Source organism: Perognathus longimembris, chromosome 6, assembly GCF_023159225.1.
Source record: "Perognathus longimembris pacificus isolate PPM17 chromosome 6, ASM2315922v1, whole genome shotgun sequence".
Lineage (NCBI taxonomy): Eukaryota > Metazoa > Chordata > Mammalia > Rodentia > Heteromyidae > Perognathus > Perognathus longimembris.
The window spans coordinates 4,126,614-4,198,440 of record NC_063166.1 but is presented as its reverse complement, the minus strand read 5'-3'; the positions used below and the strand labels follow the sequence as shown (position 1 = coordinate 4,198,440).

Genomic DNA, 71,827 nt, shown 5'->3' with positions numbered 1-71,827 from the left:
TAGAGAGATTGATGATTCGCTCGGCACTGTTTAGAATGTACCACTGTGTCTTGCTATGCTTTATCTGTCATTGGCTAAAAATAGAAAACATGAAATTCACTGCAATGTGCATACTGCAGAAGATACTACTTAATATTCTCAGAGCATCATGCGGTTGTACAGATTCCTGAGATATTCCAGTTAGGAAAAAATACACACACACACACACACACACACACACACACACACACACACACACAATTTTACTCCCTGGCATGTGAATGACAAAAAAAAAAAAAGGAAAAGAAAGTTGTTTCTTGTTCCTCACAAAGAGAAAACAAGAATTATAGAATTTAAAAGGCTAGAATGTCAATAAAAGTGTTTCATGATCAGAAAGCACCTAGGACTTCAGACGGCAGGAAAGGCACCGTTTACAAGTGTTCGTTTCATAGTGATGTCTCAAATCCCAACTCCAGCGTAGATTCGACTGAACGTGCCAGTGTCTGCTGGGACTTGGCTCTTTGATAAGCCGTAGTTCCTGTTTCTGTATCACTCAAAGGTAGAGCTGCACTGAAGAGCAGCAGCACAAGAGTAGCAGGGCCTAGGTTTGCATTTCCCTCAGGTCCATGGCTGTGAAATACTTGGGTCTCCCATTCTGTTCACATGTCAAACAGAGATGGGAATGGGTGTTACCTTGGAGAGTTGCTAAGTATTAAACTGAAACAAGGAATAACATATAGAATTTGCCATCATCACTAGGATTCAGCACCAGTCTCGTGTCGACATTCGAATTTTCTTCTATTTAGTTTTGTATGCTGAATCATCTCCCACCCTCAGGTCCCGTACTTTGATTAACTCTTTCATCACAATCTACATAACAGGTACTCAGAAAGAGTTTCAGTCAAAAAAGTTTTAAATGGAGAAGTACATCATTTAGAAACCTTTACTGCATCTTTATTAAAAGTGAGGAAATGTGTTTTCTATAAAGAAATGTTACTACAAAAGGAATAGATAAACAATGTAGTTCAAAACAGTACTGAGAGAAACAATAACTACATAGGCCAAAAGCTAAAGGGAGACAAGTTGCCGACCAGAGAAAATGCAGTGTGAGAAGTTTTGTGTGTGTGTGTGTGTGTGGATTGACATTAAAATGTAGCAGGATATGCGTTTCCATGGTTGTAGAATTTTTTATTATTATTTTTAAGTAACTGTACACAGAAGGTTCAATCCAGCGTGTCCCTTTGATGCACAATGCGTCCAGATAAAGGGTCAGCCCTCCTATCATTCTCCACCCCACCCATCTCAGCCCGACCCATCCCCTCAAGTTACACGGTCCCATTGCACACATGTGCATGGAGCATCATGACTTCATTCACCTACCATCTCTCCCTCCATTGATCTTTACCCCCCCTACCTTCATTCTCCACCCCTCAGACAAAGCACAGTTCAGCTCTCAGGCATTCATTTTGGTAGACAACTGTCACTTAATTGTTCATAGGAGTCATCCCGCCAGGATCTGATGCACTCTTGAACATATCATACTTTATTCTATTTGCTTACACACACACACACACACACACACACACACACACACGTGCGTATGCATGTGTCCCTGTTGGTGTTTTCATATATGTTTGTATTTTAGACTCTATCCCTCATATTCAGAACACCATGGTGGTAAAAAGAGTCAGTCAAGAAAAGTTACTCATTTCATGGCAGCCAGGAAGCTGCTTTTCAGGAAGCAGAGAGAAAGAAAGGAACCGGGGTCAGGTAAAATCTTCAAGGGAATGCTACAGTAACACACACACACACACACACACACACACACACACACACACACACACACCCCTCCAACAAAGCCTTATCTTCTAGAAGAAAATGTGGCAGGGAGCTCCAACTCCTCTGATGAGATGGGTGTCAACATGATGCAATCGTTATCAGTGGTCAGATCCATCCGGTAGGAACCAAGCCTTTAACACAAGAACCCACAGAGGACACGAGGACCAACCATAACTGACCTTAGCAGACATTCCTCCAAAGCAAACCAACGGATGTCCAGCTACATGAGCGCAGTGAGCAGCCTCCCTAGGGAAACGCAACCACTGGACACCCGCTAAGATGATTTGATCAAAAAGTCAAAAGGTGGGGCTGGGAAGGTGGCTTAGCGATAGAGTGCTTGCCTAGCATGCATGAAACCCTGGGTTCGATTCCTCAGCACCACATAAACAGAAAAAGCCAGAAGCAGTGCTGTGGCTCAAGTGGTAGAGTGCCAGCCTTGAGAAAAAGAAGCCAGGGGCAGTGCTCAAGCCCTGAGTTCAAAGCCCAGGACTGGCCAAAAAAAAAAAAAGTCAAAAAGTGATTCTTACCAGGGATGCATAAACAAAGACAACTCATTCATACTCCTGGAGAATATAAACTCACCATTAGGGAAAACAGTATAGTTCCCGAGGAAACTAGAATTAGCATATAACCATAGCCCAGTAATCCCAGGACTGGATATATATCCAGTGGACTTTTTTGCATGCCCCACAAAGGCTAACTTGAGGAGCAGACGTAAACTACTGGGGTCATTAGTCAGGCCCTGTGATTCCAGCACATTCTCACAGAGACCAGGAGCAGATGCCAAATAGCTCCCATAGAATCTGAAATTATAGCTAATGGAAGGGGAAAATGGACCATATTCCAGTATCATAAAGCATGCACCCGTAATTCTCCCTGTGGCTGCTCACTTCACTCTGCGTGCTCTGCATAGTTAGCTAATGGGTTTCTGCTCACCAGGAGAGAGGTTTTTGCTGCCCATTCGTTGCTGGTTCTGTACAGATAAAGCAAGCCCCCTGGCCGTGCAGGACTGCAGTTCTTAGGGTTTTACCCCACCTCTTACTGATCCTCAGAGATGATTTCACCTACAGAATATTCACTAAAAGTCTCCACAGACATTGGTACAGGACCATCATATCAGACATTCAAATTACAGAGTCTTCCTATGGAGTGACCTTGCCCCCCCTCCCCCCACCAAAAAAAAGAAATGTACTCTTTACCTGACTTGTGTAACCGTAACCCTTTTGTACATCACCTTTATAATATCAATAATTTTTAAAAATCTTCCTATCAAGTGAGAATCAAAATATGAATACTGATAATTGACGTAGAGTTTGGTAAATGGTAGGTTTTAGGGAACACAGTGTGTGAACCAACCCTAAAACCCAAAGAATATATCAAGTAAGATATATCAAGTGAGTATGACTCAGAAAGACAAAAGGACGAGTTCTTCCATTGCTATCCCTCCTCCTGGGAAAGTTAAAGAACCTCTTCCATATCTCTTATCCATCGTGTGCAAAGACCTGCACTAGGAGAAGAATGGAGAGATTTCATTTCCTCTTTCATTCACCGTAACAAGCTCACCTGAGCTGATACAAGCTTTGCATCCCTGGCCCAGTTTGATGTCCCACTGCACTTGATTTTAGGTGACTCATTCACCATTAAGGGATTTCTGTGCTGGTATACAAAGAGCTTGTTTGTTTTCACTCCCAGGCTTTGAATACGAAAAAGAGATACTGGGGATGGGGGAAAACTCGACATCAACTAATCTGAAGACAATGGATTACTGTCTTCATCTGAAAATTGAGGTTCCCATGTCCAGGCCAGACTTGAGATGGGCAGAGGCTGCTGGGTCACACAGAGATTCACAGTCCACACCCGCTGAACAGGGGCAGGAAGTTGTTGCTGAGCCACCTTCTGGTCAGGATAGTTCAACTATCATTTGATGATTTGCTGGAGGGTTCATGTAGACTGACCAGTCCGAATGTGAAAATCTCAACAGCCACAGACCTAGGGATGGCCACACAGTTGAGGGGATTTCCTGCACCAGTCCCGCCTTGTACAGATCCAAGGGCTCGACTCTCTCTTACATTCAGCTGTAGTAGTCCAAACCCTCAGGGATCGTCGTCACCACACTGCTCATTCATCTGAGGTCACACGCATAGCCCTGCTATCACAGCTGGAATCGTCCTCACCCACCTTTGTCCTGCCCAACGCCTCCTTTTCTGAATTGAGTGTTGTGTATTTACGTAAGTGTGTTACGATTTATAGGCCGTCTTGTCCTCAGTTTATCCTGACCCAGTGTCCCAGGGAGTTTCCTTAATTACATTTATTTATATCACTGCTTATGTTCTGTAACCTGCGCACAGTCTGTGTATGCAACACTATCAGTCCTTGCTCGGATAGTTCAAATTTACGGCAGCAGATACACATTTGAGTTGGCAATTCCATTACTGGAATATAAATTATCTAGATAAATGAAAGTAGAACCTCGGGATTTTCCCCCCTATGCTTTTATTTCATTCATTTCGATATTTACTACCCTTGATGGCACCAGGCTTAATTTTTACATTCCTAAATTCCTTGGCTATTTCAGCATCAAAAATTAGTTCACATAAAATGACTATAAATAAAACCCAAAGGACATTTTCATTATTTTACTTTTTTTTAACCAGCGTGGATTAATCTTTATCTACCTAAGGATATATTGGAAGACAGAAAAGGCCTGCATATATACATCATACAAACTCCAGAACTTATTTCAATTAAAGAAGTGCTGTTATCTCCTAAACCCAGCCATTAAAGCTCTACCAGAGAGGATCGAAATTACTTTGCTTAATAAATACAGTTCCTAAAATATGAGCAAACTAATTGAGTGAATTTAGTCCATACATATGTTGCTACAATAGGATTTCAGAGTGATAAATATAACTAACCACAAAGACATAGAGACCCTGTAATTTCTGTTCATTTGTTATTATTTCCCATAAAAAAAATCACCTGAAAGTTCATTATCTCAAATTTTCATGAAACTAAGCAATTATAATTAAGAGTTTAATTTCTCCTCCATCATCTGCTATATGATGTCTCATGGGGCTCATTGAAGGAGGGATGATGTGGGAATTGCTTTACTTGGGAAAAAAAATGGGATGTGTCCAGAAAATATGCCTGCCTATACACAAAGAATAATCTCAAAAATTAGAAAATCAAAAGAAAATGTTTTCTCTCATGTGAACGTCATTATGCCTACTAAAGAGTAAGCTTAACGTCCACTAGGCCTGTGATTCAGGTCTGGACCAACGGTCTTGCGAGGGCTTGGTGCTCAGTCAGATTCTCCTCTGATTACTGCTCTCCGTTTACCAATGCCTTGTGTTTCCGTGATGCTCCAGGACTGTTCAGACCCTCCATGGATGCCAACGGTGCCAAAGTCAAAGCAGGATGCTGGGGAAAGTAAGTGGCTACACACCATAGCTCAGAAACGAAGAGGCAAGACTCGCACACAAACCAAGGTCCAACCACCACCTGGGAAGGTGGAGGGAGTGGAGAGGCCAAGCCCGTCCTCCCCCTCCACAGAGAGCAAACAGCAAGTGGGCGGCTGCATTTGGGGTGACTATGTGGAAAGACTGGCACCACATAAAGGAGAAACTAGAAACCTACAAGACTCAGAGAAAGGTGTGGAAAGAGGAGGGAGGCGTCCTGGAGACTGCACCCTTGGCTCCACCCAGAATGGAAAATCTTAACAGAGTCCATGCCCGCCAGGCAGCCCCAGACTCACAGCTGCAAGATCCCTCCATGCCAAAGGCCAGCTACTTCCAAGACCCACCAGCACGGAGTCAACCATGACAGCCTGACCCTCATCGCTTTAGACCCAAGGACATTCACTTTGCTCCATTTCAAGTTCTTACCTCAAACACAGACAGCAGAGAATCACTTCCAACATTGCAGAGTAGCCTCACCCTCGAGGTACAGCGTGAGTTAGAATCCATCCATAAATACATTACTCTCTCTCTCCCCACTCTCTCTCTCTGTCTTTCTCTCTCTCTCTCTCTCTCTCTCTCTCTCTCTCTCTCTCTCTCTCTCTCACACACACACACACACACACACATCTGAGTTCAAGCTACAGGAGTTACTATGTTAACTCTCTACTAACTCCAGGTCTGCAGCTCACTGATAAACGCCAATGCTACTACTGTCATGATGTTCTGCCTCAAAAGCAACCTAATCTCTGCCTAGATTTTTTTAAGCTACTAAGATGACTTTGGCAGTATTGAGAGGACTCTGGGACTCAATTACCCTGCAGGTTTTGCTAAATCTAATTTAAAGCCCCCCAATTAAATCTTATTCAGAACTTGCTCCTTCAGGCCCTCTAGCTACCTATGCTTAATACCCTGTCTAGTGGAATCCTCTTACTGAAGAACTAATAGGCTTAGAAGCTGTTGAGAAAAATTGCCATAGGGAGTCATGGTCCTATGACATGGCTATTCTGAAAAAAAAAAGCTATCTTTATATATTTTACCATCCTTGAACTACTATTCTTATACATCACAGTGACCATCTCCAGCTTTTATTAGGAAACTGGAATGTGCACTCACCTCCAGGCATAGGAAAAAACATAATGGCCTTTCCCACCTGAACTTCTTCAATGAATGAATCAACCCAAAAGTAAATCTGAAGGCTGCCTCGGTATTATGCCAAAACCCCTAGACAAGTTTAAAGGTGACTTTTCCCACAAAGTCCTCTCTGAATGAAGTTTCATGATCATAGATGGGTAATACGCTTTCATCACAGTTAAAGTTTACACATCTATAGGGGGTAAAGCCCACTACTTTTGTTCATTCCTTTTAAAATATGTTATGGGAACAGAGAGAATTTTCTGGATGAAGTAAGAAGTGACAACATGAAGACACAGGTATTGGAAGAGAAAGCTGTTTATTAGGAAGTTGTTACTTTTCAATTCACTTAGAGATGCAGTATATAAATGCAAAAAGATTCACATTCATCGCAATCACTGATGATATCTACATTTCAGCAAACAGTTTGAGTGCATCCTGTTTGAAAGTAATTGTGCACTGGGAATAAATTATAATCTGATGGGGTTTATCTGTGTGTCAAATGGAACCTGGAAACTGTGTGTTTAATGTCTTTTTGTCTTATATATTTGGAAAACATCTGAGAAAAATGCCCCAGAGAGAGAAAGGAAAATGGAAATGTTATAGATATAGGTCTGGTTGCTGAGTCATTAATGCATTAAAAGCAGTAGATTGGAGGTAGCACTCCAGAGGAGTCCTTTGGGACAGCATCCACAAGACATCAAAACCAGGAATGAATTTTATCTCTTAAAAATCAACCGGAGCTTCTGCTTTCACCAAGTACCATGAGTTATAGATATATGTATATATATATATATATATGTGTGTGTGTATATATATATATATATTTAAAGTTTCTTCATGGGGAACATTTACAATGGGTTATAAAAACACTCAAACACTCTCTTGCATTGCATTAATTCTAAAATCTTCAGAAGGGGCTGGGAATATGGCCTAATGGCAAGAGTGCTTGCCTTGTATACATGAAGCCCTAGGTTCAATTCCCCAGCACCACATATATAGAAAATGGCCAGAGGTGGTGCTGTGGCTCAAGTGGCAGAGTGCTAGCCTTGAGCAAATAAAGAAGCCAGGGACAGTGCTCAGGCCCAAAGTCCAAGCCCCGGGGTGGCAAAAATAAATAAATAAATAAATAAATAAATAAATAAATAAATAAATAAATAAAATAAAATCTTCAGAGGAAATAGTGAAGAACAATTTCTTTCAGGAATACACAGATCCCTGAAGTCCTGGGTTGGAGTTCCAGTCAAATACGAGGGGCAGGAGCCAGCCTAACACCTATGCAGGATAGATCAAGTTGAATGTTACTAAAGGAAAGGGAAGAACCTTCAAAGGGCTGACTTGTTAAAACCTGTGATGGAAAAGAAAGTCAATGTGTTTACCTGTCTAGACCTTCACTCTATATACACAGCTAGAAAACTGAGAAGTTCCATCTGCCAGCTCCAATAAGGGTTAGGAAGGAGAGAATAGACTTACACCTGTTTCTCATCCTAAATACACCTATACAACATGACCAGAACACATTGACTGTGAGGAATGAATGCTATCAGCATTGTGGAAAGAAAAACAACAAATTACCTAAATTGTGTTTGGGTGTCTACACAGTCTCCCAAGTTATCAGCTCCCAAGTTAACTCAGCTCAAGCATGCAGGTGGACAACCCAGAAAGTTCTAGAAATCCTCCTGTTCTGTTTTGAGAAATAGCATTTTCCCAACACTCAGAACAAAAAATAAGAAGAATGTGCCTGGCATGCATCCATTTCTTATTGTTCCTCATGCACTAGGACACCAAAAATCTTTCAACACTTATTTGTATTGCTGTGACCAACACTGGGGCCCAGAGTTATCCCAAAGGTGAGTGCAGGAATCTTTCTCTCGCAACTCCAAAAGGATGGGGAGAAAAGATGTTTAAAGGGTCGGTTTCAGTTAAGAGTAACTGAAACGCTAATCCCAGTGAACCTAATAAATAAGTAGGAATATTGTAAAAGAAGTCGAGAAAACATACTTTGACATCAACTAAAGTGGAATCTGCAATGCTGTTTTATAATTTATGGTAGTAAAAGGAATTTGGAGCATAAAAGTGTTCAGATGGACACATTTTAAAAGCCTATGATGTCTAAAGTGTTTAAAGTCCATCTTCATTGTTCATCCCTTAGCAAGTACTCTGTGGAAAACCCTCAAACTTGTCCTGTGTTACTGAACCAGTACTAACATGGTGAACTTCATCTTCTATGTGAGCTGAACTATGATCAGTTCTTGGAACATGTGTCACAGGTAGAAGATGAGTAATCTAACCTAAAAATGGATTCAACCAATAGATGGCTTAAACTTGTTGCAATTTCTTTACTAGCTCAATGCAAGAAGGAATGCTTTTCTAGAGAAGAAGAACTATGCTCAAGTACCATTCCCGAAGAGTGAATGGCTTTGGAAAGTATCTTTCACTTTAGATTAGATCAGCATTCTTTCTGAATTCCACCTATAATTTCAAGGCCACACAGAACATGTAAACTACATCATGGCAAATCATTTCAACTGCAAATCAAGGTTAGAGTCACAGGTGATGTTGAACACTTTATATACTTCTCATGCGGTCATAATTTAAAACAAAATCTGATATCTCCATTTCCATACAAAGCAGCAGTGACAACAACGACAAATGCTGATGTAGATGGGGGTGGAGGGGCGCCTAATGCACTCTTTTGGGGAATGCAAACTTGTGCAACCACTATGAGAAGCAGCTTGGCCACTCCTCAAAAAATTAAAGAGTGATCTACCCTATGATACAGTGATACCACTCTTCAACATGTATCCAAAGTGTGTGTGTGTGTGTGTGTGTGTGTGTGTATGTAATTACAAGTCAGAATATAGTAAAAACCACTTGTACAACCATGTTCATTGCTGCACTATTCACCATAGCTAAGTTATGGGAACAGCCCAGATGTCCTTCCTTCCATCAATAAATGGATCAAGAAAATGTGGCCTATGCATACAATGAAATCTTTGAAGGCATACATTTTTTATCACTAAAAAACAAGTACCTTCATATACTAATCTCAGGAAAACTGTGCCTTTGGCCACAGACACTGTCTGAGTTACTGTTCAGTCCTTGCTTCCCTAACTTGTTATAGTAACTGCTAATCCTTCAGGTTTCCAATTTCATCCTTTAGTATGTTATTTCTCAACCAATGCATGAATATATTCTCAGAAAAAAGATCAAGTTATCCCTTTGTACTTGTCATAATTAAAATTATATGTTCAGCCGGGCACTGGGAGCTCATACTTGTAATCCTTCTCAAGTGGTAGAGCATTAGCCTTGAGCAAAAAGAAGCATAGGGACCATACCCAGGCCTTGAGTTCAAGTCCTAGGACTGGCACAAAAATATGTCTATGTTCATTTGGTAAATTTTTACTATCATAACTAGCACCTTGACTAGATTGTGAGCTCCCTTCGGTCAGGGAGAACATCTGTTTTGCTCACTGTTACATCTCAGATCACGGAAACGCTGTAAGGCATACGGCAGATACTCAAAATGAATTTGCTGGTTGAATAAATCATGAATAAATTCATCATTTAGCTGCTCCTATCTGAAAGCATAGAATGTTTGGTTTTTAAGTCATAATATGTGTAAGAGGAAAACTGGGTTCTTCAAAAAAGGGCAAAGAGACATTCTAATAGTTTCATCAAGTCTGCAATCACACGGGCCTTAACAAACTGCTGACTCTTCCAGCTATTTAGAATTCCAGCTGTAAGTGAAGACTGGGCTTTTATTCTTCCATTCAGTTTAGTTGCTAGTACTAATTTGTTAGGCTTTCAGTTCTTTCAGTCCTAAAAAATAATTCCAGCTCTCTAAGGTTTAATGGTTTCCCCTCTACTTAACAACAAGCTACCTAAGAATTTTTTTTAAAGCTTCTTTCCTTCTTACCCTTATAAAACCCTGCAATCCAGTTCTTCCAAGCGACATTCAGATTCTTGTCTTCCTGGCTTTTTCCACTAATCATTTTTCTCAGTTCACAAGGTGTTTCACTCAAGCACACCCCTCTCAGGTTTGATTTTTTTTTAAATCAATTTCATCCTTTTTACTACTGTGTATTCCAATACTTATCTATTTTAATAGATCTTTTGTTGCTGTTTTCATGCCCTTAGATCTCTATTAGATGAGTTAAAAAGTAGCCTCTCACTACATACTAGTTAAATTCTTACCAATATTTTCTACCTTTCTCAGTAAATGTGGTGCCATTGTACAACGTCTCATGACACCCACCAGAGGCTCAAACATGAAAGCCAGAGTCCCCAGTTAACACCCATGAAAAATCCAGCCATATATCCTTCCTTTCTCTCAGTTATGCTGCTCTTTTTAGTTTGCTGGAAGCATATTGTTGAGTGATAAATATTCATTTTCTATTACTTTGTGGGTCAATGTTCTCCCACTCGTTAGCTCTTCTTTGACGTCTTTGCTACAAATGGTCACGCATGCTTGCAAAGCTCTTTGTGATTTGCAAATCTGTTTTCACACACAAGGTGTCATCATGTTGCAGCTCCAGTTCTGACTGGAAAGTCACTTCATGGTACAAAGTAATCATGAGACGAACACGTCATGTTTGAACATGAGACCAACTCTTCTAAAGCTAACAAACGAGATAGAATTTCTACATTAGAAAATCCTTAGAACCTTCAGAATGATGTGATTTAAACAAAGACTTCTCTCAAAAACCAGACCATACTACAATTGTCATGAAGAATATTGATATCCAGTGGCAAAGATTAACAAGAATATGTTCATATTTGAGTGGAAGTAAGGGAAAGAGGTAGGGAAATGAGAGGCTTTAGGTTTATGGCAATATCCAAAGCCATCTCCGGAGTCACTTTTAAATTTTCTGTATACTGTTCTAGCCTATTAGCCTGCTTCTGCTTAAACATACTTCCCCAGCTTAAACTGTAATATAAATTTATGGGTGGTGGTATTGGAGATTGAACTCAAGGCTCTGTACTTGCGAACACTCTGTGACTTGAACCATGCATCCGGCTCCTTTGTACTTTTTACTTTCTTCTTTGCTCTCATTGTTTCTTATTTCAGATAAGGTCTAGGGCTTATGGCCCAGACTGCTTTAATACTATGATCCTCTTCCTTCTGACTTCCAAGCTGCAGATATTACAAGTGTGTACCATCATACCCAGCTCCCAGGCTAGCCTTGAACTGTGCTCCTCATTCCTACCTCCCAAGTTGCTGGGAATAAACTTTGTGAGGCACCATACTTGGTCAAAAAGTCTAAGACCTTTCTTTTATCCCTCTCAGGGCTCCACACTGGTTAAATGCTCCATGCTCCCGATCCTCAATTTTCAATACCTGTTTTTCTATCTCACTTCCAATGGAAAGAAAAGGCCTTAGAAAAGAACGTCCAATTTTCCTTGAGCCCTGAGGGGAATAAAGTCCTTCTTTTTTTTTCTTTCTCAGATGTCTCAGAGTTCTCATTTGTGCTGTGATGCGCAAAAGGAGTTGACATATTTCCAATGCTGGTGTTTGCTGTTGTTGTTGTTTTCAAGAAAGTGGTTCCTTCTTTATCACAGACCCTTCTGGTGAGGATGCCAGTGTATCTGACTTGTGCTGGAACATGTATGTGGCTGTTGATAGTTTTATGGCGTTTTCTATCAGTCAGATGTAATTACAGATCGAATTCACTGGAATCTATTTTCACCAACTAAATATTTGTGGAACAAGGTTGCCTATAACACAATCCCTACCCTCAGGGTGACAGGCAGAACAATCACAGTTTTGATGGCTGCAGAGCAAATCTGAGGCCTAGGCAGATAAATAAATAGACAAGAGTTGGTAGATGTACTTACATGTATATGAATATATATGTGTGTGTATGTTTATGAATGTATATATGTGTCAGAATTTTTAAACTGTCTTGAAATTCCTTGTTAAATGTTCTAGCAGTCTTTACCATATAAAAAAAGCAAATACTATCATTAGTATTAGGTATTTGTAGCTTATAATTACGTATTTATAGCTAGAAAATAGATTGGTCAGCATCTTACACGTGTATTAAGTACAAGCTCAAACAAATGTGTCTAACCTTGATTATTAAAAATTTGAAAATGTGGATAGGTAAGTTTTTCTGAAAGAAAGATTGAACATAGGATGGGCCAACATTTGAAATACATCTAAAATAAACCCAGTCAATTGCCAATCACAAGATTGTCAGGAACTTGACATAATTGCTTTTTCATTTGGGAGAGGAAAGTGAAGAGATCTAAAGAATAAAAAAAATAGTAATCATTTCATCTTGATTTGAAGCAGATGATTGTACTACATTTCAAGTGGAGTCTAAATTTTAAAATTGTGGCAGTTTTAGTTTTTAAAACCTGCTAAATTGGGAAGGATTTTGAAAAAGTTTATGCAAAGATGCCCAATTTTCCTTAAGAGTCCTGAAGAAAATGAGCTCCTTTCCTTTCTTCCTTAAATGATATCTCAGTCGTAATCCTATTTCTTGGGTTTTGCACATGGAGGCAGCTTTGCTCGAGCCAATCACGCAAGGGACCATTTTATTATAGCTGAACACAACAGCGATACCTACGGGCATCAGACTCATCCGTGCAGATGATTAGAGCTGGAGATGGCCAGATAAAAATGCCACATTTCTGGTTGCATCTTCTCTCTCTGATGGGGAGGGGGAGAAGGAAAAATAGAATCACTAACAATGGATGTTGGCCTATACATTTCTTCTTATGAAAATTTAAAATTCATGGTTGTAATTAACCACACTGTGAAACATCTCACTAAGAAATGCAGCTGAAGATTAAAGAATGTTGCTGAACAGTCAGATCAAGAAGAAAAACTTTGAAATGTGGATTTTTTTTTAAAAATTTGACTCTTCTTGGCATAATGAATTTAAGTCTGCATAGTTACTGGTTCATATGTTATAAAAATCATTGTGTGCAAAACATTGATATCTATGTGATTAAAAATGTGACATATAGGGCTGGGAATATGGCCTAGTGGCAAGAGTGCTTGCCTCATATACATGAAGCCCTGGGTTCCATTCCCCAGCACCACATATATAGAAAACGGCCAGAAGTGGCGCTGTGGCTCAAGTGGCAGAGTGCTAGCCTTGAGCAAAAAGAAGTCAGGGACAGTGCTCAGGCCCTGAGTCCAAGCCCAGGACTGGCAAAAACAAAACAAAACAAAACAAAAACAAATGCGACATATAAATAAAAGGGGATCTAGGGAAACTATACTTGGAAAACTTTGGGTCGTAAGACGTTGATTTCTTTTTTTTTTTTTTCCAAATTTTTATTATCAAACTGATGTACAGAGAGGTTACAGTTTCATACATTAGGCATTGGATACATTACTTGTACTGTTTGTTACCTCGTCCCTCATACCCTCCTCCCCCCACCCCCTTTCCCATTCCCCCCATGAGGTGTTCCATTCACTTATACCAAAGAGTTTTGCAAGATGTTGATTTCAAGCTGAGTACCACTGACTGAAACCTGTAATCCTACCTACTCAGAGAACTAATAGCTGAGGATCATGGTTCCAAGCCAGCCCAGATAGGAAAGTCTGTGAAACTCTTATCTCCAACTAACCACCAGAAAGCCCAAAGTGGAGTTGTGGTTCAAGTGGTAGATTACCAGCTTTGTGCAAAGAAAAACAAGCATGGGATAGCACTCAATCCCTGAGTTCAAGCACCTGTATCAGAATAATAATAATAATAATCGAATTTATTTTTGAAGAATATTGTGAGGTCTTTGAAGTATGTCTGTCTTCCTCTGAGAAAAGGAAATTGTCAACCATGTCTCCAAATACTTTTTTTTTCTACTGGTTGTGGGGTTTGAACTCAGATCCTGGATGCTATCCCTGAGCTTTTCTGCCTAAGGCTAGCACTCCACCACTTTGAGCCAGAGCTCCACTTTCATTTTTGGTTTTGGAGGGTATTTTTGGTAGTTAATAGGGTCTCACAGACTTTTCTGCCTGGGCTGTTTTTGAACAGGGATCCTCAGATAGCAGCCTACTGAGTAGCTAGGATTACAGGCATGCGCCACCAGTGCCTCGCTAAATTTTTACAGTTTAACTCTTAAGTCAAATCATTCTCAAAAGAGAGTTATTTGGGCTGGGAATATGGCCTAGTGGTAAGAGTGCTTGCCTCGTATACATGAAGCCCTGGGTTCGATTCCCCAGTACCACATATATAGAAAGCAGCCAGAAGTGGCACTGTGGCTCAAGTGGCAGAGTGAGTCCAAGACCCAGGACTGGCAAAAAAACAACACAACAAAACCAGCGAGTTATTTGTAAACAAAACAAAACAAAACAACAACAACATTGAATTAAATAAGGGTGTTAGAAATCACTTGGAAGTTAAAGACAACATGTTGCAAAATGTAGGGAGGGGGGACCATGAAGACCATCTTCAGAGAAGATACTTTATTTCCCACTACACTCAATCCCAAATATATAAACATAGGGCTGCACTGTCACGTATGTAGGTAGATGTCCTCATGGGAAGATAAGCCCTGAGAAGCTACTGAAATCCACAAAGAAATGATAGAGCCATGAGGAATTTCTCCATACATTCATATTGTTTAATTGGAGATGAAAGCTTCTTCACACTAAGTAAAGCACAAAGGGTTTTCTTTTTCCTCATACAAAGACATAAGTCAAATACTAAACCTATGCTAGGAAATGTGCATTGCATTTACTCTTCAGTCATATACTACATAATTTAGACAAGAAGAACATACAGAGTAAAGATTTTCAGGCACCGACCAAGAAAGAGTGGGAGAAGGATGTTCCTGAGAAAACAAAAGGGGTGGTAGGCAAGGTATGTGCTTTCTCTATGGAGGGGGAGCCTAAAAGTAGAGACTAGAAACTGAGGCTCAGATGAGTTCAGTAGTGGTACTGGGTGGAGAAAGGGGAATCATAGAGGTTAGGAATTACAGAGGCAGATGCAGCTTGAGAATAGCAGTGAGGACGAGCTACAAAGAAAAAGTGCTTCCCATATGAATGTAAGACCTTTTAGCCAACTAGTAATCTATAACTGGAAAGGACAAAACTCACTACATTTGGTCAAGAAAACTATCCCGGACCATGATTTGAACATTGTTTCTGTTCTTTCTTAAATTCAGGTGCACATGTGTCCAGCTTCACATTGATGTGGGTGTTAAAGGTTGATGTCTGTTAAATAAGAGAGAAGTGAGAGAAGGAGAGAGGCAAGGACAAAGGGGAGGAGGGAGGGAGAGAGAGGAGGAGGAAGCGGAGGAGGTGGAAAAGCCATGAGAAACATGAAAAGTTCAAATGCGCAGCAAAAAGTAAGATATAAACTAAAAGACAGGTTAAGCGATTGCTTACAATACGTATAGAAACGATGCCATCGTGTGATGTTCTTCCACCGGTTTGTCCAAGTACCAGCTGAGTTTCTGTTAAAGCAGGTAGCTATATATAGAAGACAATCCCATCCTGGAGCAGACGCTAAGGTGGTATCTAGGCCTGCCCCATTTATGTCTCCTGCAGTGTTTTATTAGAACCAACCTTCTGACTCTTAATGAAGGCCCCAGGTGAATTTTTAGGGACAGAAACTTGTTTCATTTTTGTGGACATGCTCTTTCATTTCGGCAGGAATGCCTCCCAGGAGTGCATGAATAAAATAGCAATCAGAGGGGGCTTAGCAGCTGTGAAAGAAGGAATAATTGCAAGAGAGGAGCCCTTTGTTGCAAGGCATTAGAAAAACTCAGGGATATAAGAGTACTCCCACAGTGGAATGTTTTGTGGACTGCTTTTTAATAATTAAAAGTTACGCCATTAGGCAAATCTCTGGGGCATTGTGCTTGATTATTTTGATATATTTAATTAAAGAAGATATACCCTTAGGTAAATGCTAGGGGATAGTGGGGCAGGTTTGGCCTACCTAAAAGTGCAGATGAAGTGATTTCCCCTCTGGGCTCCTATTTAAAATAAATTTGATGAAACTACTTATGAAGGAAACTCCAATGGAAGCGGTGACACTGATCAAGATGTGTTGTACTCACAAACTGACACATTGAATGGAAACTACTTGGTACAACCACTTAAAGATAATAACAAAATACAATTTAAAAATGAAACCAGGAAGAGAGGAGTTATTCTTGGGGAACCATTGAGGATTGGGGGCAATCACGTGGTATCGCCAAACCTAGTATTTGAGTGGATCTGTTTTGTAGTCTCTGGGAGAACATGTAGATTGAATACCAAAAGACATGTGAGAAAATTGGGATTGACAGGATTTTTTTTTTATTGGCAAAAAGAACTCCCAAAAATGTAAAAGGAAGGAGGCAGAAAAGTAGTACAAGAACATACATACTGCAATGTTATATTTAAGAAACAACATGCTGTTTGGCTCTGTCAAGGGCGATTAGCAGCCGAAAATGAAGGAGAGCAATCCAGGAAAGCAATTATGGAAAGACGTCCAATTAGAGCTGTAATTAGGAACTCAGTAAAGCCTTTTCTAAAAGCAGTTTCATTTGGGCAGGAAGGGCTGGAGTAGCATGGATTACAGAATAAATGAGGGGTGTGACAGAGACACGCCAGTGAAGATGGTCTGGGGAAGGCACTCCTGTGACCCAGGCGTCGCAATGGGAGCGATGGGCCCAGACCTTCCCACCTGGAGGAAATCCTACTCATCAGTGCATCTCTCAGCAAGACCACAGAGGCTAGAAGCAGGCTGAGACAGGGGGAAACGCTTATGATAAGGAGAATCTTAAAGGCAATTGTCAAGCCAGGCGCCCGTGGCTCACACCTATGATCCTGGCTACTTAGAAGGCTGAGATCTGAGATCACAGCTCATAAGCCATAAGTAGGAAACACTCTGTGAGACTCTTTATCTCTAACAAACTACTCAAAAAGGCCGGAGGGGTGCTGTGGCTCAAGAGGTAGGGTGTTCACCTGGAACAAAACAGCTCAGAGAGAGCACCCAGGCCCAGCCTTCAAGCCCCAGGACTGGAAAAAAAAAATAAAAATAAAAATTTTAATTTAATTTTATTGTCAAGGTGATGTATAGAGGGGTTCCAGTGACATATGTAAGATGGTGAGTACATTTCTTGTCAAACTTCCTCATTTTTCTCCCACTTTCCCTCCCCCCAGCACCGCTGGCAAGTTATAAAGTTCATTTCCAACATGTTGTCTTGTGAGTCTTGCTGTTTCTTTGGCTCACCCTTTGTCCTTTGTCTCACCATTTTGTTGTTGAGCAATTGTCCAGGGGAGGGGTGAGAAGGTGAGTTCTCAAAAGAAAGAATGAGGTGGAAGTTGAAAGCAGCCTCCAGATGGAGAAGAAAGAATCTGAGTTCGGAAGATTCAGCCTTAAAGTCTCGGTGGCTGGGCAAAGTGACACAATTTAAAGATGTCAAAAGAGGAATTAGCTTTGTTTGCTTTGCCAGAACAATAGATGAGGCAGTCAAATTGTTTCTGTCAAAAGTTTCGAAGAGCGTCTGGAAGGTCAGCCTCTTAGCACTGACACCCCCAACCTGTTACTATCAAACATCTGTGATTTGGGGATCTCCAGTAAGCAAATTATTTCACCCATTTCTGAGGAGCCCTAAATCCTAAAACGAGATTGCACCTCCTACCATATAAAAGAAGCATGAACTGTCCTTCTAAGCACTGGGGAAGGGGTAAAGTGCCAATCAATAGGTGTGCTGACTGAGAGAGCGTTGACTTGGAGAGTGATACAAAGGAGTTCAGAGAGCCTGCACTCCAGATGGGCCTGTAGTTCCAGTTACCGGAAGGCTGAGGCAAGATCACCTGGTCACAGCAGGTTAAGGACGGCATAGTAAGGCCCGGTGCAAAGAAAGAGAGAGTGGGGGGGGGGGGGAGAGAGGGAGAGAGGTGAGTATCTTCATACAGAATACGCAATACATAAAAAAAAAAAAAGAGCTAAGTATCAGTAGAATAAAGGGCAAAACCCACTCGGTTGTCACAGACAGAACACATTGCGCAGAATGCAACACCCCCTCATGATAAAAACTCAACAAAGAATGGGAAGGAGCTTCTCTACCGGATGGACTGCATCAATGAGAATACTAAGCTGCCATCATTCTTAAAGGCAAGCCTGAATTCCGTTCCCTTAGAGCAAGAGCAAGAGGAAAATGCCACTTTCACCACTTCTACCCATCGTGGGATCACTCTCACCAGGGCAATTAACAAGACAATGAAAGAAAGGATGGCTAGATAGGAGGGGAATGATAGAACCATATCTGATGTTACAGATCATCACAATTCATGCCAAAAAGCCCTTAGGGATTCGCTAAAAGTCTAATTACCACGCATGATTCAGCCAATTTGCGGAATGCAAGAAAAAACAATTGTGTTGAAGTTCAATAGCAAGAATCCAATTTTGGAAAACAATTCATTGGAAATAGTGCAAAAAATAACCAAATGCACAGGAGCACATTTATAGGAGGAGGGGATGTGCTCCTACAAGTTTGAGGGTCCCTCCAGTGTGGCCCACAACTCCTGTGCCGTTTCCACTCCTGTGGACAGTGGACAAGGACTTTGATTTCTCCACATCCATATAAACACTCATGCTGTGTCGGTAATAGACACCTTAACAGGGCTGCATAAGAGCTCAGAGTTGGAACGAGCATCTTTGCTTATTCCCATTAGCCATGTGTGTGTCTTCTTTGAAGTTGAAACCTTTTGCACCTCATCTCCAGATTGCTTATATTTTTGGTATTAAGTTGTAGAATTCCCTTCTATACTTTGGAAATCAACCCTTTATCAGATACAAGGTTTATAAACATTTTCCCCTTTGAGTAGCTAGGGACTGTCACAACTTTACCACCTAGCCCCGAGTCCTGGCTTATCTTCCTGAATGCTGCCCTCCCCTGACCACTTGTGGGATGGCAACTTGCTCTGCACAGCCCATTCCGTACAGAGGCAGCTGGTGGGGCTGCTGTCTTCACTGGGAGGGATGAGCTGAATTGACCAGGGGCGAGTGAGGGGCTAACACAGCTGGGACCTGTTACCAGTCATCCTGAACCTTGTTGACGTCACTCTTGCCATTACCCAAATATGAGTTTGCCATGGATAGACAGTGGTAAGAGCTTCCTCGTCAACCACAATAGACAACAGCATCTTCCGTCGTGGATACCTGTAGATTTCGGGTGGTTTTTCTATTGGTTTCTGCCATTGGTGTGGGTTCTGTAGTTCTTATCCGTTTCGTGATTTCATGCTCTTCTCACACCTGTATCCTACCCTACCTACTTGAACACTTTGATAATTAGGAGTCTTCACGCTAGATGATAAAGTTACCAGATTCTGGTAGCAATATAAATTATGGATATAATTATGGCCTAGGCCCTTTGATGTCTGAAATTCCTTCTGTCACTTGGGGTGACTGTCACTGTAAGGGGCTCTGTCCCACTGTATGAAAGGAGGCTGTGGAGGTCTCCAGCTATGGTTGAAAACACAGCCTTCATTGTGTATGGACAATCATTATGCTACTAAGCAATTTCATGGGTCATAAAGTTTTGAAGCTACTAATGACCAGCCCAGTACAATCACTTGATTAAGCTATTTATCAGTCATCCAAGCAATACTTCCCTTTGTTCTAAGACTTAATTGGCTAGGGAAGAATTAGAAAGCAGAGATTTAACAATGAAAATGGTCAAGTGATAAAGCACATTTGGCCTGATTTAGGTTGAGACTAAAGCCTGATAAATTTTAGATGGATTATTTTGGTGACATAGATTATGAACAACAAGCATGAAATGTTCTAAGGTCAATATCTATAGAAAGCACACATATGGTTTTGAGCATTTCTGAGCATACTGGAGGCCAGTCTTTCCAAATTTAAATGGCTGTATAAACCATTATAGCATGTAAGTTTAATAGTGAGATCAGAAAAGAGAAAGAACAGAAATGAGAAAGGAAAGAAGAACAAAGAGTTGTCACAAAGGAAAAGATAGTTATACAACAGACTAATGTTTGTGCTGCCATTCTGGGCAGACACAGTTGGAAGCACTGGGCATAGCTGTTATAACTCTAATTGAATCCTCTTATTTGCCTACACCATGTGTGTTTTCGGTTTAAGTCTTGTTTGTATGAGGCCTTGGGCTTGTGACATCCTGCTAATGATGTAATCATATGTTCTGAACAATCTGTTTGTTTGCCTGGGGTACAGTTTCTTTGGACTTTGCCAAGTAGCTACAAACATCAGTACCAGTTCCATAAGACATGCAATTAAAACTAAATTCAAAATAATGGGATATAAACATAGTGTGCTGAAGGACCTAAACTTGATCTTGACAGTGAAAGACACAATAGAAAAATGTATTTGAATGATCTGGGGTGTGAGGAGTATAATATGTGGAACAAGTAATTTAATTCATTTTCTTGAAGCTGCTTTTTCTCCTATAATGCAAATTCTGGAGGCAGGGTCATTTCAGGGTCTCTACAGTAGGTCAACACCCTTCCTTATTGCTTTCCATCCAGATACACTTGCTCTGCCAGCTCTGGCTCTTAGCTTTTCTCTTTGGAGTAACACCATAGCCCACCTCAGCCCTGATCGACCATAATAAAACCGAAAGGGGAAGTTTGTTTTCACTCATCTCGTAGAAAATCGTAACTACAGACTAGTTTTTATTCAAGACCCACTTTGCTGGACTGAGTCCCATGCTTAGGGTCTAAGCTAACAAAGATGCAAGAGTGAGAACACCGGGCAGAGGAACTGGGACCCTGCCCTTGAGGCAGGAAGAGGAAACCTGGGGAGCCAGGTCCTGGCAGGTGGACAATCAACATAGTCTGCTCTACAGTCTAACAAGGAATCTTACTAGTAAAGATCTTACAACGTGAATATTCTTTTGAATGGTGATTGACAGTTCAAAAAGCACTTCACAGTAGATTACTTCATCTTCATATTATTATTTAATCATCCTTTCCCCAAATTTTAACCATAAAACTTATTCTCAGTAAGAAAAACAGTCTTCCAATGTAGCATAAATTGGAATTACTTCCACTTTTGAAGTCTAATAATTCACACATTTGGAAATCATAGACATGGTGGAGAATTTAAATAGGGACTTCTAAGGTCAGAGACAGACAGTGTCAGAGAAACCAGTACAACGGTCACGTAGTTACCAAAAATTATCTGGTAATGTAGAGAAAGAGGAAACCAGCAAACGAAAAAGCAGCACCGTGTAAATGGCCATATTCTAAAACAGGACCACAAAGACCCCATCAGCTGCGAAGCTCGATTCCACAGTGTTTACTGTGAACCGACGACGTACAAGACTCAGCCTTGGGGAGAAAATCAGTCTGGATTGAATTTAGAGAGTGGCTATTCTTAGAAACGCAGAGTTTAATAGCACATTACTTCATAAAGACTCTGGAAGACATATATAAAGCATGCAGGGAAAGACAAAACTGGAGGCAGAGTTCAGAGAGGTGGCAGCACCCGCTCTTGCCCCTGAAGACAAGGTTGCATGCGGGAGGAAAGGGCAGGCAGGGCCTGTAGACGCGAAGCCTGTGAAGCTATGAGAGAGCTGCCAGGGCCCGTCAGCTAATGGACTGAAGGTAGGGACGCTGGGTGCGTTACGGCAGGTGGCATCTATTGTGAATGCTTCACCAAGAGGGAGGCGGCAGGGCAGAGGCAGGACGCAGCCAGGGCCCAGATGGTGCGTTTGTGGGGAACACCAACGCACACAGTAAGGCAGATGAGACGTTCTACGGCATGGAGGTTCAGGGTGGGGAAACGTCACAGGGGAAGTGGACTTCAAGGAGAATCCGAGTTTGGTGATCAGTGTGGTTTTCTTCTGGTAGGCCCCACATTCTCGGTGGCCCTTAGTTCTCCCTGGTTCAGGTCAAGGTTAGCAGAACTGGCCCTCAGAGTCTTGGTTGTAAATCAACATGTCAGGACTTAGGACCTACCTAGAATTGAGCCTGAAGTACATTTATTAGGCCCTGCTTTTTCTCTACCTGCCTAGGTATGATTCTTTTAACTGTGCCTCTAGGGAAAATCTACATGAATTTAAGATGCTCATTATAAAAGCAGCACATTTAGAAACAAAATTCAGGGAAAGTGTACATAGGGTTTTCTTTATACTAATGTACACCAAGGCCAGGAGTCAAACCTGTCGTCAGTAATGTGGAGAGAAATCAATGCGACATTTCTGTGCACTGCACCTTCTAGTCCTGAAAAGTTGGGGCCTGCTCAGCTAAAGAAACTCTTAAAAAATAATTTATTTTCGTCCCTCTAAAGTTTTTCTATGATACATTACATTCAATAACACTCATTAAAAAAAAGACACCAAAGGCAGAAATTTTTTTTTTTAAAAGAAGTGAGGTAGGGGTAGAGGTGAGTCACTGACATTGTCTGACCTTGTATAGCAAATCCAGATTGGTGATCCTGTGAACTCATCTTTCAGTCCTTCAAGTGTCACTTAGCACGCTGTGCAGCCTCAGTGCACAGAAGTGCAAGTGGTAAAGTGCTGTAATGTGCTGTGGATGGCCAGCAAAGCCGCCGCCTCCTAGCAGCTAATAAAAGGACGTCGGGACACACCTTTCCACACTCAGGCTACTGGGGATTGCATAGAAAATTGGGTTTTGCGAAAGCGAGCAAGGGGCATGTCCTTTGCCTTTCCTTGGGAGTCTGTCATTTGTATTTATGATATTGTTTCTCAACTGATGGGGTGACCCAAATCAAATCTATTTGCAGAACTTACTCGGGATGGGCCTCTGTAGATTTCTGTATATTACAAATCCACACCTTGAAAACGGACTAAATAAATGTCACTCCATACATCCTCGTGTCCTCTCCTATCTTTGAGTGTCAGCAGGAAATTGAAAACCTGACTAGCTTTCCTGCTATTATTAATGGAGGGGAAAAAATCTTGTTCATTGTGTTACTGGATAGCCTACAGATTTGCTTTCTCTCACTCCTAAGGGATGTAAAACTAACATTTCTTCAGTTAGCTCTGTCTGAGTCACACAAGGAACAGCTAGTAGAATACTGCGGTCTTAACACTGAGGCTCACCTGAACAAATAGATGGCTTGCTCCCAATGCAAAGGCTGACGAGAAAGTAAAACAGAACCAGCCTCAGCCTAACGTTCCAGTCCACACTCTTCCACAGCGCAATGCGTTAGACCTGGGCTGCTCCATGCATATACTCCTGAGAGCCGAGATGGGAGGGGACACCGGTAACCCCAGCACTCAGGAGGCTAAGACAGGAAAACAGCTAGTTTGAGACCATCCCGGGCTGCAAAGGGAAACGCTGTTACAAGAAGAATAAAATGAAGGAGGGAAGCAACATTTATTCTCAAATTTGTAAGAATCTTACAAATAGAGCCGAGCCCCTCGTGGCTCAAGTCTCTAATTCTAGCTACGAAGGAGGCTGAGATCTAGAGGACTATGGTTTGAAGCCAGCTAGGGTAGAAAAGTCCACAAAAAGGCTATCAACAAGATACGCAGCAAAGAACAGGGCGGGAGGTGTGCGGCAGAGCACTGGCCGAGGAGAAGCCGAGTGAGCACGAGTTCAAACACCAGCACTCCTCCCTACAAACGAATCTTACAAACCTAAGTCAGTACGCCCATCCACCGTCAACCCCCATGGCGAGATCACTTCCCTGTTACCCACACACACCCACACACACTCACACCCACACAAACATGCTCACACGCGTGCCAACACGCACACCCATCAGTGCTTCACCACGCAGACTACTCAGTAGGAAGCACAGATTTAACACACGACATTTCTTACCCCGCTCTTCCCTTTCCAGTCTTAGTTCCCTAAGAAACAGAGCTCCTGTTGGCATTTTCTTTAGCAAGCACCCTACTGCACACATACTGTATCGCCCTAGTTCATGAGCCAAAGTTAGGGTCGTTAAAGCCATATTTTCTCTGAAGGGATACATTGGTGCAGGAACATGGACAATAGCCTAAGCTGTGACTAAAAGAACTTCTCAGGAGTCTGAGAAATGAGGATGCCAGGCCAGAGCCAGCACAAGCAGACAAATATTCAAGACTATCTCCAATTGATCAGCAAAAACCTGAGCGGAGGTGTGGCTCAAATGGTAGAGTGCCAGACATGAGCAAAAAAGCCAAGTAACAATATGAGACCCTGAGTTCAAGCCTCAGTAGCAGCACACACGCACGGGCACACACATGCATGTACACACTCACACACGCACACACACGTGTGCACACACAGAACCTAAGAAAAGCTTAGATAACTGTTAGGTTAGTCCCCTTCTCCCTCATTGTATTACACAAATTGTCTGCACATATCCTTAGCCTGTTTGCAGTCTCTCCCAGATCAAAATTCATGTGCATGAAGTGATGTAATAAGGCTCATTAAAAGCTCTTCCAGATTTAGTCTATTCTCAAACTTAACTGAAAATAAAAACTTGGTCTACATAGTGTAATGGTACATGCATTTAATCCCAGCTATGCAAGGCTCAAGGTTCAGAGATAGGAAGGCCGTGCGTGGTTCCAATGCCACCCTAGGCCCATGTGAAATATTTTTTTTTTAAATACAGTAGAGCAAAATGGGCTGAAGGTGTGGTTCAGGTGGTAGAGTGAGTACCTAGCAAGCATAAGGCCCAGAGTTCAAATCCCAGTAAAGAAGGGAGGGAGCGAGGGAAGAGGGAGGGAGGAAGAGGTCCACTTGGTGAATTTTGAGCATGTATAGCATCCAGGAAGTTATATTTTGGGAATGGCAAAATTGAAGTCATATTCCTAGGTCTGAAAGTGAGACTCACAAAGCACAGAAGTAATTGCACAGTGATATAAGCAAGGCTACCATAAAATTTAATGATTTCTCTAGCAAATGTCTAGTTTTGCTTTCATTTTAAAAGAAGCTATGCTCATTATTTCATATAATCTTTAAAACACTTGGCTAGTTCTCCAGTATCCTTCTATTAAAGTAGGAAATACCAGCAAAAAGTATGCAGAACTAAAACAGTATTGGTGGGCTGGGAAACGTAACATAGCAGTAGAGTGCTTGCCTAGCGTGCATGAAGCCCTGGGTTCAATTCCTCAGCACCACATAAACAGAAGTGGCGCTGTGGCTCAAGGGATAGAGTGCTAGCCTTGAGCAAAAAGAAGCTTAGGGACAGTGCTCAGGCCCTGTGTTCAGTCCCCAGGACTGGCAACAAACAAAACAAAACAAAAAAAAATAGTACTAGTACACACACACACACACACACACACACACACACACACATACACACATATTAGAATAATCCTATAAATAATTATTAAATTCTACATCTCCCATTATTAATGACTTAGGCCTAGTAGGTTGTATAGTGTGTTTGCTGCCTGTAAATACCTAATATTATGTCCCAATCTCAAGGTGAATAATCAGAAAAGCTCAGTAAAGAAATGAGAATCAAATGCAAATGGGCCATAAAGAGCTAGTAGCTTAAGGGAGTCAAATGAAGATGGAATTACAAAATAGGATTCAATATTAATTACATATTTTAGCGATGCTGCCTGGTCATCTCAGCTACCACGTGCTGCAGTTTATAAGCAATGATCAAAGGATGGCATGAGGAGCGCCCTCGTAGATGATGAAATAAATGCACAGGCCTTTCCTGACAGGGCTTAGCATTGTGGGCTTCTAGTGAGTGCCATCATGGCAAATGGCATTGCGGGATATGCCTGAGCTTTGGGTGACACCTACAGGTACATCGGCAGAAAACAAGGGAGGACCCGAGGAGCAAAACGCACAAGAGCTATTAAGAAAGAAAAAGCGTGTTTGCTTTTCTTGGAGTTCATTTCATGGAATATCATTTTATATGATCACATGAACATAGCTACTGAGCCTTTGTGGTCCGTTCCTGTGCATACCCTCCTTTGGCCTCAATGTGTGAGTGTCTAGAGACCTATATACTTTATCATGTCCCAGCAGAGTGCACACGCGCGTGCGCACACACACACACACACACACACAGAGTTCGTTTGTCTAGGGATGGAGAGAGGCACAGAAAGGATGGAACAAAGGGTGAACAAATACAACAGTGGTTCTCATTAGACATTATGTTGAAAATGAACTGTGTATCTTGTGAGTGAGAAAGGAGGAAAAACCTGGGAGAGCGTGAAGGGGAGACATGGTTCAAAAAGAACTGTACTCACTCTCTTTCTGTTCTTCCTTCCCGTCTGTCCTTGTGCACCTTTATCTTGTGTGGCCTGGCAGTGTGGTCTCCCCCCAATAAACTCTTGTACTCATTACCTGACTCATGTAACTGTAACCTCTCTTTATATCACCTCTGCAATTACAATAATACACATAAAGTAATAGAGCCAAGTTATATTGTATTCATAAACTGCTTTGTTAAATGGCAACTCCTTTGTACTCTTTTTTTTTTTTTTTTTGGCCAGTCCTGGGCCTTGAACTCAGGGCCTGAGCACTGTCCCTGGCTTCTTTTTGCTCAAGGCTAGCACTCTGCCACTTGAGCCACAGCGCCACTTCTGGCCATTTTCTGTATATGTGGTGCTGGGAAATCAAACCCAGGGCCTCATGTATACAAGGCAAGCACTCTTGCCACTAGGCCATATTCCCAGCCCCTGGCAACTCCTTTGTATAATAATTTTTTAAAAGGAGAAAAAAGCGATGTCTTTGCAAGTGTCTTTAAATGCTGGAGACATCTTTCAGAATGATAAATACAAACAAGAATGTCTTAACAACCGTGTATAGAGAAGTATTGATGGTACACACATGTAGATGCAGACGCACAAGCATTTGGATTGTTAATGTGGCTTATTTCAGCATGGTGGTATAAGCTCTGATGTAACTCCATGAGTTTACCAGATGCAGAATGATGCTCTCATAGATTTACTCATTCAAGGTACATTATGAACATAAAAGTCGCCCACAGAACAGGTGCGCTCTGCTGTTGAAAGATCTGCTCATTAAGGGAATATTCACAAGCACCTCTTCTCCTATCTACACTGTCGCTCAGCTGCGTTATGAAATAAGCCCAGCATACTAAGGAAGAAAGTAAACCAAGACCAATACTCAGCCACCATCTCCCATCCCTGTCTATATAGCCAACTTAATACTTTCATTAAGGTGATTCTGGCAGAGTTTGGCTGAAGACAAGTGTACTTTATTGCTCAACATAATCTTTCTCCACTATTCTGTGTGTGTGCCATTCCTGGGGCTTGAACTCAGGGCCTGGGTGCTATCCCTGAGTTTCTGTGCTTGAGATTAGTGCTTAGCCACTTGAAGACAAAGCTCCACTTCCAATGTTTTTTTTTAATAGGAGATATGAGTCTCACAGGTTTTTCTGCTGGACTGGCTTCAAACTGTAATACTCAGATCTTAGCCTCCTGACTAGTTAAGATTACAGACATGAGCCACCAGTGCTCAGATCTCCACTATTTTTAAAAGGTTTTTATTGTATTAATATTACTATTAATTTTATTTTCTGTTGCTCAAACCAATGTAAATATTAAGCTGAAGAGGACTGGTCATTTGTTTTTGTAAGTATACTTGAATTTGTAAGACAAATGTTAAGTCGATTTATAGGAAGCGTTTCTAAGTAATACACCAGTGTAATTTTCTAAAACAATGTGTTTTGTATTGTTATCAAGGGTTTTTAAGAACACTTTATTGTAGTTAAAAGTGTGGCTGTGCATATACATTTATCGCACGACACCGCTCTTACAATTGTGACGTTTTAATGTAAAGCTTTCAAAGAAAGTACGCATCAGGCGTTGGAATTAATTTGCAGGCTTGGCCTCGCGCTGCTCTTGGATCATGGCTGAAAGAACGTCTCAGGCAAGCGAGGGTGTCACACGGACTGCTGCTTCTTGTCCAGGCACTTCTCGATGTCGTCCAGCACCTGGAGGGCGGCCTTGGGGATTCGAGTTCCGGGGCCAAATACATTGGCCACACCGACCTCATATAGAAAGTCATAATCCTGTGGGAAGCACGTATTGAATCACTAAAAGGATGTTACCTCTAATGGCAGCAGGTGTGGCTCTAACATACTTCCTTAAGGACCAATAGCCACCCCCATAGCCCTTCCCTCAGCCCCCAGGTCAATGAGTGCACCGAGCCCACTGTACCTGTGAGCTGTGTGCGCTAGACTCAGTTATTTTCACCACCTGCCATTAGTTATGTTAAATTTAGCATTGTGCTACAACTTTGCACTCGCAAGGTTATTTACTTCCTCCCGAACAGTGGTACTCTGAATGTCACCCCATACATATTGCTTGCTACATGAAGGGGCAGAGGCATAGTGCCAGGGATGGAAAGATTGGAATGACTAGTTTGAAGAAATGATCTCCATTTTGAAGCTGAATGGAGCTGGGGAGGAAGCAGAGAACAGCTGTCCAGTGTTTGCTTCCCCACCCAGCTTCCACCAGCTTCCGGGGTGGCTGGTGATCAAACCCAGGACCCTGTGCTTTGTACGGAAGTGCTCTACCATTCAGACTCGGCCAGGCTCATGCAACGCCTTTGCTGATAGCATCTAGTTTTCATTCTCAGGTGATTACAACTGGGTGATAAATTCTATAGCATGCTAAACATCCTCTGATAACTCCTGTTTGTCTCTATGGTATCTTTGCAAGATTCATACAAAATTATTATTTTGCACTGACATTTAACACATCTTTTGAGTTTCTGCGAGTGAAGATGATGATATAAAGACACTCGGAATGTTTCACTGTCATTGAACAGGTGCTGTAGACTTCGGGAGCTCAGGAGAAAAGTGGATGAGATATGCAGTAACAATTGTTTGTAAATGGGGGACAGGCTGACTAATGGGTTATCACCTTCACTCCTTCCTAGGAACTTTATTTTCCCACGTATCCTGACATCTGCTACAATTCTTCTAACTAAACGCTTTTTCCAATTTTCCAGTGAAAAATGAAAACCTGGTGTAATGGGAAACTGGGTTGGAAATAGACCCTTGTGTCGGTGACTGCTGTGACTAGCCAGGACTCAAGAGTGTGGCCAGTGACCTTCCACCCACTAACACATTACTGACATCACTGAGGGTTCTTTAGCATCATTTCTTCGTTCCTAAGAGGAGCAACATTTCTTAAGTACCTACCTCCTCCCCCATTCAGCCTATAATTTTCAGAACAAGCTGATTCCTCTGGCTGGCATTAAGGTATTTTTGTCTCCAAGCAAGCTCTACTTCAAACTAGTTAAAGTAATAAATGGGTTTTGACAAAAACCATGTAACTGATCTATCTCTGAGGCTGGGAAGAGATGAAGCACGGAGGATCCGCACAAGACAGCTCCTTGACAACAGAAACAAGCTTCCTGACGGGCTCACTGCACAACCAGGAAAGCGAGCTCTGCCAGGGCCTCTAGCTAGGGCCGGACATGACGGTGGCACGCCGGTCATTCTCTGTTCTCGTTGTGAGGGCTTCTCCCTTTTCCCTTGCTCTCTCTCCATCACTGTTTACTGAACTTAACAAAGGTAGCCCCCGATCACAAGTCACTGGTTTGCACGGACTTGGATGTCTTGTAGATTGTGTTGACTACGATGTTAAATAATCCATCATGGACTCAAATATAGCTTTGATAGAAAATAACTTTGATGGCTGCAGAATTTCCTTAGTGAAATCACAGGGAAGTAACTTTTCTCCGGATGGAGAGTTGTGCGACTCTATCTAAGCCATCATTACTTCGAACGCCCACTGCGGTGCCCACGCCCGAGAGCGGGAAGGTACCTGGGGTGGAATGACGCCCCCGCACATGACCAGGATGTCGGGCCTTCCGAGGGTGGCAAGCTCCTTGATGAGCTCGGGCACAAGGGTTTTGTGGCCAGCGGCCAGTGTGCTCACCCCCACGGCGTGCACGTCGGCGTCCACGGCCTGCTGAGCCACTTCGCGCGGGGTCTAGACAAGCAGAAAGGTCAAGGACAAATCCCAGTGTGCTACTGGCTAGCAGGGAGGGGGGAAAATCAGTCTTACTACAAAAAGCACTCAACGATTGATGCAAACACGGTCACTGGGGCTTTGTGCCTGGCACCAGAAGTTAGCAAGGAGGTCTAGGTTACACCACAAAGTAGTTCCCCGAGGAATCTTCAACACAAACAATACATGGAAGTAGTATTCCTCATTGTAATTCCTTTAAAATACACCTGTTGCCTACATTACCAGCAGACACTGAGTGACAACATCGCAAAGCATTGTAAAGCATACAGCATCAGTGGGGAGGTAAAAGTTAAACCCCATATAGAATATAAAAGTGGGGGAGAAGCAAGGATGCCAGCCTGGTGAGGACAAGAAACGTTACACTCTTGTTCTTCTCCAAAAACACCCAGTTGGCAGCAGTATGTGGAATCCAGGGCTTTCGTGAAAAGCCTGGAAATGAGGCTGGAGGCCTCAGCACCCAGGTGAGTGTGTGACAGAGGGAAGGGATGGCTTAATACCCATTTAAAGGAATCACAAAGTCCTCAATTAGCACACGCCCAAGATGATATCTACTCTCAGCACTAAGGATTTCTCATGCTGTTTTGCCCACTTATAATAGGTATTTAAGTTATTTCATAGAAAAGGTTTGGCACTGTCCCTGAGCTTCTTTGGCTCAAGGCTAGCACTCTACCACTTGAGTCACAGCTCCAGTTCTGGCTTTTTCTGGGTATGTGGTACTGAGGAATCGAACCCAGGGCTTCATGCATACTAGGCAAGCACTCTACCACTAAGCCACCTTCCCAGACCCTCATTGTGTTTTTGTTAATCTAATAATTAGTTCTAACACATGCACTGAAAAACAAGTTATTGCACGTGTGTGAAAGCCTCATTCTGGGCTGTCATTTTTCTGCTTCCAAATTTCTTTTTTCTAGTCCCAAATGTGAGTTGTGGCATCCTCTGAGACGTCTCCCAGCAAGATTAGTACCTGGAAGAGAGGGCCGATGTCCACATCAAAACCAAGATCAGCAAAGCCCGTGGCGATGACCTTGGCCCCTCTGTCATGGCCATCTTGGCCCATTTTTGCCACAAGGAGACGAGGTCTGCGACCTTCACGCTCCATGAATTTATTAACTCTAAGAAAGATTGTTAAAAGACAAGAGTGAAACTTAACTACTCAAAAGGAGAATACAACAGCCGTAATTTATTCACAAACACCTAATTTTGTCAACAGTTTTTAGTTTAAATTAAGAGCATCATTACAGCCTGAGGCAACTGTACTTTCTCCCATTTGGAAGAAAATTTGGGAGATGGCACACCTCTATTCTGAGGAACATCAGTAAAGCAAGATGAAAGAAAAATGAGCACTATTCTTGAGCAAAATGTATGCAAATTTATTTAAGTATAAAGTTACAAGTGCTTTCCAGTCCTTTGTACCAACATGTGACATACTGTATGTGTTAAACTGTCCTCACCTTATCTGCCCTCCACAAGTGTGAACACACACAAAATAATCGCAGCGTGGTTTCTTATAATGAAATATACTCAAAATGCTTTCCTGCTTTCAAGAACAAATTGAAACAAAACATGAAAGGGCACTACTTCAGTATTTATTTAAAGAAAAGAATACGTTTCTTTTCTCCTTGCCTGCTTTGTGTGTGTGTGTGTGTGTGTGTGTGTGTGTGTGTGTGTGTACTCTAAAGTTTTAGAAGGTTGAAAAAAATCAACTTCTAGAGTTTCATTTTGTCTGTTAGCACAACTCAAGTCTACTGGAGGCTTCCATATCCCCTTACAAACTGGAAAATACTTAAATTGCTCATCCTATTAGTCTGTCATTCTAGCAAAACTAATAAATATTAAACCAAATATTATTTATATAACATAATATATAATGGAACAAGTAGTACAAGATTCAGGAAATGTGCTCAATATATCATTATTATGTGTAATATCAAAACACACTTGCAGTCACACGCTACTTGGTGGAGCACGGGTGGCATTTCAGTCCACCATGGACCACATACTGATGAAATGGAGCTGAGAACGTCCTGTCTCTAGTGCGGTGGTACCCAGTCATGTAACCCTAAGCCGTGGTAGCATGAAAGCCCAGCCCGGTGTTTCTGTGTTTGTGGGGATGCTGGTATAGATCTTTGCGCTGTCAGTGTATAAGATGTAGCACACGCTGTCATGTAGAGTATAGAGTTCTTAGGTATAATAAACAACTCTGTTACTAGGCTGCTACCCTTTTATTATTGTTATTTTAGGGCATATGCTTTCTAGGGAGGACTACTATGAAATAGCATGCTGTAAAACAGTAAGCTTCAAGCATTTTTCTTTTGCTCTTTGTGTGAGTACTGGATCTTGAACTCAGGGCCTGGGCACTGCCCCTAGCCTTTTTTTTTTTTTTTTAAGCTAACGCTCTACCACTTGAGCCATCATTCCACTTTTGACTTTTCTGGTGGTTAACTGAAGGTAAGGACTCTCATTAACTTTCCTGCCTAGGCTGGCACCAAATGGCAATCCTCAGATCTCAACCTCCTGAGTCGCTAGGATGAGAAGTGTGAGCCCCTGGCGCCTGGCTGGGGGTCAAGAATTCTGGACTCTCATGACGGTCCCCTTGAAGAGTTTCCCATTTCAAACAGATGTTTGTGTAAATCGCTGTAATACGTCTTCATATCTTTGAGGTAAAACAGCTTTCATTCTGAATTCTGTGCTAGACTTTCATATTTAAATTAATTCATATTACTCATGTCATGATTCATTATAATTACAAAAACCTTAGTTTTCCTGTTTGTAAATAGGAAACAGTTTGGTATGTATATCAATTAAAATCACTCTTCGTTGTAGTTAAGCTTGAATGGTTCACGTCTATAATCCTAGCTATGTGGGACACTGAGATCTAGAGGATTATAATTCAAAACCAGCCTTCATGGAAAAGTCTGAGAAGCCTCATCTCCAAAACAACTAGCAAAATGCTCAAGTGGTAGAGTGCCAGGCAAGCAAGCAAGCTGAGCAAGCTCAAAGCCATGAGTTTAAGCCTGGATATTGGCTTTAAAAAAGCCTGTCTAGGGCTGGGAATATGGCCTAGTGGCAAGAGCGCTTGCCTCCTACACATGAAGCTCTCAGTTCGATTCCCCAGCACCACATATATGGAAAACGGCCAGAAGGGGCGCTGTGGCTCAGGTGGCAGAGTGCTAGCCTTGAGCGGGAAGAAGCCAGGGACAGTGCTCAGGCCCTGAGTCCAAGGCCCAGGACTGGCCAAAAAAAAGCCTGTCTATGTATCTCATCTTCACCAAACTGACAATATGTGGCACTCTCACAAGATAACAATGTGATGGTGTCTTTCAGATGTAAAAACTGGCTTCTTTTCCTAGATGAATAAATTCTTACTGTTGAATGGTAGCCCCTTTGTACAACCACTGAAAGATAATACAAATATAATTTTAAAAAGGAAGAAATCTCACATATTACCTTTTGATAGTAGATGAAATCTCCGTACTTTCTCCAAATTCCTGGCGATATGCTCCACTTACCATACGATCACTAGCTTTATGTTCACCAAATACCTTTTTCATGGCATCTGTGATTTCTCCAACTGTACATCTAAAATATTACATGGGGATTCCGGTAAGATAATTCTTTTGCAATAAAGAGATACTTGTTACCATAGCATTCAATACAATTAGACACATTTCATTACCTAAGCAAAATAGGCTGTCAAAAACTTAAGTGTTTAAATATATGGAAAAGCATCTTCCTTCAGAATACTTATGCAACAGTGGATCTGGATACTTTTACGCACTATATCTTTTCAATATCTACCAGCCCCCCCCCCAAAAAAAAGGCCCCCAAATTACAAATAGACAAGGGTCTGAAGGTTCTTCAATAATTTCCCATTTAATACGAATGAAGAGCACAAGACTCAACCTGCTATCTTTTCTAAGTAAAACTTTCAGCATATTCTGCTCAGGGAAGATGAACTTCATAAGACCAGAAGAAAACCAGATAAAGCAGGCTAAGATGGCAGCTAGAGCCAAGCGTGGCAACAATGTTGAGGAGGATCCTCTTGCTCTCCCTCCCCTGATGGCCTGCCCTTCTCAAATGGTCCCTCTGCTACTTTCGACTTTAGAAAGATGCTCTGCCTTTATCAACAAGGAGGAAAGGACCGGGGCTGCGTGTTGTTGTACTTGTTGTTCAAGGTTAGAATAATTCAGAAGAGATAGCAATATGTCATTCTTGTCAATTCTCAGATAATGTTGTCACTCCCTATCAAAGGCTACTTATATCGCGACAGTACACTAGTCTTGATGAGTACAGCAAGTTTTCACCTGAACATTGATGATACGGATTTATTATAACAGCATCAAATGTACTGAAACAGTGAAATGTGCAATTCACGTCTATGAATGTTTCAAATGCTCAGATATTTGAGAGAAAAAGGAATTGAATTTATTATAGTTTCCATTATGTTCTTTAAGTTCGCATGGCTTAGAGGATCAACCTTTCATCTAAGTAGACTCTGAAAAGCAGAACTTACATAATCAAGTATGCAGTACTTAGAAATCTGTAAACTTCTGTCTCCTCACCTTGCTCGAGTTGCTTCCACGGCAAGAGCCAAGATATTCCCGTCACCACTGGCGGCACACTGGGTGAGCGCCTCGAGACACCGTTGAGCCACAGCTTGGTCCCTGCTGGCTTTGATCTTACAGAAAGAGTCAAGGAAAGGGACAGTTTGTGTGAAAAGGGCATAAAATAGCTATCAGGAAACAAATATACATATTAGCCCTGATATATGCTGTACTGAAAATCTTCCATTATCTACTAAACTACAAAAAAGAAAATAATATATAGTACTTCATTCACTCAGCATTTCCAAAAGTAATTTAATCTGGTGTAACCTGACAAGCCAGAAACTAGCTGGACAATAAATACCACGGGTGTTTCAATTTTCTATTCAGCCTTTTCTAAAGAAGTCTCAAGACACTGAAAACCATTGGATTGCTTACAGAAGACTCCAGAGGTAGCCTAAAAAGTAATAGTAAGGAGAATAGAATAATTCATGCTAAAATTATATTAGAGAGCAGAGAAAAAGCACAGCAATACAAAATTGCTGTTGAGGTGGTTTGGTTTAGGAAAAATATGTTAACATTTCATGTGAAACTATTGCTGTAACCACTTGTAAAAGACAGACATGAGAGGGCTGGGGATATAGCCTAGTGGCAAGAATGCCTGCCTCGGATACACGAGGCCCTAGGTTCGATTCCCCAGCACCACATATACAGAAAACGGCCAGAAGCGGCGCTGTGGCTCAAGTGGCAGAGTGCTAGCCTTGAGCAAAAGGAAGCCAGGGACAGTGCTCAGGCCCTGAGTCCAAGGCCCAGGACTGGCCAAAAAAAAAAAAAGACAGACATGAGAAAAATCTAAACCATCTCATTATTGAAAAGATCTCAGGACCATGACTGAAGTACCTTTCAGCATAAACATATTTTTGATGTCTATGGTGGAAGTTAGTGTTTATAATAAAATAAATTTGATTTGGTTATGGTCCTAAAGAGTGATTTTTCCATGTTTGGTTATTTATCATAAGCAAGTTTCTCAATTTCCTATCTTAATTTTTAAATGCTAAAAAATTATACCCACCTCATGTGGTCATTGTAAAGATTTACAAGGACAATGCAAGCTTAGTGCCCAGAACACAGGAGATTCTTATAAAATAATAGTTAATACCTTTGTAAGCTTTTCAATCTGCTTCTTACGCACTGAAGAATTATCAATTGCCAGAACTTCTACACTTTCTTCCTTTTCCAACTGGTACTTATTGACTCCAACAATTACTTCAGAACCTGTTAATTTTCCCAAAGGGAAATAACATGTAGATCCTATTTACAAATCAATGTCTAATGGTAGCCCTATGATTATCATGTTTTCTTAATCAGTTTAATATGATTAAGTAGAATTATCACCTCTCATGAACACCTCAATATAGATCAGCTGGGATGAGGGACCTGACAGTTACATATAGGAATATCTGTAGGGGAAGACTTTTGTTGTTTTTCCCAGGTATGCATTTTCCTAAAGTCTCTGCTAAGCTTTCTCTGAAGATTATAAACTAAGAGCAATCAGAGCCAGTGCCATGTGAGATTCAGATGGATTCTTTTACTGTCAATCAATTTTAAACAAAAAAGACATGATCTTTCAACTCTGTACGTGACAAGTCCAAGTTATGAATACCCTTCCCCACATGGTAAGGAATACATTTGGCCTCAAGCCATTAGACTCGGCAGTGAGGATCTAAAAACAACCCAGGACCCTTCCCCACTTGATATGCCTCTTGCTTCCTCCACAGCACTTAATATGATTTGTAATAATTTTGTTTTCTTGTTTATTTTCCCTCCTTTACTAGACTGTAAAGTTCTACAGGTACAGGGCTCACAGCTTTCCTATTCACATTTGCATGCCCAGAATAGCAAGAGTCTCAAACATAACCTACCAAGACAGTATTCACTCACTGAACATGCAAATATACTCATCAGAGCACGAACACCATCAAGTGCCACTGGGAATATCCACTTGCGTGTGTGTGTGTGTGTGTGTGTGTGTGTGTGAAGAGCATACATCCACACACATATGTACATATGCACCTATGCTTGCCTGTGTTCATCCATGCATGCAAAAATATGCATACATATCAATAGATACAGATAAAAGGAAATTTTAGCATAGCCCCATTTTTCCATTCTTTTTGTTGTATTGTTTTTTCTGTTTTAACTTAGTGTCTATTAGTCATACATATTACGTTCAGACGGAAATGCTGATTTCATACGTAAACCTCTGCCTTTCTCTTACCAGAGTCTATCCGTGCTTGTCTCCGGGCAGCACACTCTTCAATCCGAAGCTTCGGGATTCCCTCGGCCACCGCCTTAGCCATCCCGCCAACTTCTTCAATTTCCTTAATGAGCTAAGGAGAAAAACATATCAATAAAGCTGAAAGAGGAGATTGAAACTCCAAAGAATACAGGCTAGTTCCAAATGCTTTATAACTACTTATGCTACTAATAAAAGTACAAACTACAATGACACTGAATTTCTAATAGTGTTAATGAAATTGGTGTGGTCAATAAAACTTTACTAGTAAGAAAAAGAAAAGTGGAGGGAGGTCTGAACCCACCAAAATTCTAAACGACTACATCAGGAAAATAGGTAATATCTAAAAGATGATGACAGTGTTGACAGGAGACAGAGTACACATGCGTGACTTTAAATTATGTAGATAGAAAAGAAAGAAAAATGTAACTTACTCCAAAAAACAGAAAAAACAAAAGTTCATTTATTTGCATATGTCTTATAATAGTAGTTGAGTTTTGAAGTCTTTGAACAAAGTATCTTCATAAAAATATGGCTTATCGTTAACAAATATGAATACTGAAACCTATACACTCAAATCTAAATGTTTTCTTATATTCATTTTACAAACTCTGATCTGTCTAAAATGATTACATATATACATCACGATGATTACATTTATACATCATCTTTAAGCCTATAAATCTTCTTGGCTCTCCAAATCTTAAAAGGGAGGTTGTAAAGAGGGGCGACTGACCTGCAAAGCAGCATCGTAAACATCATTCGTGAGCGACTCCATCATATAAGACCCTCCCCAAGGGTCAGCCACTTTGGGGATCCCAGACTCTTCTTGAAGGATGATTTGTGTGTTCCTTGCAATTCGAGCACTTTTCACAGTTGGCAAACCCAGAGCTTCATCAAAAGAATTTGTGTGCAAAGACTGAGTTCCTCCAAACACAGCCGCCATTGCTTCTATTGCAGTCCGGATAATGTTGTTGTAAGGATCCTAAAACGTTTAGTTAGAGTAACAGAATAGAAAACAGTTAACAGGGATCATAAGCAGGTAACTAAGCACTTACACTATGCCAGGACAGGTACTAAGCTTCAAATGATGACATACACTCAAACGGATGATTAAACAGGAATAAGAACTAAGAGCCAGCCAAATGGGGTGGCAAATGTCTGTAATTTCAGTGCTAGGAGGTGGAGGGAGGAGGTTACCCAGGTCTGAGAACATCTAGGCTGCGCAGAAAATTACAGGTGCACTCGATCTACATAGTGAGACCTTGTGCAAAAGAAAAGAATACACGGACTAAAGAGCCAAAGTGTACCAAACAGGCACTCAGTAAATGATCAGTGAAATAGATGAACAGGGGAGTGTAGGGTAGGGATTGGGGTTATCCTTCACTATATTCCTAATTGATTGGGAAAGTCAACTGATTTTTTTCAGTTTCCTAAGCTGTAAAAATAAGTACGTGAAGATGCAAAAAGATTAAAGATCCTTCCCATCTCAAAATCCCTACTTCATTCATAAAGGCCTAAAGTTAATTTCGTGTACAGCCTATTCACTTTTAAATGTGTAAGAGCATGCAACTTCAAACTCACAAATCATGTGTAAATGTACTGACAGGACGTAATATATAAAGTGAACATGTACATGAAATAAGGTGAACATATATATGTACAATTTGTGTATGTATTATGTGTATGTACTATCTGTGTGTGCATGTGTATGTCAGTACCAGGGCTCGAACTCAAAGCTCTGAACTCTTACTCAACCTATTGCTCACAGCTGGTGCTCTGTGTCGTGAGCCATGTCTCCAGACTAGCATTTTGCTGATTTTCTAGAGAGGAAAAAAAGCCTCAGAATTTTCTTCCCAGGCTGGCTAGGATCACAGAAGTGACCCACCATGCCCATCTATCATGCTATTTTAAATGAGATAAAATAAAAATAGTCAAATGATAGTCTTTATGTGGTCTACTTGCTTATCACTTTTAATAAAGTATGTGAGTCGGTATATGACAAAATTTTAGATAGTTTTATGTTAAGAATTATACCTTTAAATAGTATAGGAGAATGCTAGTTGATATTTGCCTTCTTTCTCATCATTGATTTTCTTTTTTTACTTTTTAAAAAGCAAAAAAATCATTTACCATGTAAGTCATTTATGTAAATGAATTATACTGTGAACCACTAGATGGAGCCAACTTCACTCATTCAACAAGTGTAAACAGACAAGTATGCACTATGCCTCTGTATAGTTGTGATTTTCAAATAGTAGACTGGCAACTAAACTGCTTCCTGACAGTGTCATGCTGCTTGGAGGAAGACATTTGTTTTTCTCATTCATATTCTCTATTTTAAATTATATGCATCTACCTGTTCGGTGAGTGACCACCCTGAGGTCTGGCAATGAGCTCTTAGAAGAAGAGATTTAGAGTTCTTGGGCTTGAACATTTGCTCTACTAAGTGAGCCCACAGTCTTCTCCCAGCTCTCATCTTTGCTATTTCCATGTAAAAGTTCATCCCAATTCCCCAGAAGAAAGACAACCTAAAATAGCAACAAGAAATCCGGAATTTGTAAAAATACAGACAAGACAGACGTAAAAATACAGACAAGACAATTAACTATGTGTATCATACGAGATGTAAAAAAAAAAATCAATGTCCACATTTTAATATCAATCAGTTGAACTTGAATTAAAAGCAATGAATATATATTTAAGTTACTATAAACCTACAATGAGAAAGTACAATTCTATGCTTGCAAGAGAACTAGCTGTGACTGACTGCTCTGGTAAGCATGTTCAGGACAGAATCTCCCCTTTTATACTTAAAGAATAATTCATTTTCTAAAATAAAAGTATTTTTGTCATACCCAGCAGGCATGGTGAGAGCTGTCTAGGAAGGTGTGATCTACCTGGCCAGTAATCCCAGAACAAAGCGGAAGAATAAGGAGACTGGGGTTTGAAGCTAGCCTAGGGCAAGTCAGTGAACCCTCATCTCAAAAAAGCAAGCCTCACCCCTGCAATCCAAGCTGAATGGAGGCTAACCCCAGGAAAAACCTTCCATATTCTATTTGAAAAATAAACTTTAGCAAAAAGGCCTCATTTTGTGGCTCAAATGGTAGCATGCTTGCCTTGTAAGGCCAAAAGAAAGAAAGACACAACAAAGTGAAAAAGCAAAAGTCGGGAAAACAGTTTGACCTTGAAGCACTCTGTATGCCATGTACATACTAGTGAAATACAAAGAGAGGGTTTCGAGATTTTCAAGAGGAAAAAAGCATCTTAATGTCACGGAACCGTACGTTCATATTTTACTATACAATTTGTGAAGATGTGCATTGTGTTCTCTAACTAGCTGGAGACGTGATAAGACCATCAAAACCTAGCATGACGTTACGTGAACAGCGTGTCTGCTGCTCCAGCACAGAACGGGCCCGTGCTTTCTCTCCAGGTTTCCTCACCTTGGAGCGAACTGGTCGATGGTGAGGCCAGCTTGCAGCCCGGTCCTGCAATACTCTAGGCCGTCCGCCAGCGTGTAGGCCAGTTCCAGGATGGCATCGGCGCCGGCTTCCTGCATATGGTATCCACTAATGGAGATTGAATTAAACTTGGGCATGTGCTAAAAAAAAATAAAAGTGAATAAAAATGGTAAGAGGTTCTATTACAGCAACGACTCAAATTATACTTTGCATTTAAGTCACTCTCTGGCTGATGGAACCATGAACTATCAAAACTGTCATTTGTGTTGGAAAAAAAAAAGGGATTGTCCTTCTCCACTACTCTGATAAGGAAAGATGAGCCCAATTCAGAGTGAATGTGACCTCAATGAGAGTATAGTGGTATCTCCCAATTCAGCTTTTAGAAGAAATAAAATGGATATCCTCATCTCTGTCCATCTTACCACCAATGTCTAAAGTACCTACATCTGAATTGTGGAGAAAAATAAAGAAGTACAAATTGTAAAGTTTCCTTGATATTAGCAATTATCAAGAATTAAGCAACAAAGAAAATACAGCAAATGTATACTGCCCAGATGACCATACAATATTTGAAAGACAAAACCTAAATATTAACAATAAACTACCCAGACTTAATACTAGAATAATTACTCAAATTCAGTTACTAAATTCAGATAAGTTACAATGCTTTATAAAAGTCCCTACATGCAAACATCTATTGCAAAATCTATAGTACTAATAAAGTATACCTTTGCTGTATACTGGAAGATGTCAGCAATAATTTTCATGGATGGTTCTGGAGGAAAAATGTAAGTATTTCTGACCATAAACTCCTTTAAGATATCATTTTGGATTGTACCCGTAAGTTTCTCTTTAGGTACACCTTGCTCTTCTCCAGTTACTATAAAAGTTGCAAGAACTGGAATCACTGCTCCATTCATGGTCATGGAAACTGACATTCTTTCTAAAGGAATTCCATCAAAAAGGATTTTTGTATCTTCTACAGTGTCAATAGCAACTCCAGCCATTCCGACATCGCCACGAACCCGAGGGTTGTCTGAATCATAACCACGGTGAGTTGCCAAATCAAAGGCAACTGATAACCCCTGTTGACCAGCTAAATGCATAAAGAAAAACGACATCAAGTAAACAGCATCAAAGCAAACTGATCTCATTAACACTACTAAAAGCACTGACTCGTCTCATCATAGTATCTTTTTGTAACCTTTCAGGCTGTTATATGAAAACAAATTTAAATAAACATAATTCATTTCTGTAGAGTCAGTTCTTAGCCAGGCACAAGTGTACAGGTTGAGAACTGTAGCAATGAAAAAGAAGAGAAGAAAAAAAACACCCACAAAACCTCGCTTTCTCACGTCTATCTACGGATTTATTGTATAAGCTCAAGCACCAAATTGTTAGAGCTTTATAATCTAAAAGTATGTTGACATTACTCCAAAACTTCATGGAATGATCTGCTTGTTCACAAACTTACGATGATATTTTGCACTTATATGTAAAGAACACTCTTTAACATGATCTTAACAGGATATTTTGACTATTCCAATATTCTGGGACACAGAACACCACCTCACAATTGTTTTTATGGTGCTCAGGACCTAGTGCATGCAAGGCAAGCACTCTACCACTGAGCAAGCCCATTCCCTATACAACCTTTTAAAAATAAGCAATAATGTACACTAGGTAGAAGTTCAATCCTCCACAGGCAATTCAAACTTACAAATCTTTAGCAATCAAACAATGTGTCTGTATTATATATCAAAAAGATATTTACTGTTTAGCAAATATAGTTTCCAGAGAACTGAATGCTAGATTGCACTGTACATATCATAACTACTTTGCCATTTACTACTTTCTTTGGGCACCATTTAAACCATCTTCTCCAGTTTCTATCTCAGTAATACTAATCAAAAGCTTTTCAAAGCAAAGGCAAGTCCGTGTATCTTTTCTTCATACAACTTCACCTAACTTATATGATGTAAAGTGTGGTTTTTCTCTCAAGAATTTTGCACTTTTTTCTCACTCATCTTTTTGAGTGTAGAAGTTGAAAGGTGTCCTTTTTTAAAAACAGTATAATCTTTAACTAGTTATAAAATTAGTATCATCTGTACATAGATAAACCAGCCCCCCCTCAGAAAGTCAAGACTGAGCGCTACATGTCTTGCCATGAGCACTTATGTCAGTCACTCAAGCCCTACCCTTGATGTTGTCCTTATAGAACTTATTGCTCTCCTCCACAGTGCTGAAGCCCGCATACTGGCGGATGGTCCACGGTCTGTTGGTATACATGGTGGGATAAGGGCCACGTGTGAATGGCTTCATTCCTGGAAATTCATCAGGCAAGTCTTTGGTGTCTGCCCTGGAATACAAGGGCTTGATAGCGATCCCTTCTGGGGTACGCCACATTAGGTCTTCCGGATTTTTGCCTTTTAGTTGCTTTTTGGCCATGGCAGCCCATTCTGGGTGAAGGGGTTGTTTCTGGTGTAGAAGCCGCTGCCATGTAAATGGAGAGACTGGCGATTGGTTGAGGAGCTTCAGGTACTTAGGTGAAAGTACTAAGAGGTGATTCTTGGCCTTCAACATGGTGGAACATGGAAATACACCAAAGGGTCAGGAAGTGACCTAGAAAAAGAAACACAGTTCATATACCTTGAGAGAGAGGGAGGAGCCACAGCTCCATTACAGGCTTTTTGCTGGTTAATTGAAGGTAAGAGTCTCAGCGACTTTTCTGCCCTGACTGGCTTCAAGAGGTGCTCCTTATAACTCAGCCTCCAAGTAGCTAGGAGTTCAGGCATGTGCCACAAACATCCAGCTTTGAAGCTTTGCTCAGCTGGGCAAATGATAGGTCGGAGCCCTTCGTAACAGAAGCTTCCTGAAAATCAAATGGCAAATTGGTGAACCCTATTGGAAATGGCATTTAAAATTGAGACCATGACTGTGGGTGGCCATATAGGCTCCTCAGATGTGCCAAGAAAGACTTCAAGAATAGAAATACCAAACATGGAAAAGTCACCACTGATTACAATGTGTTAAAAAGCAATAGGGTGTGGGCCCAAGTGACTCAGGTCTGTAATCCTTGCTACACAGGAGGCTGAGATCCAAGGATGGCTTACAAGCCAGCATGGACATGTTCATGAGACTCTTATCTCCAATTAACTACCAAGAAATGCCAGGAATGCAGCTGTGGTTCAAGGGTTAGGGTGCCAGCCTTGACCCTGTGACAGAGCCCAGGCCCTGAGTTCAAGGCCCAGGAAGGAATACACACACACACACACACACACACACACACACACACACATGCACACACACAATGCAACAATGAAGTCCATCCACCCAATTCCAAATACATTAACCGAGAAATGAAATTCTGAACCAAATAGCTTTCAAGTTTGACTGCTCACGTATGGGTCCGGATTAAACCTCTACAAAAAGGCATTGCCTCCAGCATAGGGCATGCAAAGAATCATTGTTGGTAAATGAATACCAGGAAGTGGAGACTTGTTTCTTTTTTTTGGGGGGGGGGGTGTTATGGGGTGAATACACAAATAGAGGGAGGAAAAGTGAGCAAATGCAGTTATCCAATGTACATTATGTAAAAAACTGAACTATGTAACTTGAGGGTAGAGTAGGGGAGCACGAAGGGAAGGGTGGCACTGATCAAAATGCAGTGCACTCATATCCTGACTTATTCAGTCGTAACCTCTTTGTACGACGACTTGGTGTGTTTGTTCGTGGATTTTTTTTTTTTTGTCTTTTTCATCATCGTTGGGAGAAAAATCACCAGGTCATTTAAACTTTCCACGCACAAGGTATCCAGGACTTCGAGCTTTTGAAAGGGCGGCGTCTTCCTCAACAAAACTGACAAGTTGACAATTTCCCTCGGTCTGTCAGTTTCCACCCCACCCGTCTCTGCTATTCGCTCACTCCCCGCCCCTCCCTTCCTCCCACGGGTTTGCTCGGGAGCCGGGAGCGGGGACTGGAGCCAACCCAGGGTAGGTAGGGGCCGGGGGGCCGGCGGGATCGGGGAGGCCCGGGGGCCGGGGGAGACCATGGAGGAGGCCCGGGGGCCGGCGGAGGCCAGGGGGGAGGCCCGGGGGCCGGCGGAGGCCAGGGGGGAGGCCCGGGGCCGGCGGGGATCGGGGAGGCCATGGGGGAGGCCGGGGGCCGGCGGGATCGGGGAGGCCGGGGGAGACCATGGCGGAGGCCCGGGGGCCGGCGGAGGCCTTGGGGGAGGCCCGGGGGCCGGCGGAGGCCATGGGGGAGGCCCGGGGGCCGGCGGAGGCCATGGGGGAGGCCGGGGGCCGGCGGGATCGGGGAGGCCGGGGAGACCATGGGGGAGGCCCGGGGGCCGGCGGAGGCCATGGGGGAGGCCCGGGGCCGGCGGGATCGGGGAGGCCGGGGGCCGGCGGAGGCCATGGGGCGGGTAAGCCCACTTCCCGGCACGCGGGGCACTGGGCGATCCCCCGGCTGCCGGGACCCCCGATCTCCCAGGAATCCACACGGAGACACCAAGTGCGAGGGGCCGGACCCCGGGCTCCGGAGGCCGAGGGGAAGGAAAGGCGGCTGAAGGGCGGAGGGGAGGAACCCGAAGCAGCCGCCCGAGGGGTCCGCGCGCAGGACGCGCTCCGCAGCGCCGCCGCACTCACCGGCCGGGCCCCCGGCGGCGGGAGGAGCGCACTGCCGACCCCGCGGACCACCGACCGCCGAACTCCGGCCGCCCAGCCAGCGCGCACGCCGCCAGCCAATCACGGGGCGCGGGCCGGGCCCGCCCTCCGCGCAGCCAATCGCAGCGCCGCCCCGCGGGCTCGCCTCCCCGACCAGCGGTTCCGCTTCCGTGGCAGCTGCTTCCGGGTTTCAGTTGGCGGCGGACGGGGCGTGGTTCCCGGATGTGTGGACCGTTAGAGGCGTTGCCGGGGAGACCGTGGGGCGGTGGCGGACAGCGCCCTTCTCCACTCCAGCCGCGGGGAGGTGAGCGGGCCCGGGGCTCCGCGGGGCCCACTGCGTGGGCAGCCGGCCGACCCGAGCGGGGAGAGGCTGGGGCCTGGTCGTCCCCGCGGGGGTCCCGCCTCGCGCCTGAGCCTCGGGGCAGCGGCTGGGGGCAGGGCGGGGGGAGGGGAGGGGGGCGGCCTCGGGGCCGTGCGCGCCCGGGACCCACGCGGAGGGCGGCCTCGAGGCCGTGCGCGCCCGGGATCCACGCGGAGGGCGGCACGGTGTCCACGCGGTGGGCGGCCTTGGGGCCGTGCGCGCCCGGGATCCACGCGGAGGGCGGCCTCGGGGCCGTGCGCGCCCGGGATCCACGCGGAGGGCGGCGCCCCGGTGTCCACGCGGAGGGCGGGCTGGGGGTCGTGTGCACCCCTGTGTCCACGCAGAGGGCGGGCTGGGGGTCGGGCGCCCCGGTGTCCACGGGGAGGGCGGGCTGGGGGTCGTGTGCACCCCGGTGTCCACGCAGAGGGCGGGCTGGGGGTCGTGTGCGCCCCGGTGTCCACGGGGAGGGCGGGCTGGGGGTCGTGCGCCCCGGTGTCCACGGGGAGGGCGGGCTGGGGGTCGTGCGCGCCCCTATGTACACGCGGAGGGCGGGCTGGGGGTCGTGCGCCCCGGTGTCCACGGGGAGGGCGGGCTGGGGGTCGTGTGCGCCCCGGTGTCCACGGGGAGGGTGGGCTGGGGGTCGGGCGCCCCTGTGTCCACGCGGAGGCGGGCTGGGGGTCGTGCGCGCCCCTGTGTCCACAGAGAGGGCGGGCTGGGGGCGTGCGCCCCTGTGTCCACGCGGAGGGCAGGCTGGGGGTCGTGCGCCCCTGTGTCCAGGGGAGATCGGGATGCAGGTGAAAGATGCTGGTGCTTGTCTCCGCCCCCTTCCCCCTCCCCCCCTGGTTTCCTGGCCTCTCCCACACACCTGAACCTCCTGCTGGGTCTCCCTTTGACCCACAGGGCACAGTCCTTGTCATCCCATCAGGCTTTGGCTGGTTCCCTTCCTTCTGGGTAATACTGGAGGCGTGGCTTAAGAGGTGGAGCCCCAGCTGAGAGGAAGAAAGCCCTGCCAGAGCGTGTAGGCCCTGAGTTGGAGCCCAGTACCAGGAAGCAGTAGCTAGGAGGAGTTTACACTATGCCACCTGTAGTCCTAACTCTCAGCCCTTGCTTGATCCCTCACCTGGAAGTTCTCATCTAGTGAACAGTGTGAAACTCTTTCATGGTCCACAAAGGAAGCGCTCTCACGTGTGCGGTTTTCCCATAGGGTGGGCTAGTTGAGACCTTTTGGGAATAATGGAACTCAGGATAGAAGAGACTGGGTATAGATTGGCCATATACTGAATAATGGCAAATCTATGACTTAAAACATGATTCTAAGCCGGGTGACCGTGGCTCATGCCTGTAGTTCTAGCTACTCAGGAGGCTGAGATCTGAAGATCTGGGTTCAAAGCCAGCCTAGGCAGGAAAGTCCTTTGGACACTTTTGTCCAATTAACACAAGAAAACCGGAAGTGTCACTGTGGCTCAAGTAGTAGAGCACTACCCTTGAGCTGAAGAGCTCAGGGACAAAGCCCAGGTCCTGAGTTCAAGCCCCATGACCGACCCCCCCCCCCCCAAATATGATTCTACTCTTTATACTAACATGTGATACCCTTATATTTCTGTCTTAGATTTAAACATGAGTGAAGGTAATCTTATTGTATGAGGGAGTATAAAATAATAAGTTGCAAAAGCATTGTTGTTGTTTTCTAGTTGTTTAAGTAGTTATATAAAGAAGTTTCAACTTAACAGTGCAGTCTGACTACAATTCATCTTCCTTAGTCTCACTTCTTTCAACATACCTATCCCTCCCAGCACACCCTCTGCCCTATTTTTTAATTTTTTAGTATATTCATTGAATTTTTGACTGCATTCTCCCCCTTTTCTCAAAGGCATCTTTGAAGTCATACATACAAAAACTACTTAAAGTAATAACATGGAATCCAGTGTAAGAGCATAAGATGTTCTAAAATTTTGTTTTAGTGTTTTAATAATATGCAGTACCTTCCCCGGGCTTTTATTATGTTTTATTTTAAAGAAAGGAAAACTTAGAACAATAATGAATAGCCTTCTTCACAAAGTGTTGTGCAAACCTTTGTAATACGTGTTCTTTTCATCTTTACAGTTTTTTTTATAAATTGTTGTAATTTGTACTATTCATATTCCAAGATGTCTGGTGAAGCAAATGCTTCCAAGGAAAAGTCTACTCCATTAAAAAGAAATTCAGAAAGAAAAGTTGATGAGAAAGTAGCCTTGAAGAAAAAGGTAATAAAAATCTCAGGTCTGTCATCACGCACTTTGATTACATTTTAGCTTTTATTAAAGAGAAGTAAGTGGAGTCTGGGGGGCAGTTTTCCTACAGAATGCGATAATGGATATTATCTGGGAGCTTTCATAACATAATTTGTAAATTTCTCATATTAAAATGGTTTACCTTTATTTCTAAAGCTTTAGCCATAGAATTCTTTGGGGAGGAGATTCCAGGAACTGCTAAGGTTTAAATGAAAAGGGTAAGGATAAGGGGTAAAACTTCTTCGTTTTCTTTTTGGCCAGTCCTGGGGCTTGGACTCAGGGCCTGAGCACTGTCCCTGGCTTCTTTTTGCTCAAGGCTAGCACTCTGCCACTTGAGCCACAGCGCCACTTCTGGCCATTTTCTGTATAGGTGGTGCTGGGGAATCGAACCCAGGGCCTCATGTATATGAGGCAGGCACTCTTGCCACTAGGCCATATCCCCAGCCCCAGGGGTAAAACTTCTTATATTCCGATCTTAAAAGAATTAATCAAAGTACATAGCACTATTTCGCAGACAAAGTGAGCAGTGATTTATTTAAAACATTCATGGACACTGGGCAAAAATCTGTCACCATTATCAAGAATCACTTTAGTATGGTTTTTGCCTGTAATAAGTATCCACCATTCTTAAATACATAAGACTAATGTCCTGCAGAATGGTACTTTTATCACTTCTAATTTATGTATATTTTTCTCTCCAGAGTAGAAGAAGCAATGCAAAAAGAAATAAAGTTAATCCAAAGCATCTATCTCCTGGAGGTATTTTTTTCCTATTCTTTAATGTGTGTCTTTCTAAAACTTCTTGTAATCATGAAAAATTTTCAGCATCTTGTTTATTAATTTGGTAAATGACAAATATAATAATAAACAGCTACATACATGTTTTTGAGAAAATATTAATTTTGTAAGCCAAATTTTACTTTTCACACCTGCAGCAAATGCTGTAGAGGCTCATATCAGCAAAGTTACTAAGAACTGGAAAAAATTGAAAGCTTCCATAGTCAAACTTATTACTAATTTATGACATTAAAAAAATCGACTTCTCAAGACACATATGCTTTCTGTTTGGAACTAATTACCGATTAGTTAAATAATTACCATTGGTTAATTAGTAGTTTAATACTAGTGATTAGTATGGCATACACTTTTCTTTTTTATGAACAGCACTTCATGAACAGATTTCCTTCCTCTCCTCTGGTCTCAGGTTCTGGTTTATACTCCATAGAACCCAGTCTTTTCTTGTGTAATGCTCTGCACACCTGTTATTTGTTTAATGTGTCTTTCCTCCAAAAATTTGTGAGGGGGTCAAAAGTGTATGTCCTTTGTCCCTTATAAATAGAACAGTAGAAACAGCATAACTGACATTGTGTGTCTGGATTTGTGTTCCGGTTACCACCCTGTGTTGGTAAAAAGTTACCTCGTCTCCCCACTAAGGCTCCTGACAGATTTCAAGTCACTTCTGAAGAGCAAACTTTTTATAAGTGTAGCTTAATTCTTCATTTAAATTAATTTATTTGAGGTTTGTATTACAATATTGTTTAATAGTATTTCAGTTAACCTAAAAGTGAGCAGCCATGGGGCTGGGAATATGGCCTAGTGGTAAGAGTGCTTGCCTCCTACACATGAAGCTCTCAGTTCGATTCCCCAGCACCACATATATGGAAAATGGCCAGAAGGGGCGCTGTGGCTCAGGTGGCAGAGTACTAGCCTTGAGCGGGAAGAAGCCAGGAACAGTCCTCAAGCCCTGAGTCCAAGGCCCAGGACTGGCAAAAAAAAAAAGTGAGCAGCAAGCTTATCTTTGACACCTGGCCTGTTAAACCTATACAATAAGTGAGTTAAACAGTTTAAGCAACTATATAATATTCTGTTTTTATAGTGCCATTAACCTTTTAGATGAAAAAAAAATCAATGTAAAAGAATGCAAACTTTCAGCCTGATCTCTCTCTTCATTAATAAAACAGGGCAAGCGAAATGTACTAATCTAAAACAGATAAAAATAGCATCCAGAAGGAGAAAATTTTGGCAACCTCTTTCAAAGAGTACCAAACAGCATTTGAAAGTTAAGCTGGAATCCCTGTTGTTGTGAGTATAAATTCTTTCCTTTTCACACCGGCTACTAACATATAGCCTATGGATATTTTACCAACTATTTCTGCGTTATTTATGATAATAGTTTTCCTACTTCAGAAGGAAGTAAATTAATGTCTTATGATGCGTTACCCATCAGCAAAAGAATTTTCTCTTAATTTTAGAAACTGAGATTCCATCAGTGAAATAGAATTAAAATATGTATGGCCTGGTCCGCTGCCTATAAAAACTTTGCACTTGATACTTCTTTTAGGAAGAGTCTGAGTGCACAGTAACACTTTATGTGAAAACTACTGTGCTACAAGGTGCAAAGAAAATAAGACAAATTCTGCCACTCTACCACTAAACTGCAGGAGAGGCAGTCATTTGAATTGCAGTGTACTTTTTAAAAACTTGGGTACATTGGTTAAAATAGGCTTAATTTACTTTGGGTGTGGTGGCTCACACCTGTAATTCTAGCTATTCAGAAGGCTGAGATCTGAGAACTGTGGGTCACAGACAGCCTGAGCAGGATAGTCCATAAGGCTCTTATGTACAGTTAAACACCAAAATAAAAGCAAATGAAGCCAGAAGTGGAACTGTGGCTCAAGTAGTAGAGCATTAACCTTGAGGATGAAAGCCGATAGACACACCTAGGCTGAGTTCAAGCCCGAAGAAGGGGACACACGCACACGTTTCTTTAAATTTAAATTAAAAGGTTAACTTAAAAAGAAAAGCAATCTATTCTGCATAGCAGGTGGGGAAAGGGCATTTTAAAGAATTCAGAAGGAAAAAACAGCTACATTATATTTACAACTAATACTCAATGTCTTTTTTTTCTCCTAGAACAACTTTAGGCCAGGCTAAAAAAAATAAACGACAAATTGAACAAATCCAATATCATCTCAACTTCTTACATAAAAGGTAATAAAGATACAGTTGAAAATGACCACATTGTAGTTTTTTACTAAGTCTTGTTCTTCCATTGATATTGTGGAATGTACCTTTTTGGTTTTAAGAAAGCAGACAATTCAGAAATAAATGTTTCATTTCCCTGGACTAATGCCACATATGTTACTGAAACAGCATAAATTTCAGAAACCTCCTACCCCACAAAATCATGAAACTCTTACCACATTTTACCATTTGTTATGTCAGTATTTAAAGAATAGTTTTCAACTTTCACTCCTTGAAACCTTATACAGTTCATGACTGTTACCTGATATTTATCCTTGGTTTTCCTATACTTCCTGTTGTGTTATATTATTGCACAAGTGACAGGTTTAATATTCCAACACATTTCTGTTCTTCATTTGTGGCAGGTCACTAATAGAAGTTTCTTTTCAACTTTCATTTTTTTTTATTGTTATTGTAAAGGTGAAGTACAGAGGGGTGACAGTTACATAAGTCAGGTAAGGAATGCATTCCTTTGTGAAGTGTCACCTCTTCCCTCGTCTTCTCCCAGTTTTTCCCTCCCGGCCTTCCTTTCCCCAAAAGTTGTGTAGTTCGTTTTCAGCATAGTATCTAGTGACTATCACTGCAGCATTTGTGCACCATGTTTTCAACTGTTCTTAAAAGTCACACCGTGTCTGTGGTTCTTTTCAGTGATTTTTTTTTCCGGACTTTTTCTTTTCATAAAAGAATGTTTTACATCTTAGTTTCAGCCTTGCCAAGAAATATTTCTGACCTAATATTTTATTTATGGTTATTCGTTTTTCAACAAGTATAATTCCCATCCCACAGAGGCAAAATAGAAGAGATGGGATGGGATGTGGATGGAGTTTGAGAGTTGGGGACAGAGTACAGCACAAGAATCAGTCTTCTGAACTACTGAAAGACACGACAGCCTGCAGTTAGACAGGAAGGGCACCACAAGGACCATAATTGAGCGAATACAAATAGAATGAAACTAGCTGTGTAGGCTGTTGCTGGATATAGGGTCCGTGGCCCTTTTGTGGCTCCATGAGGGAGTTGCAGTATATAGGAGCCTCTGCCAAAGCGATCACCTTGAGTTACCAGCACAGAGACGAACTCACATTCGGCCAGATACATAGCCTCTTCATCATGTGGCACTTTATGGAGGTAGACTTCCAAGGCTTGCTTTCACGATTCATTTTCTTTCCTTCTGTTATTGTTCAAGTTTTAGCAGGGATTTACTTTAGTACACATAGGGTAAAGAGAGATAAGAAAAAGGAGGTCCTGCTTGAAATGCATGGGTCCAGCTCTAAAATATTGGCCAAACCTGTAATTCTAGTTAGTCAGGAGGATGAAATAGGAGAATTTTGCTTGAAAGCCAAGCTCAGCAGACTCTTATCTCCAGTTAACTAGCAAAAATCCACAATAGAGGCGTGGCTCAAATGGTAGGTAGAGTGCCAGCCATGAGTGGAAAAGCTGAGGAAGCACATGAGGTCTTGAGTTCAAGCTCCAGTGCTGCCAATAACAACAAAAATTTGGCGACCTTTCTCTAGGTTTATCTCGTTTGAGCTGAACTAGTCAGCTAGTACCCCTGATTTGTAGAGACAGCAGTTAAGAGTGGCAGGTGGGTCTTGTTTACTATTCTGAATCCTAGAGATGTAATGTAGGCTGACCTGAAGCACAAGCATAGTAGGTGAGTTTCAGGACTTCTCTTTACCAGATCTGATGTCCAATTTTCTGTGTACACATTTGGGGAGCTTTGTAATTCTTTAACGTAATCTCAGAGAAAGCAAATAGCCCTCAGGTTTCCCTGTTCTTAGAACCTTACCTCCAAAAAAGGAGAAGACAGCATCAAGTTTGCTGCTGTGGTTTTTCAGTGTATTTCCTGGTTTGGTTTCATAGCTTGACCTGTCAGTACTTACTAATTTAATTTTCCAAGCGATCACGTCTGTCCTACCTCAGTATGTATTCAAAATATACTTTTAGTTTAATGAGCACTCATGAGAGTCCTAGAGACCTAACCATGATTTAGAGCATTTGACTAATGAATGCATCCTTCCAACTGATTTCATAACTGATTGATAAACTGGAAGGGGACATGGTGATGTGTTGGGGCTCGTGTAGGGAGGGCCTGCTTCCGTGGTGAGCTACTGTCAGTGGGAAATGCTGGAGCCCTTGTTGCTTGAGAACAAGAGTAAAATCTAAACTGTCCTAAAACAAACAATACTAGCAGTGTGCAAAAATAACATCATGTTTTTATTCTGCTCCTAAGTTTGCTACAGCAATGTGAAACCCTGAAGGCACCTCGAAGAAAGCTGAGCTGTTTAAGTGATGTTTCCAATCTCCTGAAGATGGAGAAGGCCCAGGAAATCGCTAATGAAGCAGGTCTGGTGTCATTGCAGGTATGAAATTCGAAACAGGAATTCATAATAGATGGAAGGACTAGGCATTTTAATCATCATGTTATTCTTCCAGTAGCAAACACTAGATTTTTCCTTACCGTGTCTGTGTGCACATGTGTGTTACTAGTAATTGAACTTGTACTCAGTACAAGTGCTCAGTACTCAGTGCAAGGCTGGTGTTCTGCCACTTGAGCCATACCTCCAGCCTCATTTTGCATTGGCTACTTTTGAATTTTTGAGGTAGGGTGCTGGCCTAGGCTGTGATCTTCCGACGTTTGCGTCCTTTGTCTCTGGTCCTAACAGCTGCCCTTTCCCCGCACACAGTCCCTGCACTTGCGTGTGGATGGGGCGTGACAGGCGTGAGGCACAGCACCAGGCCCAGCTTTGAGCAGGATGAGTTCTTAAGAACGTCCCTACCTGACTTTGATCTCAGTCCTCTCTGCCTCCCAAGAAGCTAGCTAGAATTACACATTTATGGCAACAAGCCTAGATTAATTATTAAGTCATAGATCAATCACTGAAAGCTTTGGAATCTCAAAACATTTTTGGTTCATCCTTCCTGTGGAAAAAATACATTATTATCATTATAACAAATGTGGACTTATATCTAAGCACTCGATAGCTATATCCCTTAATCCACATGCTGCTGGGTTGGGGGCGGGGGTGTTTTTGTTTGTTTTCTGCTGGTATTGGGGGCTGGAACCCAGGACCTCTTGTTTGCAAAGCTGATAGCTTACCACTGAGCTAGCTATGCCTGGAGCTTTAGAGAGTTCTTAAGGAAACAGAAACAGAATATCTATCCTTATCCCAATAAATTAAACCTCTTTGTAATACATTATTACATTGGTAAGGCAGCTTTCTGGGAAATACTTGAAAAAAATTTCATATTTTCTTACAGAAGTATCTTAATGTCTGAGATGATACACATGATTTGTTAAGGTGCAATTTATGTAATGCAAAAACTTGTTTTCCTTCTGATTCAGGAAGAAATAAATAGAACTGTGGAAGCCATAAAGTCAATGGAGGAGAATATTGTAAGCATGAAAAGCAAAGTTCAAAAGCTAGCACATGATGTAGAAAAAGAGGAGGGGATAATACAAAAGGTAATTGTTTACAAAATTATATTACTGGAACTTAGATGTGCTTTTCAACACATAATTTTACCAAGACTACTTTTGACTAATAAGAAAAGTCCGTTTTTTCAAATAATCTCCAGCTTTCTGTTTTGACCCAGGTACTTCAGTTAGGAAGCAAAGGGCTACAATCTCTTCCAAAACTTTGTCAGGAAAGTCTCAGAGCACCCACACTTCATGTAAGTACTCACGTACCACATTGACTATACCGTTAATTTTATGTTGCATATGTAAAAAGTCATCCTGTTTGTTAAAACAGATGATTTTCTCTTCTTTGATTATATGCTTCAAATGTCTTTCCTGGTCAGTTCATGGAAGGCTTTCATTATGGTCAGTAGCCCTATAACATTCCATTTCATAGATCTACCAGAATGGTCCATTACTGATAGAAATACATTATTTTATATGAAAGATAATCCTGAACATACCCCTATATAAGAAAGTAGCATTGTCATATTTGTAAAGTTTATCCTTCTTCAGAAGATCTTCATAGATACTATATTATAAATATTGATTTTTTTTCCTGTTTACACATCACCAATGACCAAAGGACCAAGAATGGGAAATAGAAAAGATGGGTTTGAAAGATGAGTTACCATGCGTTGACAATATCAATTTGAGTGATGGATATTTGATATTATTCTGATTCTCTAAAGAACAGTTATTTGGCATTTTTCATAATCAAATATTGAAAAGGTAATTATGCTTCTTTGCCTACAGGAAGAAATTTTGACAAGGATTCCAAACCAGAATGCTCTTTTGAAGGACTTGAATGTTCTTCACAGTTCATCCCAGGTGCAGAACATAACAGCATTCATCAAAGAAGCCTATGAGAAACTAGATTCCTCTTAAAGTGTCTTTGTTTTCCTATTGTTTCATGTTAATTTGAATTTATAGAATTATAACCTTTGATATTACAAGCCTGTTACTTGTGCAGGAGTTCTTAACCTGTAATATGCGCTGCAAAGTTAGCCTTGGTAGGGCTATCACTAGCATCTAAGGGTCCTTGAAACTGTGTTTATAGGAGTTGCTAAATCTTGCAGTTATTTGCCCAAAGCTATGAAGTAAGAATAGCCCATGATTTTATAATTTAGAGTGACTGCTGAGTTCATTAAATGGTTACCCCAGAGGAGCTGCTATGCCGTGCATTATGTGTTGGACATGTTTATATGCTGCACCTGATAAGTAAAAGCACTAGTGTCTGTTATCAACTCATCTGCTAGCTCATAGCTTGCATTTCTGTTCTCCTCCTTTCTTGAGAACAAGTCAGAGAGGTGAGAGACTACCAGCTCGGTGTTCCGGACTGCATCGCAGGCCCAGAGTCAAAACCTTCCTGGGCCCTCCTTGGGCTTCCCACTATGAAATCCTCTAGACTTAGCATTCTCTTATCATTATTATTATCCTTGCGTAGTGTACAAAGGCATTCACCTTTTTTCCATTCCTCTTGATAACATTCTCATAAGATGACAAGTCCCCCTTTGAAAATTCATCTCTACGACAGCACAACAAGTGTCACTAGCAAGGAAATTTGATCTTTTAGAACCTTGGTCCTAATGGGTTGTTAAAAGATTTGATCTCCTGCAATTTATAGTTGGTCTGTTTCAAATTAATTGGAATGGTTACTACATTTTTGATAGTAAGACATCAGATAATATACAAAACTAACCCCTAAGAAGATATCATGGTTCCACATTTTTTTGTTGTTGTTTTTTTGTTTTGTTTTGTTTTGCCAGTCCTGGGGCCTGAATGCAGGGCCTGGGCTCTGTCCTTGAGTCTCTCTTTGCTCAATGCTAATGTGCTACTGCTTGAGCTACAACACCGCTTCCAGCTTCTGCTGAGTAGTTTATTAGAGATAAGAGTCTCACAGACTTTCCTGCCCAGGCTTGACTTCAAGCCATGATCCTCAGACCTCAGTCTCCTGAGCAGCTGCGAAGACAGGCGTGAGCCACTGGCCCTGGCTGTTCCCTGTTTTTTAACAGCAAATGAAATGACTGAAAGAAAGTTCCCAAACTGCCTGTGCAGATGTAGTATTTTCCTACAGGAAAAGGTCTGTCTCCTGCCCATAAAATGAAATAATCACATAGTTTCTTCCCCTACCACTACAGAAGCAGTGTCAAGTTAGTTCCCTGCTGGCTGGTGATAGACCTGGGCTGGGAGACCTTAACCGGAAGCCCCGCCCTTGGGCTCCACCACCTGCACCAATCCCCCCCCACCCCCCATGACTCCATGATCGAGTAAGTCTCCACACCTTGGATGGGCATAACAGCAGGGCTCAGGCCTCTCTTTTCTTCACAGAAGCTGGACAGTACATAGTTTGCCAGCAAGTTACCATCCTCCTGGGTGGCAAAGCTTGGTTGTGACCCACATGGGAACTTTGGCCCTCCAGGACTGTGGGCCCTGATAGTGGGCGGCAGTGATGAATCCCAAGGCCTAGTCCATGTGCCTAGGTGTAGTGAGATGACTTTAATCCATCCCTCAGTGAGCCTCTAGTTGTAGCTGTTGGACATGTGAAACAGCCAAAACAAACCAGACATCTTTCCCACAACTGGGTAGTGTGTGCTGATAGAAGAGTCCCCAATAAGGGTAGGACCCAAATGGTACTCTGCAGTCCACTGCTTCTTAAATAATGCCTACCAAACTTACTTTTCTCATCAGACTGGACTTGTAGAAGTATCCTGACTTGTACCATTGCCACTGTCCTAGTTGGAGATATGTTTTACATTTCCTGGGGAGCATAATCCCATGCCAGAAATCTTTCCCTGATTTACTGGCACCCTTGGACATGATGAAGACCTTCACCGTGAGCAGATGTGGCATATATGCTCAGTAGGAGCTGGGATTTTGACTCCTGGAGCCCTGGGAGCTCCTGGTGTGCATGTGAAGACGGAAATCCAAATACACTCCTACTGATCACTTCTGTCCTGTATGTGACACACACCCATTCTGTGTATCATCAGAAAACTAGAAGATGGCATTTGGCGAGTGCCAAGCCTGCCACACTCTCCAAGCTTCCTGTACACTTGCCCTCTTTTTTTTTATTTGCAGTCCCCACAGGAACCACAGAGAACCCCAAGGATCCAGGAGGTCTTGTTAGTCTGAGTCCATTGTCTGGTACTGCCCAAGGCATGAATGGATGCAAAGAAAGGCTTGGCTAGCAAATTCAGGGGCCCCAGAACATTGTGGCGTGCCAAGACCTGGGAGAGGAGAGGAGAACCCGAAGTGTTGGGAAGTGAGCATCGATCTGCATCTTGGATGTGTGGTTTGTCACTGTGATCAGGTGCGGGTCTACCATTAGAGTCATCCTAGGTTCGTGGTATCTTGAACATAGAATTGAGCAAACAGAAGCACAGCCTTATTGAAATGAAGTACACAGTAGTGGGAATACACTCCACAACAGAAGAGTGGGACTGAGCAAAAGAATTCCAGGTCCCTGAGGAATGGCTATTGGACAAGTTGGGCTGGCTTGGGTTGAGAGGAGAGTCGCAGTGTCTCTTTCACAGAAGTCCTTGGTGATGGCTGGACAGTCTGAGTGGAAGGCTTTTCAACTGCAGGCCCATGTCCATATGTGTGTGTCATAATGATATTAATAATAAGCAACACCTAAGCCTAAAGCCTTAATTAGAGGTTTTCACAAACGATCCTTTACAGACAGCCAAGGGAAGCTCTGAACACGTGCCTGTCTCTACGAGAAGCTCTGCTGTGCTCGACAAGCTTCTTGGGTATCAGGATGTGGCATTCAATCTGATCACAAGATTAGATGATAATTGTGTCAGAGCCATGGCGTGCTCTTGGGATGATTTTTCAAGGGGTCTTGGGGTCCCTCTTTAGGGAGAGGAGGATCTATGGACTGGTCTTGTGAGTAGCCTGGTCAACTATAGACCCTACATTATCTGCCTGCCTCAGCGCTAGCAGAACACATTAACCTTGACCCTGGATATACTCAGGGAAGAAGTGTTCATCAGACTCATGGGAGATGGAGGCCTGGGGTGGGGTCACACTGAAGTAGCAAAAGGATGAAAGCCCAGCCTATATACTCTTCTAGATAAGGAAGTGAGGCAGGGAATGATAAGCCATCCCTCACCTACCAAATCTGCACCAATTTCCCCCAAACCGCTGACATCAGAAATGCTTGGGATGGCAGAGGGGGACAGGAAGTCACTGCCCAGCAGAAGGAGGGTATCCAGTCTGTGTTCCTGGATGGGAATGCTGCATTTAGACCTCAGTGCTTTTCTAGGATTCAGTTTGCTGTGTTCTTGCAGAAACCGAAAGCAAGTGATTCTGTGGTGTCTAGCAGCAAAGAAATACACCCATCCACACAGCCATTCTTAGTAAGGAAAGCATATTAGAACACAAAAATCGTTCAGGTATTTTAGACATACTAAAAGCTCAACTGAGAAATGTCTGCTGTTGCTTCCTTTAAATTTTTTTTTATTGTTATAAAGGTGAGGTATAGAGAGGTTACAGTTTCATAAGTCAGGTAATGAGTACATTTCTCTTTGAACAATCTCACCCCTTCCCTCTCCCAGTTTTCCCTTTCTATCTCTACCCACAAATTGTTCATTTCATTTTCTACATAAAGTCTAGTGATTACCACTGCTGCATTTGTTCACTCTCTATTTCTGTGCCTCCTCTTGCACTCCCAAAGACAGATAAATGAACAAACAGGTCAAAAGGAAAAGAAAACAAACACAGCAATAAAGGAAAAAAGCCTTCCCATTTCCCGGAGTTCATTTTGATTGATAGATATAGATACACACACACACACACACACACACACACACACACACACACACACACACACCTCTATATATAGGCTTTGTGCCCTTGGTTTCTCACCTAACCATGTCCTGTGGTCTCACTGTATGTGGATACATAGAGTCCTGCACCGTTTATCATGTCTCAGTGTATTTTAGATCTAGCTTCCATAGATGAGAGAAAACGTGCCGTTTGTCTCTCTGAGCTTGGCTTACCTCACTTAACACGAATTGTTAGAGGTTTATCCACTTCCCTACAAATGACATGATGACATTCTCTCTAATGGCTGTGTAAAATTCCATTGTGCATAGGTACACTCATCTCTTAGGGCATCTGGACTGTTTCCACCACTTGGCAGTTGTGAATAGTGCAGCAATGAGCATGGATGTACAAGTGTCTTTAGGGCACCCTAGCTCATGTTATTCTGGGTAGCATGGCTGGGTCCTAGGGAAGATCTATGTTTAATTTTATGAGGAACCTCCAGACTGCCATCCAGAGTGGTTGCAGTACAATAGGGTTCCTTTTGTTCCTCCACATAATTATATATATTAGTTCTAGGAGTTTGGGAGTGGAGTGTTTTGGGTCCTTCAGGTATAAGATCGTATCATCTGCAAGTGGGGATAGTTTAATTTCTTCTGCCCTATGTGGGTCCCTTTAATGTCCTTTTCTTGACTTACTACTCTGGCTAAAGGATTCCAGAACTATATTAAATAGGAGTGGAGAGAGTGGACATCCTTGCCTTGTTTCTGATTTTAGGGGAAATGGTTTTAAGTTTTTTACTGTTCAATATGATGTTATGCCTTTATTATTTTGAGGTATATTCCTTCTATTCCTAGTTTCTCCAGAGCTTTTAACACAAATGGGGGCTGCATTTTTGTCAAAGCCATTGACATCTTGACATTGGCATCTTTGAAATGATCATCTGATTCTTGTCTTTGGATCTGTAAATGGGATGTATTATGTTTATTGATTTACGTATGTTAAACAAATCTTGCATCTCTGGGATAAAACCCACTTGATCCTAATGTATGGGTTTTTTTTTTTTGATTGGTTGCTCAATTCTGTTGGTTATTATTTTATGGAAGAACTTTGCATCTGTGTTCATCAAAGAACTTAGTGTATACTTCCCTTTTTTTCATTGGATTCCCTACCTGGTTTTGGGTTGAGGGTGATGCCAGCTTCATACCATGAATTTGGAATTGATCCTTCTTTTTCTGTTCCACAGAAAAGTTTGAGGAGTGCTGTGTTGGTTCAACTTTAAATGTCTTATAAAAGTCAGCTGTGAATCCGTTGGGAGCTGAGCTTTTCCCTTTTGAAAAGCTCCTGACTACTTTCTCAATCTCACTGCATGTTAGGGGTCCGTTTAAGTGAGTTACTTCTTCTTGGTTCAGCTTAGGCAGTCTGTATGTGTCAAGAATGTGTCCATTTCTACAGTATTTTTTTCCATCTTATTTGAGTATAGGTTTTCAAAGTGGATCTTCATAATCTTTTGGATTCCCTGGGATGTTTGTTATAATGTTTTCTTTGGAAATCTCTAATTTTGTTGATTAGAGCCTCTTCTCTCCTTTTCATCATCTATTTAGCTAGTGGGCTGTAACTTTTATTGATTTTTTTTTTTTAAAGAACCAGCTTTTTGTTGAGTTGACTTTATGTATAGGGTTTTGGGGTTTTTTTTTGTCTGTATTTCATTGATTTCTGCTCCAACCTTGACTATTTCTCTCTGTCTAGTAGTTTGGGGTTAGGTTTGCATGTGTTTTACTAGCAGCTTTCGATGCATCATGAGTTTATTTACTTGCATTGTGTCTGTTTTTCTTTATGCGCATTCTTAGAGCTATGAATTCGCCTCTCAACACTGCTTTTCAGAATGCCAATGTTTCCGGCATGGTGTGCTTTCATTTTCATTGAATTGTAAGGAATTTCTGATTTCCTTTATTTCTTCAGTGACCCATGTGTTGTTCAGCAATATGTTCTTCAGTCTCCGTGGGTTTATGTGTTTTCTGCAGTGTGTTATGTTAAGAACAAGTTTGTACCTTCTCTTCTTTAAAAAACTCAAAGCCAAATAATTCTGTGTGGCAAATGAAACAGGAGAGGATTTGGATTTATCCTTAGAAACTAAGCCCATGCAAACAAATGCTAATCTTGACAGGTGCAAATGCATATTTTTGGTAAACAGAGAATGGCAAGAAATTCTATCTAGCCAAATATAAGAATGTAAATCTTATAATTATAGATTCTCCTACAGGTGTCTCATAAACAAAGCCTATTTGTGAAAGATATACTCAATGGAGAGTTGAGGAAGTAGAAGGGTGAACATGAAAAGATTTAAATACGTGACATCAGAAACATAACATAGCTGTGCAGTTTGTCTCAAATTAGTTATACCAAATGATCTCTCTTCCGCAGGTCTACTGGGTGCCCAGTTTTCAGTTATTTTCTGCAATTTTCTCTTTTAGCTATAAAAATACCTTTGCTAGGGCTGGGAATATGGCCTAGTGGTAGAGTACTTGCCTCGTATACATGAAGCCCTGGGTTCAATTCCTCAGCACTACATATATGGAAAAGGACAGAAATGGTGCTATGGCTCAAATGGTAGAGTACTATCCTTGAGCAAAAAGAAGCCAGGGATAGTGCTCTGGCTTTGAGTTCATGCTCCACGACTGGCAAGAAAAAAAAAGAAAAGAAAAATACCTTTGCTAATCAATTAAAAGAACCATTCCATTGTTCCAATTCCTAGTGACATTATACATTTTTCTATTTCGATTTAACATGTTACTAGTGCTCTAGCTTTCTATATTAATAAGGATTTTGATTGTGTTATGCAATGTTGTAGTTATTTTCCAGTTGTTGAAGTATATTTGGCTCCTTCTGAAAAAAAAATCTCATTTCAAAAAGTTCAAAGCTAACCAAGTACCAGTGGCTCATGCCTGTAATGGTTTGAAGCCAAGCCTGGACAGAAAAGTCCATGAGATTTCTGATCTCTAATAAACTACTCAGAGAAAGCTGGAAGTCACACTGTGGCTCAAGGGGTAGAGCATTAGCCTTGAGCACAAAGAAGCTCAGTGACAGCACCCAGACCCTGAGTTCAAGCCCCAGGATGGGGAAAACATATTTCCTTTATGATTATACTTAGGGTTATAGACTTATGAACATTTGCTACATTAATCTTCGTTAATTCACTCGTAATTTCTTTTGGTTTCTATTTATGTATAATACGTTTGTTCCTGGTTAGCCAGTTCTCACAAGACCATTTATTCAATGATAGATAGTTATCTTCATCTCATCTGAAATTCTTTTTTTTTCTTTTTTTTTCTCTTTTTTTTTCTTTTATTATTGTTCAAAGACAATTTTATTTTTTTTCTCAAATTTTTATTATCAAACTGATGTACAGAGAGGTTACAGTTTCATACGTTGGGCATTGGATACATTTCTTGTACTGTTTGTTACCTTGTCCCTCATGCCCCCTGCCCTCATCTGAAATTCTTATCTTCGTCATATGCTGTATTTTCTCACTTCATATTACACACTGGGATTTTTTTTAGACTTTAAAATTTCTGGCCTGTTACCTAGTCACAAGTCAAGATCTTTGTCATAGTTAACTTGACCTGTGCATGGGAGAAATTGGATGGGTGAGGACATGTTTTACCAGTACTCCTGTTTGAATTACTAGAGTTGTGTGCCATTGATGTTTAATTTTATCTAGATCCTAACTCCTTTCTCTTCCTCCTTCTCTCCCCTTTCCCTCTTCCTTCCCTTCTTCCTTCCTTCCTTCCCTCCTTCCTTCCCTCCTTCCTTCCCTCCTTCCCTCCCTCCCTCCCTCCCTCCTTCCCTCCTTTCTTCCTTCCCTCCTTTCCTCCCTCTCTCCCTCCCTCCCTCCTTCCCTCCCTCCTTCCCTCCTTCCCTCCCTCCCTCCTTCCCTCCCTTCTCTCCTTCTCTTCCCTCCCTCCCTCCCTTCCTTCCTTCCTCCCTCCCTCCCTTCTTCCCTCCCTCCCTCCCTCCCTCCCTTCCTTCCTTCTTTCTTTCCTTCCTTCCTTCCTTCCCCCCCTTTCTCCCTGCCCCTCTCTCTCTTCTTCCCTCCTCCCCTGCTTTTAGTGGCACTAGGTACTGGGTATTGAATTCTCGGCAAGCACTCTACCACTTGAGTTGTGCCTCAATCCCTTTTTTTGTCTTTTCAGACAGTGTCTTCTGCTTGTTTCCTGGGACTTTCCTACAACTACCATGTAGCTAGGGCTGCCACCATGTCTAGATGTAAGTGAAGTTTTAAATTCATCACAAGACATTGGTAGGCTTTCCCTTGGTGCTGCTTTTCCTTTAAACACACACACACACACACACACACACACACACACACACGAAAGAAACTGTTCTAATTAGTTCTAATATTTATAGGGAACAAAGCACTTTGGAGAAAAGAAGTTTGTGTGGCATGCACTAGGAAAACATGGTGTACCCCGTGCTTGGAGATACCTTTGTAAGTCTCTAAGTCTATAAATAACTTGAGTTCTAACTTTGTAAATGTTTTTTTCTGAAAAAACAGGGAGATTATATACATATATATAAATAAATATATGTATATATATACACACACACTCTTTACCTGACTTATATAACTGTAATATCTCCATACATCACCTTTATAATAACAATATTTTTTAAAGTTTTCTTGAAACTATTGCACTAACAAAATAGTTTCTCTTATGCAAATTGCTTCTTAATGTTTAAAATCTGTTCTACTTTATTAATATTTAGAGATGACTAGATGACTACACAACACAGAGCTCTTAGAACCACAAGTCAGTATGCATTCCCTCAGTAATGGGTTAAAAAAATTTAAATCTCTAAAACATGCTGATATCTAATCATCTAAGACAATTTCTTTAGTCACTTTCAATTACCGTCTGCCCATTGTATTTCTTAGTCCAGTTCTAAGAATGCCCTAATTTGCGAGTTTATGAAACCTAAACACCTCGCACAGCATTCTCTCATGTGGGCACAATCAGCCAGCGGAAGCTCTCTCCACCTACTGTGGAGATAGGTGTATTGCTTATATTTTTCCAATACCACAGCAATGGTACTGTTTTATGCGCTGCGATACTTAAGTAAATACTAGCATGGTGGCTAAAATCCCAGCCATTAGAGAGAACTAAACCATGAATGACTTTAAAAACAAATGAATTCAAAGAGTTAAAGCACTCAAACTCACTCCCAATTTCACAAATACCCTTTTTAAAGACCCTCAGCATTCAAAGTTTAGAGCAGCAAAATCATTTTCTTCAGCATAATTAAAAATGCCTAAGGAGTTAGAAATATCTTTACCATAGGTAAAAATGCCTATCTTATTTTCTTATTATAAATCATTTGCCGAGTTCCATTCCTATTTGATGCTGAATCTGTATGTTTCCCGTTTTAGAAATCTACATCACAAGTTCAGTATTCATTTAGCTCTTATGTTGTAACAGTTTATGGAGCAGGAAGAATGGAATTAAATACCTCTGGTACATTTCAGATGCTTTTCACAGTTATTAGCAAAAGCAGAAACTCCTCCCATTCTTGCAGGTGTGGGCACTTCTTTGGCCCTCCCTTCTTTCCTCTAAGGACTAATTAGGAGAATAGCCTTGATGTATAAATTTACCATTTGTACAGAAGAGCTTGCCTCACAGATACACAGCTCGAAGAACTCAGGTCAGACGGAAATCTCGCAACTGTAGGTGAGCATTTTTTCATTGAAATAATAACATTTCAAGCAACCAGTTTGTCATTGGAGGAAGGAATGGAACAAATAGAGGAGAATGAAATAAATTATAATTTATTGAAAAAACAACATAGGTTTGATAGGAGGAAAATAAGCACTACAGTGTATAAAACTGGGTTGTGATATTAATGAAGCTAGAGCAACAGAGAACAGGAATGATTTCAATGAACAAATATGTAATACAAAAAAAAAAATCCCAAAGTGTGATAGTAGCAGATTGTAAATATTTAAGATGATCCGTCTTTCCTTTCTTAAAAGAAATGCCAAGCATTGTAATTGTTTATGGTGTTTATTACCATACAAACAAGTCTTAGATTTTATTTAATAATTCAAAGTTTCCTAAAGGAGAGGTGTTTTCATTCTGTTATCGGTACTCATCAACAGAATGGTTTAGATGCTTTCTCTGTGCTGATGAACACTCAAATGTCTCCCAGAGAAGCTTCAGTTCTTAAAACGTGTAGAAAGAACCGTTTCCCTTGTTAAAAACTCAGTTCCTAAGTCTGTTGTTGACAGCAATTGGATTAAATTCCTTTCCAATGCTGGAACGTGTGGCGATTGATGGGAACTTGTAGCTGAGTACAAAGGATCTTGTAGTTTCATGTCACAATTAGTAGTTCCCATTTTTACCTTTATAATGGCATTAGACACACTATTATGCTGGAAACATGTTTTCTTCACCTATGGGTATTTCTGTATTGTGACATTAAAAAAAAAGAAACCCAAATCTTTGCGTTGAGTGGAAGATCACTATGAAATTCATGACTGGTTACTGAATGGGCATTTTCAAATGTTCTCTGTTAATTACAGTGTCTTCTCTGTGTGAATCCTTGGGAGGAAAGGCCTTTCTGATTTTGATCCACCAGAGAAATTTGTTTGTGAGTTGCAGGAGCTCAGTCTAGAAAGTTGGATGGATGCCTGCTTGAGGGAATTTTGACTACTAAGAAATTAAAGGTCAGACCCAGTTGCTCCTGCCTGTTAGCTAGCTACCTGTAAAGTAGAGATGGGAAGGATTGGAGTTTGAGGACAGCCTTGGCAAAATGTTGATGAAACCACCATCTCACCCAGTGAGCCAGATGGTACAGAACCGTCACCTTAAGAAACAGTAAGAGGATTACAGTCTGAGGCCAGCCAGGAAAAACCATAGAATCCTATCCACAAAATAACTAAAGCTGGCGGAGGTGGGGGCACAAGGAAGGAGGGAGAAACAAGGGAAGGGAGGGAGGAAGGAGAGAGGGAGGAAAGGAAGAAAGGAATGAGGGAGGGAAGGGAATGGAAACCAAAGTGAACTGAGTTAGGCATGGTGGCTCATGTCTGAAATGCCAGCATGGAAGGCGGATGCAAACCAATCCATTTACTGAGTTTAAAGAGTCTCAGCCTTGTGCCGATGTCTGGTTCTTCATCTTCCATCTGGGCATTATTTCCCAAAGTGTTCTTTATAAACCTAAGTTACTCAGGGTCCCCCCGCCCCCGATTCTTTATGCCATTTGTGAGAAAGGAGTTTATCTATGTAACCGTGCGATTGTTGCCCTGGGATTCATATTATTTCTTCAACAACTATGTCCTGGCCCTGTGGCAGGTGTTCGACTTGCAGTGGAACATCAGACAGTTCCTAACTTCATGCATCTGACCGGTGCCTGGAGATGTTGTAAGTCAAAGAAAACACAGCTAGATGTGAACCGGAACTTCCGGAGGTGCCCAGGAGGAATTGCTCAGAGGACATTGAGTTCTCATTAGGTGGAGGCTTAGCCCAGTGGAGCTGGGCTCATCTGTCCAGAATCAGGTCTTCAACTCTGTCCTGTCCATTCCCAAGCATTCTCTGCCCCATCCTCCTCCTCCTTCATCTCCCCTTCAGAGGGAGTAACGGAAGTCACCATAACACCGAACCTGCGGGGCAATGTAAGCTTATTCCTAGGGAAGGCTCGTGTTATGCTCAAGTTCAGGACCCCCGAAAAGACCACCAGAGACCAAGACCGATGTAAACAGCAAAGAGGCGTTTCTTGCGAGCTAGCTCGGTCCCCCACGCAGACAGCAGCATGGTGACACTCAGAGGCCCCCAGTCAAAGTCTAGCAGTCTTTTTATATCATGAAACAAACAACTCTTAAGCAAGTTGGGGAAACTTCCACACAGTCAGGCATATGTTTGATTAACAATACCTCACACTAAGCAAGCAGAGGGAAATAGGATCATCTTATCTATAGTTAGCTCTGTTAGCAGAGGGCTATAGTTAAATTTTGCTAGCAGAAGGCGAAATGGCATTCCTAAAGTTATACTTTGCTAGCAGAGGGCTAAACTGCATTCCTTCCTAAAGTTAAACTTCAATCTCTGTTTATATCTAACACATACATCCTCCGTTTGAGATATTCAGCAGTTTTTCTCAAAAAAAAAAAAAATGTTGTGCAGGTTTTCTGTGTAACTTCCTGATTGAGGGGAGAGCAAGCGTAGATTTGTAAGATGGAGTCGCTTAGGCCTTTTCAGTTCAGATGCGAAGGGGCGACTACCGAGTGTGTGTTTTCCAGTTCCTGAGCAGGGGGGGAATTGCACTGCGCTGAAGATGCTGGTTCTGAGCTGCTCCACCAAGCTGCTGATTCTGGAAAACATGCTGAGGAGCCATTTTCCAGAGTCACTCAAGGTAGTGTACAAGTGCAGGACTTTGCTTTCGTCATTGTGTTCACCTGTAAGATAACGTGGGACTCGTGGCTAGCCTCCTCTTTCTCCCTTTGTTCTTTCTTTTTTTCTGTTAAATAATAAGACATTCTTATGAGGTATAGTTTCCCAGCCTAATTCTGGCAAAGACTGGTTCAGTGCCTTGTGGATAAGGCCCACGAGATGACTCCTAGGAAAATGTACTTAATGCTGAGCTATGTTCTTTCTCAGGTAAATTCAAGTTATATAATATTCTAAGTGATAGGAGAGTATAAATTGGGTAATATTGAAGTTAAAAACATAACCTACATGAGCAATGGAACTAGAGTTTATTGGTTGGTATAAGTTTTTCTCGGTGTCTCTGTTGCTCAACTCTGACCTGAAATCTGGGCTGAGATAACTCAGTGCTACTGGAAAAGATGTCATTAATCCAAGATTACAATAAACGTAACACTAAGCCAAGAGCCAGTGGCTCTTACCTGTATCCTAGCTTCTCAGGAAGATGAGACACACTTTTGCACAGCTACACCGTTCCACAGCTGCACTTGCACGATAGGGTGATTGACTTGTGTCTCTGGCTCAGGTTTATGGAGCCGTGATGAACATCAATCGTGGAAATCCCTTTCAAAAGGAAGTCGTATTGGACGCATGGCCAGACTTCAAAGCTGTCATAACCCGGCAACAGAGAGAGGTACAGTTGGGGAAGGCAGCCAGATCAAAACAATAGCCTCAGGCCCGCAAGGACTGATGAGGTGACCAGAATCGCTGAAGTGCTCCCCGACCTTATCTCCACATCATCTCTCTCTTTTTTTTTTCTTTTTGAGATGAAATCCTGATACATTGCTCAGGCTGACCCTGAACCTAGTTTCCTGGCTTTCTATTTCAGCTTCCCAACAGCTCCCTGAGCTGGGACTTTAGGTACATGCTACCTACCACATTTGACCCCTTTTTATTTTATAACTAAAATCCTAGAAAAAATATGAAATGTCTTAAAAATATTATTATCTAAACCTTAAAAATCTAATTTTTTCAGTCAATCAGGCTAAGGTCACAATAGTCCTCTTGCTTCAGTGTTTTCAGATGGCTAATTTTGTTGATGGAAAATTAGCTAGGCATGCCCAATGATACCATCTGATCCTTGTAGAATGTGTTTTGTCCACAGGATATGTTTATGTTTTTATGCCTCTCACTGCTGTCCTAGGCTGAGACGGATAACCTTGACCACTACACGAATGCCTATGCCGTGTTCTATAAGGATGCCACGGCTTACCAACGGCTATTGGAAGAACACGATGTTATTAACTGGGATCAAGTTTTTCAAATACAAGGTGAGGTCAGGTCCATGGTATGTGTGATGCAGTCTTTCCCCCCTTTGTCTTTGTATCTCACAAGATGGAAGACAGCAAGCCATTATAGATGGAAGGAAGAGGGAATGGCAGTTCCCAGATGATTGAGTTCATCAAACTGGAAATAACGGAATAAATGGAGATTGGGAGAGGTAGAAAGAGTAGTCACATCATTAACCCTTAGCGTACAGAGACCAGAGGCACCCACAGTGAATCATGCCTGTAATCTCAGCTGCTTAGGAGGCAAAGACAGGAGGATAGTGAGTTCAGGACTACCCCAGGCACTTAGTGAAACCCTATATCAAAACCAAAAATTCAAATGAAAGTGCTGGGACACCAGTTAGAAGGTAAGAGCACTTACCTAACATGTGCAGATTCAAACCCTACTACCACAGGAGCAACAAGCAAAACAGAAATAACCATGCCATACCACTTTTTCCTATCACTGTGCAACAATACCCATAATAGTACTTTATGAACAAGTGTTGAAGAAAGATGAGAATAATCGCTCTGTTCAATAAATGGGACGTAGGTGAATTCATTTAAGGTAAACATTACCTTGAGTTTATTTCTTGAATAATATATTGGTCATTTTTATAACAGGCTGGAAGAAAAACTAAACTTGGCCTTCCATGCTAAACAAGTCTAAATTCCTACACTTTTATCTGATGGTGTGCCTTGCTTCAGAAAGTTTGAAATTAGTCTGGTCCATGTGATCACTCCGGTAGAGATTTCCTTGAATTTGACAAATGATGCCAATAGACCACATGTTTGGAATTGGAAAATCCCACAAAAAGCACTTGAGAATCAGATGGAGAAGTTCTGTGATAATTTATAAATAAATATAATAGTGTTAGGGGAACAAACTGGTGGTATTAATGATAATCAATATGGAGCAAAATTTGCAGAAAATTTCCATTTCCAAATAAGATGCCTGATTTTTTTATGTTGGCTTATGTGCAGGGCTGCAGAGTGAGCTATCTGATATTTCCAAGGCGGTGGCCAACTCGAAGCGGTTGGATGTAAAGCTGACTTCCTTCAAGGCTGTTCATTTTTCTCCTGTCTCCTCTCTACCAGACACAAGTTTCCTGTATGTAAACCAGTTTCTGCATTCTGGGCAGGGTTTACACTTATAATAGCTAGAAAGCTTGGTACCATTACGTAATATTACACACTGGGGAACTGTGCCACTGAACCTAATTATGTGTGTGTTTTTATGTGTTATGTGTGTACAGATGTATGCATGTGTGCATGTGCATGTATGTGTATGCATGTACTTGTAAGTGTGTGTGTATGCTTGCATGTATATGTATTTAGGTTTATGTACTTATATGTGTATCTATGTATATTTTCTTCTCCCCTGGGCCTCTCTACTCACAATTCCCCTGAAAATGAAATCACTGTCCTTGCATATAGGCATACATGAACTCCTAGGAACTATCTTGATCACATTTGTAGAAAAATTACTCCTTGGTGTCCTTCCTCTTTCCCAGTTATTCCAAGGAATCTCTGTCACTCAGACCCAAAGCTGTAGTTGTTTCTGTTATTTGGTGATAAGGGCTTGTAACTGACTTACGTTGAGCTTTTAAGGGTGAGGCACTAAAAGTTTAAAACATTCTCCTTATCCCTTGCTGTGCTCTGTAAAGTAGAACTACAGTGGTTCCATTTTTAACAGAATTCAAGTGACACAAACCAGTGAATTTCAGAGTGAAAAAAATAGTCCCCAAAATGTCCACCTCCAGGAATCAATCTTTAAAAACATTTGTTGGTTTTTAATTTGCATTGACACTTCTTTGAATGCTGTGTCATATCTGAACTTTCCTGGGCCTTTATTTCTTCTCAGTGATAAGTCTGACTAAAATGTTGTATGGGCATGCATGATATCAATGCATGGCAGCTAGCATGCATTTTATCAAAAGTTGATATTAGAAAGCTGGAACGTGTCTTGTTTGGCGGTGTGTGTAAGGAGAAGGTGAGGAGAGTGGAGGGAGAGAAAGGACAAATATAGTGAAAATACTTTATATTCTGTGTGAAAATCGAGCAAAGAATTGATGCAGCTGGTTTGGAAAGGGGAAGGTGGGAGAACAAGAGAGAAGGAGATTGTGTTCCAGATGTATTGAACACATACACTGACATGTTAAGAGCAATCCCCCTTTGAACACGGGCAGCTAATGGAGGGTAGTAAGAAGTGATTTAAGGTAAAGTGTCTTCTTCATACGTTTTGGGTGAGAATGAACAGTGCTAGTTCTATAGTTACTGTTGAAGAAATTGCTTCACACCAAACCGAAAGAATAGTCGATGCTGTCATTCATAGGAAAGCAACTGGCCTTCCCTTTCCTTGCTGTCTCGTTTAGGACAACTCCAAACACATGTGCAAGTTGACGGAGTGGCACAAAGGGCGTGCAGGAACCACGCTGATAATCTTGTTTAATCCGTGTCCCTGTATAATCTTTGTGCTTTCTAGCTTATTTTGACCAGAGGAATAAATACTGTCCTTAAATGCTTAAGTATGTCGAGATGTGTCTTTAAAAGATAGTGATTCTTTAAAAATGATTTTAAAAATAAAATAAAAGACACCCTTCCCGCTCCCTCTCAGCTCTGGCAACCACCATGCTAGCTCTTCTTTTATCACATCAGTGTTGTCTGCTCCTAGGAACGCGTGCGGTTCGGTGGCTCCTCTCTTTCTGTTCTTGGCTTGCTTCACTTCCTACAACGCCTTCCAGTTCCATCTGGGTTGTCGCGAATACTATGCTTTCATCCATTCCTGAGGCTGAGTAGGTTCTCTCTCGAGGTCCCTCGCCGTTTCTCTCTGCATCGATGCGTTGACAGACGCTTAGACGGATTCCATTTCTTCCCTGTGGTCAGCAGAGCTGCAGAGAAGATGGAGGTGGAGGGGCCTCTCCCGGGCCCTAGCAGAGGGATGTCTGTGGCCTCCAGGGAAC

General features: G+C 41.9%; 3 protein-coding genes across 3 annotated transcripts in view; 2 read left to right on the top strand and 1 right to left on the bottom strand.

Annotated features, from left to right (window-relative positions):
* Positions 1 to 28,048: 28,048 nt before the first annotated feature.
* Positions 28,049 to 45,304, bottom strand: Mmut (methylmalonyl-CoA mutase). The gene is made up of 13 exons (XM_048347643.1): positions 45,226 to 45,304; positions 42,778 to 43,201; positions 41,308 to 41,675; positions 40,562 to 40,719; positions 39,475 to 39,646; positions 37,852 to 38,100; positions 37,098 to 37,209; positions 35,979 to 36,094; positions 34,838 to 34,953; positions 33,723 to 33,854; positions 31,240 to 31,387; positions 30,069 to 30,236; positions 28,049 to 28,303 (listed from the first exon to the last, which is right to left on the bottom strand). Exons 2-13 carry the CDS (start codon positions 43,160 to 43,162, stop codon positions 28,175 to 28,177), a joined length of 2,253 nt encoding a protein of 750 aa, XP_048203600.1. The 5' UTR covers positions 43,163 to 43,201; positions 45,226 to 45,304; the 3' UTR covers positions 28,049 to 28,174.
* Positions 45,305 to 47,707: 2,403 nt separating this feature from the next.
* On the top strand, positions 47,708 to 55,520 carry Cenpq (centromere protein Q). Its single transcript, XM_048347644.1, has 8 exons — positions 47,708 to 47,847; positions 48,576 to 48,633; positions 49,836 to 49,956; positions 50,788 to 50,865; positions 53,129 to 53,258; positions 54,242 to 54,361; positions 54,493 to 54,570; positions 55,112 to 55,520. Exons 1-8 carry the CDS (start codon positions 47,752 to 47,754, stop codon positions 55,241 to 55,243), a joined length of 813 nt encoding a protein of 270 aa, XP_048203601.1. The 5' UTR covers positions 47,708 to 47,751; the 3' UTR covers positions 55,244 to 55,520.
* An 11,864-nt stretch (positions 55,521 to 67,384) lies between these two features.
* Glyatl3 (glycine-N-acyltransferase like 3) overlaps positions 67,385 to 71,827 on the top strand; it is a 5,176-nt gene continuing 733 nt past the window's right edge. Inside the window, exons 1-4 of the mRNA XM_048347297.1 lie at positions 67,385 to 67,525; positions 68,123 to 68,230; positions 68,741 to 68,867; positions 69,849 to 69,975. Of these exons, the coding sequence (XP_048203254.1) occupies positions 67,448 to 67,525; positions 68,123 to 68,230; positions 68,741 to 68,867; positions 69,849 to 69,975 (440 nt within the window). The 5' untranslated portion in view covers positions 67,385 to 67,447. The remainder of the gene's footprint in view (positions 67,526 to 68,122; positions 68,231 to 68,740; positions 68,868 to 69,848; positions 69,976 to 71,827) is intronic.

Coding starts and splice junctions, on each gene's coding strand:
- Mmut (XM_048347643.1), bottom strand. CDS start 43,162: ATGTTGAAGGCCAAGAATCACCTCTTAGTACTTTCACCTAAGTACCTG. Junction 38,101..39,474: donor GGTGGTCACTCACCGAACAG/GTAGATGCATAT, acceptor TAAACGTTTTAG/GATCCTTACAACAACATTAT. Junction 28,304..30,068: donor GGGGCGTCATTCCACCCCAG/GTACCTTCCCGC, acceptor TGCTTCCCACAG/GATTATGACTTTCTATATGA.
- Cenpq (XM_048347644.1), top strand. CDS start 47,752: ATGTCTGGTGAAGCAAATGCTTCCAAGGAAAAGTCTACTCCATTAAAA. Junction 48,634..49,835: donor AAAGCATCTATCTCCTGGAG/GTATTTTTTTCC, acceptor TTAATAAAACAG/GGCAAGCGAAATGTACTAAT. Junction 50,866..53,128: donor CTCAACTTCTTACATAAAAG/GTAATAAAGATA, acceptor TCTGCTCCTAAG/TTTGCTACAGCAATGTGAAA.